Source organism: Phyllobates terribilis, unplaced genomic scaffold, assembly GCF_046119375.1.
Source record: "Phyllobates terribilis strain yellow unplaced genomic scaffold, ASM4611937v1 Scaffold_3__8_contigs__length_932513732, whole genome shotgun sequence".
Classification (NCBI taxonomy): domain Eukaryota; kingdom Metazoa; phylum Chordata; class Amphibia; order Anura; family Dendrobatidae; genus Phyllobates; species Phyllobates terribilis.
This window is the reverse complement of record NW_027362763.1, coordinates 362,158,591-362,230,679: the sequence shown is the minus strand read 5'-3', so window position 1 is coordinate 362,230,679 and position 72,089 is coordinate 362,158,591. Positions and strand designations below refer to the sequence as shown.

Genomic DNA, 72,089 nt, shown 5'->3' with positions numbered 1-72,089 from the left:
TCTCTGAGTAGTTTTCTTTTGCCCTTCCGTGTGTACATGTGTACCATCCGTGTGTCATCCGGGTACCACCTGTATGTCATCCGTGTGCCACCCATATGTCATCCATGTGACACGTACCGGAATAGAATACAGAATAGAAATGACAGATTTTTAGGTGTGCGGATGTATAGATAGATATCCTTGAGATATATAATTATTGCCTTGCATGTATAGCTTAATGTACATGTATTGACCTAATAAATAAATTTAAAAAATGAAGTGAGGTCCCCCCCAATTTTTGATAACCAACCAAGGTAAAGCAGACAGCTGTGAACTTATATTATCATGCTGTGAAGGTCCGTGGTTATTGGGCCCTTCCCTGCCTGATAATATCAGTCCGCAGCCGTCAGCTTTACCTTTGCTGGTTACCAAAAATGATGGGGAACCCACATCATTTTTTTAATTTATTTATTTATTAGGTCAATACTTGTACAGTAAGCTACACATACAAAACACTAATTATATATTGCACTGATATCTATCTATCTTTATATTTGTACATCTATAACACATACAAATCTTTCATTTTTATTGTGCATTCTATTCCGGTACGTGTCACATGGACGGCACACTTATGTAATCGGTGTGTGTGTGCGGTACGTATTGTCATTCGTGCATGTGGCCAAAAAATGGACATATCTACGTGTGGGTCACATGAATGTAGCACCCTGAGGATTCGGCTGCTACAGGGGTATTGCACCTCAACCCAGAGGTGTGATATTCCACTCCCGGGTAAGGAAGGAGTGTGGAACTGAGCTCAGATAGACTGCATGCACTACATACATCCCATTCCAGAGGAGCAGGCCGACGGTACTCCCACTTAGAAATGTGCAGGTACAACCGAGCCTGTTCCTGGCTGGAGTGGGAGGGGGGTGGTACATCCCATGTAGTGTAGGGGCAGATAGGGGGAGCAGTCTGGGTAGTGATAGGAGCTCATTGGGTGCTGGTCACCTGAGCTCACACATAGAGGGATATATAAGGAGGGCACCAACTTAGATCAGGGTCAGACGCTGAGAACAAGTCAGTTGGAGAGAGAGAAGGAAACAGCAGCCCTGGAGAGAGAGAGAGGAGAAAGAAAGAGAAAGACCCAGAGGGGGAAGACTGAAGGGACCCAAGAACCCAAATTAGAGCACCGGGTGAGGAGTCAGCAAGAGGGTACCGGAACCCAAGCTGGTGGGGGCAAAGACATTCCCCAGCCAGAGACCGGAGACCGTGGGCAGTGTCTGTCACGGTCACCCACTACATTCACCCCGAAGGCACACCACATGAAGGGTCAGGGAACCCAGGGCCAAGGGTGTCCCAAAAGAAGGCCCGAGGGAGCTGGACCTAGGTGAATCACTGGTGGGGACGGCTGAAGAAAGGACAGAGGGAGAGCTCAGGGCCACGCTCTGGACTTGTTTGGGGGTTGACCGGATCCAGGACCTGGTGGACGCAGCACGGCTCGGGTGGTCACTAGCAGCTGGAGTGACCAGTACAACATCAGCAGTAAGTAAACACCCTTAACTGCACAACCCGAGTCTGTCTTCATTGCCGGCTGCACTGCACCACCACAACCCCCATCCTCTGCGCCTGTCCCCTCTGAGGCTATACCCCTCCCGTTGGGGGTTATCCCACCAAGCTGCACATCCACCATCAGCCTCAGCGGACCCTGCTGCAGCGGCGGCCACAGTGACCGCATCACAACGGGTGGCGTAGTCGACATAAAAGAACTTTAATAACATCTGTAGGACTGCCACATAACACTTAGCTTGACGCCCTGGGCACGGGACCGGGTCACAGCCGCTCGGAGACTACAACCCCCCCCATCTGATCCGGTGCCGGGTATTCCCCTCAAAAAGGAATATGTCCCAGGGGGCGCGTCAACTTTGGCGTAGTCGGCAGGATTACGTGCCCGCAACACCCGGGTACTGCGTGCCTGAAGAAAAGTGCAAGTTTACCTCAGAAAGAAGTCTCCCGCCGGTTCCGGAGGGTCCACGCCATCGGACTCCATCACCAGTCGTTTCCTGCCGATTGTCCGCCATTTCCAGCTTGTTCCCGCCATCTGCCGAGTTTCCCGCCACTGGGAAGCGATTCCCGCCAAAACCGCAGATTTCCCGCCTTGGAAGAGCAGCGGACGCCATTATGGGCGTGCCAAAGGAGGGCAAGAGGCCACCTCCCATCGTGGGCCAGGACAGAAAATGGCGCCAAAAGTGGAAACCGCCCCCACCAACAGAGACTGTGATGCTGGAGGTGTCTGTCAGCGTGAAAGAACTCCCCCTGGAGCTGACAGTCACCGAGTTGCCCCGGGACCGCCCTCTAAGGGGGAGGAGACGAAAGAGAAGAGAAAAGATGGGTGTCGCTTGGAGCAGTCTGGAGCGAGCGCACCCGGAGGCAAGAGGTCTAACAAGGAGTAGCGGAGGAGCTCACCCGGAGATGGAAAGAAAGCAGAACAGCACCGGCCCGCTGGCCAGGAGTCTGCTAGAGACCGAGGAAGGAGGGCAGAGCAGCACCGGCCCGCTGGCCAGGAGCCTGCCGGAAGCAGAGCAGAGCAGCACCGACCCGATGGTCAGGAGCCTGCTGGAGTCCACAACCCCGCTAGGTCTAGCGGAGATCCTAGCGCAGCTCCCCCGAGACCGGGAGTGTGCACAAACAGCCCTGGAGGGCCTCGCACGGAGGATGGCCCGGGTACAGCGGGAGATACTGGCGGAGTGGAGCCGGGAGATGGCTCAGCACGCAGAGACCAGTCAGCGGAGCACGCTACCCTGGAAGAGGAAGCAGACCGCCTCTGAGGATGGCGCAGGAGGACCCAAGGCCGGAGACGGCGCCGAGGAGGGAGCCGAAAGCATGGAGGCAGGTAAAGGGGACGCCTATACCCCAAGCCGTGACACCGCTCACCTGCCCCAGCTCCCCGTCGCAGAGCCCGAAAGTCCCCCTGCTGTGCCCGAAAACGCCATGTCACCGACGCAGACTAGGCCCCAACCGGAAGCCACCGCCGCGACCCCTGTGACGTCACACGCCTCGACCCCGAGCGTGACCAAGCAGGAAGTACCACCAGCCTGGTCGCAGGGCCTAGAATTCCCGGGCGTCGCATCACCAACAGCGCCCCCTACCTCCGCGGAGCCTCCGGCCTGGCCGCAAGGCCAGGTAGCCCAGGGCGCCGCCGTATTAACGGTGCCCTTCACCTTCCAGGTGCCCCAGGCCTGGCCGCAAGGCCTGGGCAACCCGGGCGCCACCACCACCGCGCCCGCGCCCGTAAAACCAAGGGTGCCACACCTGGGGAAGGACTTGTTCAGCCAGCTCACATGGCCGGACGGGTCTGAAGTTACCACCAGCTATAAGCAAAGAGCAGGAGGAAGACGCCGTTGAGTGCGGCAGAGCAGGTGTTGTAAATAGTTACCCAATCAGGGTATAAAGGAACTGGAGCTGTTGTTGCTGCTAAAATAGTCCCCGTTGGGACCAGTGAACCGTTTTACCCGTTAACCCCTTCATCCTACAGGCTGAGGACTGTGAGCAGCCATTCCCTTTCCCCTCCTTACCTGGCCGAGGACTGAGAGCGGCCAACTTCCAACTTCCCCTGTATATAGTTGCGCGTCCTAAAGCGCCCCCTACCGGTTTTATAGAAAACCAGTTTTTCTAAGAGACTGTCGCACTTTTCCCGGACACACGTTGCACAGTGTCCGGAGGAGGAACCTGAAACAAGAAACGACTACGAGAATGTTTATATAAAAAAAAAGTTTTATATATATAATGTTTTATATGTTTTATATGAAAAATTTTGTATGTTTTGGTGTTTTTGTCTTTACAGCCCGAGGACGTGCTGTGATTTACCAGGGGGGAATGTAGCACCCTGAGGATTCGGCTGCTACAGGGGTATTGCACCTCAACCCAGAGGTGTGATATTCCACTCCCGGGTAAGGAAGGAGTGTGGAACTGAGCTCAGATAGACTGCATGCACTACATACATCCCATTCCAGAGGAGCAGGCCGACGGTACTCCCACTTAGAAATGTGCAGGTACAACCGAGCCTGTTCCTGGCTGGAGTGGGAGGGGGGTGGTACATCCCATGTAGTGTAGGGGCAGATAGGGGGAGCAGTCTGGGTAGTGATAGGAGCTCATTGGGTGCTGGTCACCTGAGCTCACACATAGAGGGATATATAAGGAGGGCACCAACTTAGATCAGGGTCAGACGCTGAGAACAAGTCAGTTGGAGAGAGAGAAGGAAACAGCAGCCCTGGAGAGAGAGAGAGGAGAAAGAAAGAGAAAGACCCAGAGGGGGAAGACTGAAGGGACCCAAGAACCCAAATTAGAGCACCGGGTGAGGAGTCAGCAAGAGGGTACCGGAACCCAAGCTGGTGGGGGCAAAGACATTCCCCAGCCAGAGACCGGAGACCGTGGGCAGTGTCTGTCACGGTCACCCACTACATTCACCCCGAAGGCACACCACATGAAGGGTCAGGGAACCCAGGGCCAAGGGTGTCCCAAAAGAAGGCCCGAGGGAGCTGGACCTAGGTGAATCACTGGTGGGGACGGCTGAAGAAAGGACAGAGGGAGAGCTCAGGGCCACGCTCTGGACTTGTTTGGGGGTTGACCGGATCCAGGACCTGGTGGACGCAGCACGGCTCGGGTGGTCACTAGCAGCTGGAGTGACCAGTACAACATCAGCAGTAAGTAAACACCCTTAACTGCACAACCCGAGTCTGTCTTCATTGCCGGCTGCACTGCACCACCACAACCCCCATCCTCTGCGCCTGTCCCCTCTGAGGCTATACCCCTCCCGTTGGGGGTTATCCCACCAAGCTGCACATCCACCATCAGCCTCAGCGGACCCTGCTGCAGCGGCGGCCACAGTGACCGCATCACAACGGGTGGCGTAGTCGACATAAAAGAACTTTAATAACATCTGTAGGACTGCCACATAACACTTAGCTTGACGCCCTGGGCACGGGACCGGGTCACAGCCGCTCGGAGACTACAACCCCCCCCATCTGATCCGGTGCCGGGTATTCCCCTCAAAAAGGAATATGTCCCAGGGGGCGCGTCATGGACACATGGTCCATGTGAAAACATGGATATGTGCTCAGCCCCATAGATTAGAATGGGTTTGCATGTCTTCAGTACGGGTGAAAAATGACTCCACATGTACTGAAAAGACAGACGTGTGAAGGGGGCTTTAGTGTGGACAGAGCTACACTTCAAGTGCTGTGCAGAACACCAGGTGAAATCAAACTGAAAATAAACAGAAATGTAATGTAAGCTTTTAAAGCACCACTCCAGCATTTTTTTTTTTATTTCAGTGCTGGAGTGGTGGCACTAATATACGTTTCCTGAGACTAGTATTATATCTACTAGCCACCGTCTTTAGCTGTTCCTGGCATCACTCCGCTCCAGCGGCACCATCTTGTGACTACAGCTTCTGACTGACCGGAAGTCAAAGGTAACAGTCACAAGCTCTCAGTGTAAAGGCCCCGTCACACTTAGCGACGCTACAGCGATCCCGACAACGATAACACCTGTCAGGGATCGTTGCTGCGTCGCTATGTGATTGCTGGTGAGTTGTCAAACAGGCAGGCTCACCAACGATCAGGGGAGCAGCGACATCGTGGAAAGAATCTTTCCACGATGTCCTGCTCCTGGTTACCAGCCTGCTGAAGCAGGAGCAGGCTGGTAACCATGATAAACATCGGTTTACTAGGGGCACACGTGCACCTAATAACCCGCTGTTTATCATGGTTACCACTCAGCTACGGTGAGTGGGAGGTTACCGCTCACGTAGCAGAGTGGTAACCATGATAAACAGCGGGTTACTAAGTGAGCGTGCGCCCCTAGTAACCCGCTGTTTATCATGGTTACCAGCCTGATCACTGGTCCCGCTGGTCACACACAGCGATGTGTGCTGACCAGCGGGAGGGCAAAGATCAAAAAATGGTCACAGCAGGGACCTGATCGCTGCAAAGTGTCACACATAGCGACATCGCTGGTGAGGTCGCTGTTGCGTCACCAAAACCGTGACTCAGCAGCGATCTCGCTATGAGAGACGGGGGCTTAAGGCCACGGCCCCACTATCAGTATTTGGTCAGTATTATTTCTCAGGAGTGGAGCCAAAACCAGGAGTGGATTATAAATGCAGAATTGGTGACTTTTTTCTATTATACCTTTCCTCTGATTGTTCCTCACCTGGTTTTGGCTCCCACTACTGAGAAAAAATACTGACCAAATACTGATAGTGGGGCCGTGGCCTAAGTCTATGAGATCCTAGTTTTAACCTCGTTCTGGCTCTCATAGACTTACTGTACATTAAGTAGCGACCTGTGGCTTCCCCAGCAAACACTGGAGCGATCCGGCAGGTCATAACGTGCAGAAGACGGACTGGAGCAGCGCCGAGAACAGCTGAAATAAAAAAAACCTCTGGAGTGGTACTTTAAACATGGGAGGCAAAATGCAAAATGAATCTCAGCATGGACCTATAATGGAGACAATGTGCGCCCCAAATATCGTCATTTACAAGCACCCTTTGCCATAGTAAAAAAAAAAAAACATAAATCAAAAAGACAATTTATAGATAAAAAATGTAATTCATAATGGCATTATTTCTATTTATCAGGTGTTATAATGTCCATGATTACTGCACACCAACGACATTGCTTATTACCTAATCATCACAAAATGGAATTAGATTGAGAATTTCATTTTTATATATAGCCTATTTGGCTGTTCACACATCCATGTATTTTTGGGAACCAAGTAGTCCGCAGTACACCAGGTAGACATGTCCGATATTGATCCGAATCATGGATCAAATTTGCCAATACAAGTCTAGGGGTCAGTGAAAAAACTGAGCAGCACTAGGATGCCATCCATGTCCTGTCTATTTTTCACTGACAGTTTAATAGTAGAAGTTGGGGAAACCTCCATCATTTTTTGTTGTTGTTTTTTTTGCATAAGGCCACACTCACTGGTTTTGGCTTACAAATACTGATGTAAAACACTGACCAAATGCTGAACATGTGAACGTGGCCTAAGAAAAAAACTGGTGAAACTCTGAACAAACATTGATGAAAATCTGTCTGTTTTTTTGTGTATGAGAAAAATCACCATTCCCCGAATGAGACGAAGTAGCGGCTGCCATTAGGAAGCAGTCACTGTGCTGTAATCTCTCCTCCATTAGCGTTCTGCACTTAGGTACTTATTTACTTACTCTACAGAAACATGGAGTTGATGAGGGGGTGCAGGTTGAACTGGGAGACCCAAGTAGTAGACTTGTAGAAAATCAACCGCACTCACACAAAGGATTTCAGTTAGATGATGGTTTATTTAAACACAAATATTCACCATAGTGCTGGGTAAGGGGACCGAAAAGCCACGGGTAGTGCTAGAAGCTTGATGTTTCTACTCGTCCCAGGTCTTTTTCAAATGAGGAAAGTGAGAATATAACAAAATTAACCCTTTTACGACCTTGGACATCTGAGTACGTCCAAGGTCGTATCCCTGCACTCCATGCATGCTCCGGCACTGAGCCTGCATTTTTTCGAGCACATGACAGCTGATATGTACAGCTGACATGTGCCCCTAAGAGCCGTGGGTGGAATCGCGATCCACCCACGGCTGTTAACATGTTAAACGCCGCTGTCAAACTCTGACAGCGTCAATTAACATGCATGCGCCAGAAGCGCGTCCCCAATCCCGCCCATCAGCGTCTGTTTCATATGAATGCGGGTCGCCGATGAGTTGGCATGACAACCTGGGGTTTGCAGGAGACAGGGCCTGCTCCAGGTTTTCGTCGGCCCCTGGCGAAAGAGTCTCAGTGGGCCCCTTTACTACATACCACCATTCATGATGCACAGGAATGGTGGAGAAATATAGGTATACAACACAGGGCCCAGCCTGTGCCCTCATCCTTCACATATGAAGACATGCACACACACAGTAGGCAGACATGCACACACACATAGTACGCAGACTTGCACACACACACACACACAGTACGCAGACATGCACACACACACAGTACACAGACATGCACACACACACACATAGTACGCAGACATGCAAACACACACATAGTACGCAGACATGCACACACACATAGTACGCAGACATGCACACACAGTACGCAGACATGCACGCACAGTACGCAGACATGCACGCACACACAGTACACAGACATGCACACACACACACAGTAGACAGACATGCATGCACACACAGTACGTAGACATGCACGCACACAGTATGCAGACATGCACGCACACACAGTACGCAGACATGCACGCTCACACAGTACGCAGACATGCACGCTCACACAGTACGCAGACATGCACGCACACACAGTACGCAGACATGCACGCGCACACAGTACGCAGACATGCACGCGCACACAGTACGCAGACATGCACGCGCACACAGTACGCAGACATGCACACACAGTACAAAGACATGCACACACACACAGTATGCATACATGCACGCACACTCACAGTACACAGACATGCACACACTCACACACACACAGTAGGCAGACATGCACACACACACACACAGTAGGCAGACATACACACACACACAGTAGGCAGACATGTACGCACACACTTACAGTACGCAAAAATGCACACAGTACACAGACATGCACGCACACACGGTACACAGACATGTGCACACACACAGTATGCAGGCATGCACACACATACAAATTAAAAACACATAAAAAGGACATAAATATATATACACACTGACATACACAGACATTCACATCATACATGCACACACACATTAGAAATATTTTTAATATGGGGATTGGGGAAGCTGGCAACATGCCTCGCTCACCTGCCCCCGGCCTGTCTTCAGTCCAGCTCCTCTGCCATGTGGCTATGCAAGGCCACCGGCGTCTCACAGACATGGCCCTGGTCCATCAGAGGGGCCCACTCGCTGTCGAGGCCTGGGCCGCTCCCCCTCATCTGTGCAGGGATGCTGAAGTATCACAGACACGGCCCTGGACCTTCAGAGGTGCCCACTCGCTGTCGGGGCCCTGGCCACTTCCCCCGCATCTGTGCAGGACCGCCGACGCTGCTTGATTGCCGGCACTTTATCAGACATGGCCAAGCGCAGTGCGCTTTGTCTGCTAGTAATGACGTGGCAGGTGCAGCACACAAGCAAAATTAAAGGTGTGGTGTCGCCCCTGCCGTATCATTACTACCAGATACAGCTGCACAGCGCACTGCGATGTCTGGTGAAGTGCCGGCAATCAAGCAGCGCCGGCGGTCCTGCACAGATGCCGGGGAAGCGGCCCGGGCCCCGACAGCGAGTGGGCCCCCTGATGGTCCAGGGTCCCGGCACTTGCCTGGGTGCGCTGGGTGCTGACGCTGGCCCTGGCAGCAGACCCCTGCAGTTGTCATTGCCGGGATGCATAGCAATTGAGAATTTTTTCTGAAGCCCTGCAATGTGTAGCACCGGCGATCGGATGATCGCAGCTTCTAGTTTATCATGGAAACTATTGAAACATGTTAAAAGTAAAAAAAAAATGTTTTTAAAAACATTAAAAAAAAAATGTAAAAGTTCAAATCACCCCCCTTTCGCCCCATTCAAAATAAAACAAAAAAAAATCAAATATACACATATTTGGTTTAGCCGCATTCAGAATTGCCCGATCTATCAATATATAAAAATAATTAATCTGATCAGTAAACGGCGTAACAAGAAAAAAAATCAAAACTCCAGAATTACGTTTTTTTGGTCACCGCAACATTGCAATAAAATGCAATAACGGGCTATCAAAACATCGTATCTACACCTCAATGGTATCAATAAAAAAGGTCCCAGATCCGAAAAATGGAGACGCTATGGATCGCGGAAAATGGCGACTTATTTTTTTTTTGCAAACTTTGGATTTTTTTTCACCACTTAAATAAAAATGAACCTATACATGTTTAGTATCTGGGAACTTGTAATGACCTGAAGAGTCACAATGGCAGGTCAGTTTTAGCATTTAGTGAACATGGTAAATTAAAAACAACTGTGGAATTGCACTTTTTTGCAATTTCACCGCACTTTGAATTTTTTTCCCGTTTTCCAGTACATTATATGCTAAAACCAATGGTGTCGTTCAAAAGTACAACTTGTCCCGTGAAAAATAAGCCCTCACATGGCCAAACTGACAGAAAAAGAAAAAAGTTATGGCTCTGGGAAGAAGAGGAGCAAAAAACGAAAACGCAAAAACGGAAAAGCCCAAGGTGGTAAAAGGGGTTGTACCACAAACAAAAGTACATTTTAATCAAAAGATCTTGGAATAAGGCCACAGCCCCACTCTCAGTATTCGGTCAGTATTTTTTCTCAGGAGTGGGAGCCAAAACCAGGTGAGGAACAATCAGAGAAAAGGTATAATAGAAACAAGTCACCAATTCTGCATTTATCACCCACTCCTGGTTTTGGCTCCCACTCCTGAGAAAAAATACTGACCGAATACTGATAGTGGGGCCGTGGCCTAAGGGTATGTGCATACTGTCAGGAGCCGCCTGAATACGGTATAGCCGCGCAGCTTCCGCTCATTCTGCAAATGGGCGGAGCCTCTTTTTTCACATGCGGACTTTCCTCATTGATGTTATCCTATGGGGAAAGTCCACATGTGGACCCGCAAGAGAAATTGACATGATGCGGGTCTGAAAGAGGCTCTTCATGTCAGTTTCCGCGGGTGCCCAGACGCATAGTGGACCTGTGATTTCTAGAAATCTCATCCATTATGCTGTAACTTCTGGACGCTGCGGGTTTGATGCTGCATAAACATTTGACTTCAAACCCGCAGCGGCTCCTGACAGTGGACATGTACCCTCAAAATAAGTTCCGCAATTGGATGTGATTAAATATAATGTTCCTGTGCGGAGATAATCTTATAAATGTGCCCCTGCTGTGTACTGTGTAATGGCTGTGTCTGACCATACAGGGACATGGTCTGAACATATCATCTCCTGGGCAGGGGAAGAAGCAAAAGATCATATAGATATTACAGCACGGGATCACAGCTAATTCTTTCTGTGAGGTAAAACATTTCACTGCCTGCTTTTATGCAATGTTTTACATCACAGAAAGAATCAGCTGTGATCCCATGCTGTAATGTCGGTATATTCTTTTGCTTCCTCCCCTGCCCAGGAGATGTGGTATACCTGACCATGTTTTAGGATAGTGGACTGCTTAAGGTATAAGGAGCAGTATAGTAATACTATTTTTTTTTTCCCCCATACAAAACTTCCTTCCAAATCAGGACCCTCGTATCTTCTGTTCACACACCCGATAACTTAGTAGACCTCTGTGTCTGTACTTGTTCACATACTGGTTGGTGACTGGTTTATGCAGCATTATGTGATTACCCTATTCATTACACTGATGCTTGACCGTACAATACAAGCACTTTCTACCATTTACCTTTGGTGTCTCCCCCATTTCCTCATAGATTGTAAGCTCGTGAGCAGGGTCCTCACTCCTCCTGGTATCTGTTGATTTATGAGATTATTGTTATTCTGTAATGTCTTTATTTGTACAATTCCCCTATAAAATGTAAAGAGCTGCGGAATATGTTGGCGCTATAGAAATAAAAATGATTATTCTTATTAGAGGGAAGGATGGGATAGTAGTACTGATAGGGGTAGTAGTAGGCGGGATGCAGTGGTATGGGTTATAGCCCCAGTAGGGTCGATGGAGTGGGCGGTATAGAGCCGGGGGAGGAGGATAGCAGCGCTGCACACGCTTCTGTTTGATTGTAGAAGTTGGAGAAACCTCCATCATTTTTTTTATTGTTGTTTTTTGCATAAGAGAAAAACTGGTGAAATTCTGAACAAACATTGATGAAAATCTGCCCGTTTCTTGCATATGAGAAAGATCGCTCTTCCGTGAATGAGGCGTAAGTGGTGGCCGCCATTAGGAAGCGTCACTGTGCTGTACTCCCTGCGTACTCCCTAGCGCTCTGCACCCAGGCACTTCCCATAGCCATACACCTGCAGCGTGCACGCCACATCACACATGGACATATATAATCGCATATGGATGAGAAGGTTTTTCTTCTCATTCCTGCAGTTTCTTTCCTTTCGGGAATGTGAACCAGCTCCAATGGCAAGAAACTCGGATAACTAAAGTAGCCCATGGATTACATCATGATACAAAGAGCTAAGAATGGAGGTAAAAGGAAATCTGCTCCAGAGGTTGTAGCCCTGTGAGCGATGATAGATCGCCTTTAATGATCCCACACTTTTCATTATCCCTTTTCCTATTTCCTGCTCTCACATTCTTTTATTTCTTCCCTTTACCTTTCCTGAAGTGACACTCGTGGCCACACGAGGTCGCTGTCTGCAATTGGTACTCTGCACTGATTGACATTTGCCAATATATTACCATGGCAACAGAAAGAGCGACCAATAAAAATAAGGGGCGGGGCGTTAGCGCATCACGCCCCGCCCAATTCAATTCATCTTTTTTTTTTTACTAAAGCACGCCCACCGTGCGCTGTCCCCCACGTGTGCCGCGTGGAGCTGGGTGAAGCCTGCGCTGGTAGCAGACTAGCAATAGGAGGGGTGACTGCTGACAGGGCATGTGGGCGGAGCCAGCGCCGTGACTGACGCGCCCCCTCCCCCAGACTGAGCTGTGGCTGCAGTGCGGGATTCGCCAGTGTGAGGTCGGGAGTTACCCGAGTACACCCGCGGGGGGCCCACGAGACTGTAAACACCCGCGGGGGGCCAGAGTGGCACGAGTGTACCCCAGGGAAGCTGTAGTTTTCAGCGTACGCCCGCGGAGAGGAGGAACAAAGAGATCGGCGCACACCCGCGGCTACGAGCGGGCGGGGACTGAGGATCTAGCTGCACACGCCTGGATCTGCACACCGGAGGAGCGCACACCGGAGGAGCGCAGGGCTGGTGCACAAGGCTCGCGGTCCCCAGTGACTGGACTGTGTGAGCGGGTCAGCAGACATGCCGCTGCCGCTCTGCTCCGTGCTGCTGCTGCTGGCGGGCGTCACAGGACTGGAAGGTGAGATGCGGGGATCGTGCGTGGCCGTGATCGCGCTCCACTACGTGCTCTGCCTCCTAATCCGGGACACAGCACCCTGCATGGTGGTCCTGCTACGTGGTGGTCCCTGAGTGACCTCTCCTGGGCCACCTGTGGCTCTCTGGTGACCAGGGCTCAGGAGTGGAGGGTGCTGATGAGTGTGGACTACAAATCCCAGCATGGCCAGTGACTCGTGCCTGGGATCTGGCTTCCACAGGTTGTCACTCCCGAGCCTGATCTGTGGGTGACTGATGTCCAGGAGTTCCTCACCTCTCTCCTGCTCCAGGATGGGAGATGTCTGCAGCTGCTGCTCTCTCCATGTCCGCAGCCAATGTCTTTGTTCATGTGGAACCAGATCTTGATTTCCATAAGTGGAGCCTTCACCCCTGATGTGGGCCAGCAGTGGCTGGAGGAGCCATCATGGCGCTCTCAGACTGCGCTCTACCTGCCAACTGGCCCCCTGAAGGGCTGGGGTCGGCACATCCCAGGGGATGGAGAACTTTATTTGGCTTTACGATCACCCAGGGGTCTCCCATTAGGGTGTGACAGGCCGGGCAGATCTGTAGTATAGTGCTACTTCTCCAGTTGGGGTCATCCCTGGCCTGGAACGTGTTGATGGCCTCCGGCTGACATGATTGATCGGTGTTTTCTTTGAAGGACTCCTCCATTGCTGGTTAAAGTTTGATTTCTTGGGTCATTCTGTCTTTTGTGTTGCCTGTTTGGCAGAAGCCCCTTGCTCTTCAATCCTTTAGGATACCTGATAAGAACAGGGTGTGGTTGAAGTTAAGAAAACAGTTAGTGACCATTTCCACTTCAGACACCTCTAGTGATAAAAGACAATAAGCCGGCCATTTGGAGGACTGGTTTGCATAAGTTGATTATTTTGGTTGTAAATGAGGAAATAATGGGGTGTCGTTTCCTCCTTATTAACTCTTTTGTATGGGTTACTGCACAATGGGCCCCTTGTGTGTATGGGTTGCTCTCTCATTCTTGCTGGTCTTTCTACTAATTAGTCTCCCACCGTCCCTGGGATTGGACCACAGTCCTTTCCCCCAGGTGAAGAGACCAGCATTGTGACCTCACATTCCTGTCTTAGGCTGGTTAGGAGACGTTGTCCTGTCATTCTCGTCACTCCTTGTGAAGCGATGAATAGATGAGAAAATGTTCTGCTGGGACATGACAAAGCAAGTCAGCGATGAAATGACGACTGCTCGTTGGATTTCACTAAGTAAACCTGCACGCATTGTACAAATATTGTCACGCTTTGATACAGGATTTATTTTTAGTTTTGTGGACTTTCAGGTTTATACCCACATTCGCCATATCTGCGCCCTCACTGGTGTGTAACGTATAGGAAGAGTCTGTTTCCTCAAGACTCGCGGCCAAATATCACAATGTTTAATATAATGCGCACTGGCGTAAACCCTGGCGTCTGCCTGTACCACGTACAGGGAAGGCGGCAGTTGTTATTTTACCTGGTTTAGCAGGAACTAGTGGTGAATCAGGTCGGCCCACCAATATGGCCGCCGTGTTATGGCAACAGGTAGTGAACAATACAATTCCTTAATGTTCTATAAATGCAGAAGTAAAACAAAGGAAGAACAGATTCATTTGTGTCCGCATAATTTCAGAAATCCACCCCGCGGTGTAACCGTGTAGATTAATCTTCTTATGTACCGCACCTTGTGTCCGCTGCTGGCTCCATGTGACGAATCATTCATGCGGATTTGATAACCTGAACACTGATTGCCACAGTTATTGGTTATTTGTAAATTTATTTATTTTTTATGCAAGTGAAACGCGTTAATTTCACCTGTTAAAAAAACACAGCCTCTAACTGCATCTCGAGATTTCAGTAGTACATGTCCCGTCCCCCCCTCGGGAGGCGAGCGCGGGGTGAGTGTCGTCGTCCCCCTCGGGAGGCGAGCGCGGGGTGAGTGTCGTCGTCCCCCACAGGAGGCGAGCGCGGGGTGAGTGTCGTCGTCCCCCACAGGAGGCGAGCGCGGGGTGAGTGTGTGTGTGTGTGTGTGTGTGTACCCCCCCCACCCCCGGGAGGCGAGCGCGGGGTGGGTGCCCCCCGTAGGTGCCCCCCCCCCGGGGTAAAGGGTACAAAAACAACAGATCATAACTATCTCATTATTACGATAAGTGTTTGTTTATTCACCTGCAATTCCATTGACTTAAAGCGCAGATGTATAGGAAACTTATCTCCATTTGTCTTAGACAGAGAAAACAAAGTAATGGCATTGCTGACTTTCACACGACAGACACCAAAAGGTTACGTTCCCACGATGAGTTTTTGATGTTGCAGATTTTTTGCACCTATTTAAATTGGGTTACTTGTGTTTCTAAGATGCACTTTTATCGTGTTTGACGCTGAGTTTTTTTCTTTTTGGTGTCATGCTTTAAAGCTGCTTTGTTTTTTATACTACTTTTTTTTTTTTTTTTTTTTTTCTGTGGATTTTCCGCATCTAATGTAAGTCTATGGGGAAAATCCGCACACAAAACTCGAGTACCCGCAAGAGAAATTGACATGCTGCGGACATGAAACACGCACCGCTGGTCAATTTACACAGCGATAAAAAGAAGCGCAGTGGGCGTGATCTCTACAAATCCCATCCACTTCGCTAGAACTGTAAGACATTGTGGTTTTTTAACTCAGAAAACACAAATTGTCAACGCACCAAAAGCTCATCGTGGGAGTGTAGCCTAAAGGATCCACAAGGTTTCTATCATGGTGGCCGTGAATACTTAGCTTATTTGTGCGACAGGTTTCCCAGAATCTGTGACCGGAGGCTTCAAATCAGATAAATGCCATTTTAGGACACGGTCTCTTGCTTTTGTCCAGATACATGTAACATAAGTGTAAAGGCGGCTGTATTTAAACGCATGTGTTCTGGCCACAATTCACGGGCTCCACACGGCTATTGTGAAGTTAGGCCACCATCGCGTAGAAGTTCGGCTCTCTAGAACATGACTCACTTGTTCTGGGTCTTGCCTCCATAATGCAAACACTAAAAAGTGACCAAGTTATGGCTGTGTGAACGAGACTGTATGACAACAGAAGTTCCCTGTACAATCCAAGAGAAAAAGCTTCCACATGAAACTGTATGGAGGCTCCATAGAAGTGTAAGGCACCTTGTATGGAGCTGTAATGTGACCATTTCAATAAAAAATCATTAGCTGTTATGACAAGGAGATGTAAGGGTATGTGCACATAACGTTTCTGCCTGAAGCCCGCCTGAGAAAGTGTTAAAAAAACAAAATGCTAAAAGAGTGAACATATGCACAGTAATGTCAATGCCTCGTTGTGAATATGTTCCATTGTAAAACTTCCTTTAATCACTTCAGAAGTGACCGGTCCATTTTTCTTGTTGGAGGTCACTACTATGTTTATATATGGAGTTGAAGAGAATAAAACTTTTCAAGAGGCATGCTGGAAGACATCAGAGAAGACACTTCAAGGAAAACACAACTGGCGTTTTCTTAAAGCATCTTCTGCTTCAAAGACTATGAAGATACGCTGGCTTCTAAAAGATGTCATATGCACATACCCTTAGTGGCAACATAAGAGGTTTCTGATTTGCGTCGTCTTGTTGTTATGGGGGCCCATGGGTGAAACAAGCACCTCACGTACTTAGTGTCCATCAATGTGTTTCTGCCCTAAGCAAATTAGAAAAATGCCCAAAAAGTGATGTACATGGCATGGGCCAAATATATTGTTTCTGACACTTTAACCCTCCCTCTTTCAATTGAAGGCCACGATCACACGGTCAGTATTTTACAGCAGTATTTGTAAGCTAAAACCAGGAGTGGGTGATAAATACAGAAGTGGTGACTGTTTCTATTATACTTTTCCTTTTGGCTTACACATACTGATATAAAATACTGACCAAATTGTGAACGTGGCCTAAAAAAAAAATCCACAAACAGGTGAATTGTGAAGTTCCACCTTGTCTTAGTGTTGACTTGGGCTAGGGATACACAGATTTTGCACTCTTAATAACGTTGTATGGTCAATATCCCATTGCTAATGACAATTGGTACATTCACACACCAATATTTGTGGTCCGAGTACAGTCCATAAAAGAAACGGACATCACACAGACAGCACGCTGACCAATGTCATGAGTTGGGCTGTTCAGATGAATTGTTCCATATGGACCGAATATCCGCGTGAAAAAAATTGCAGGTTACACAAGTTTCTCCTGTATGAGAATCGCATTTTTTAAAATTATTTTTAACATACAATTTTTTATTTGGTCTTGTAAATTTTTATTAACATAGGAAAATTAATTTGCTACAAATGAAAAAAATGGACACATGAATGACATAAATGTGAAAAATCTTTTTTTTTTTTTGTAAATTTGCTTGCCTGTCAAATCCAAGCCTGTGATCGTAATGCAACCTTGTTTGCTGTCATCAATTAGTTTACCAGCGCGACATTCCTATCTTAGTGTCAAGAAGCCAAAGTCACAGTATAGTCCTAGACTAACATGCCTAGCATGGTGCAATAGGTTACATGTGACAATTCAATAAATTTGTTGAAATTTCCATCATTTTACCAATACCCAAGAGGTGGTGAAAGGAAATGCGTCTAATATGTCTAGCAAATTTCACCAAAATTGTCACAACTTTGAAAAAATTTGTTGCAGTTTTTGCATCTCCACTGTTACTATTCACACTGATTTTCTTTCAGAAATTTAGAGAAAAACTCTCAGACTTTCCAATCAAAACTTGTGGTTCTTGAACTATGGATTTTAGTGTCAGCTCCAAAAACTCCTGAAAAAATCGTGTGAACATACCCTTAATGGAAAAGCTATTTACTCACCTCTGATTATGCAGTTTCACTGTCATAGGCAAATGCTATTATATGTTCAGAAAGAGTTTAGTCTGCACTAAAACCTTTTTTTAATTTTTTATTCATTTTTCTTGTTTTGAAAAAAATTGCATATTACCTCTTTGAGATGGAATCCTCTTAGAATATTCTCCAAAATGTAACATATCAGATCAAAAGGATGCAAAATAAATCTTGAAAACCTATTAAAAAATGCTTAAAAAAAATAAAAATTAATTGAAAAAACTCTCCTTAAAGATATGTGCACAAGTCTCTCTTTTTTTAGGCCACATTCACACGTTCAGTATTTGTAAGTGTTCCACTCCCGATTTTCAATCAGAGGAAAAGTATAATAGAAACACGTCACCACTTCTGTATTTATCACCCACTCCTGGTTTTGGCTTAGAAATACTGATGTAAAATACTGAACGTGTGAACGTGGCCTTAGTCGGGTTCACTCAAGTATCTGCTTGAAAAAGCACTTAAAAATGGTAAAAAGAATGAACATACGAACTGCAATGTCAAAACGACTTGCTGTGCAATATGTTTTGTCTTTTTGAGCTTTTTTTAACCACTTCCCAGCGGAAAGTTACCTGGCCATTCTTCTGACGGCTTTCATTTATAAGCCACTCACTATTTTATATATACAGTTTAAAAAATATATATATATCAGCAGCAAAATTCCTGACTCTTTAAGACCGAGCACCAGCATTTTCCTATTCTTTGGCAAAATTCCAGCGGGTACACCGGCATCTGTGTAACTGTGTGCACCTACCCAGATAGCGTTTCCTGGAGTGGCTTTTGATTTAAAAACTTTGTTTCTAAACACTTTAAAAAAAAAAAACAAAAAAAAAAAAACCTCCATCTGAACATAACCTTAAGGTGCCTTGTGTGAACCCCAATAAAAACCTGGCCTTGATTCTAAGGAGCTTTTAGCCTGAGCTTGTATTATAGAAATTGACCCACAAGGGTGAGAAGTGCTAATCTGACAATTCAATGTGCCCACATCTTCTGGCTCCTGATGTAGATGAAGCTCCCCAGGGTTTATGTCTGCACTTCTGGCTCTGATTGTGGACAAGTGAGAAGGGTAGAAACACAGGTGGGTCGTAGGTTTTTACACCCGTGGATTCCTGTGTGCTCACATCTCCACGGACAGTTTTACTGAAGTGTGAGACTTTTGGTTCCTTCTCCCACAGATGGTGGGGATGCGGAGCGCCGCTCTTGTTGGGACGTTGCCTTGTTCTGGTAATGTTTCTGCACTACATGTGCCTTGGGATGTTTTCACATTCCTGCGGTGTTGGTTTGCAGTTTCTGTTGGAGGAGGGTATAAGGGCTTTGCCCATTCTTTGATGATTGGGGAGATGCTGCGCTTTTTTCCCCTGTGTTTTATGTGAAGTATTTGGTCCTTTATTGCAATGTTCTCGGTTTAGCCGTTTTTAATAAAGTAATTTCATTGCTATGTACGTTCCTGAGGTTTTCGGGTTGTTTGATGTATGGGTATTGTTTTATTGCATGAGCTGACATACATATTCATGTATTCAGACCTCCTCTGCTTCCTCGCTGTTAACCATTTGTTTAGCAGAATGTTTTCCAATATTTTCCTCTGCTGAAAAGCATCCACATTATATTCTGGTATATCAGTACGTTTTTTTGTTTTTTTTCACACTGATCCGAAGTGATCTCCCATCCATATCGAAGACATTTATGAAAGCTTCTGGTATTCATCATCTGACATATATAGCCCTCAATCTGAGATAACATTTTGGAATCAGCCGGTCAGAAATGTGTGGTGATGTCTTTGACTTAAAAAAATGTGGATTCCTGATTCCACCCGTGTGGATTTTTCATGCGTCTTCATTAACCCTTCCATTTCCTGTGTACACAGGATCAATGTCAATGATTCCTCTTGAAACCAGAAACCCATTGTGCGTGTCTAGACTTACAGATGGTCCTGTGTGTTTGCTTTCGGGGCAGCTTGTACAGGCTGACTTTCCTATGTTTTTACTGCATGGGGACCATGAAGTTCTGTGTGCTGATCACACCCTCTCTCTCTCTTCTGGTTTGGGCAGTTTGAGGTTTACCTCATTGGAATTTGTGAATAATCTGTTTTCTCAAATATAGAGTTAAACCACTTTAGTCCTAGGAGGAATGCTGGGTCAAATAAGTGTTTTGTTTACTTACTGGTATGTTTTTCTTGCTCTTTTGCTTTTTTATGTGACTTGTTTTTCCTTTAATGTGACATGATTGTTCACCACTACTCTTCGAACTTAGTCATGTGTATGTGCGTAGTTCCATAACTATATGTACACACAATGGTTCTGTGGCCCTGGGTTCCTTCTGCATTTGTTTTTACTTATCCTGCTATTTCCTTGCATATTTGTACGGAGTGAGTGTAATTTACGTATAAAATACTGCAGCGCTGGGCTAGGTGTTACATGTTATCAATTAGAGCTTGCACATTTATGTTCACTGTGGTTGCCCATTGTCTACAAGCTATATCTCTCCCTAGCGGAGCATGCGAGTGTATTTATTATAAGTAATTGTTTGTGCCCTAGTCGCTTTGTGCTTTAAAAGGGAAAAAAAACATGTGTGAAGTTTGAGAACATGGCATGTTAGACGGATCTACAATATGACGTCTGAGTTGTGAGGGCCTACACTCTAACGCCGTGTTCCTTACAGATATTTTGCGAGTAACAAATTGTGGCACGCTCTGTTGAATGCCATATTATGGCAGAATTCTTCACGTGGAAAGCGTATGGCACACTACGTGCCTTTGGGCCCTTTTGAGCATGAGCCATAGTGTGATTGCCTTTTTTTTTTTTTTTTTTTTATTCAATAGTTACCTTACATTATATCAGAATCCTAGCTGTCTTTGGAAATATCTCATTATTGGGCTTAGCATATGATGCCAAATTTGTTATTTTATTACAGGCTTTCTATTTAGTCTTGAACATAAAGCTACATTATCTGTGTGGGATGGCTATGTTGTTTGACTTAAGCTATGTTCACACGTTGCGCTTTTCATGTGTTTGTTTTTTGCTGCTTTTTTTATGCAAATTTAAGTTGCGTTTTACAGTACCAGCAAAAGCTATGAGATTTCAGAAATCTCATGCACACAGCTTTTTTTTTTTGTTGTTGTTTTTTTTATTTGCCGAATGAATTTAAAAACTGCAGCATGTCATTTCTTTTAGCATTTTTGCAGCTTTTTTCACCCATAGAAAGCAACAAGTAAGTGCCAAAACGCTGGCATCAGATTTTGGTGCAGAAAACTCAGGAAGTTGCTTTGGGGTGGGGCTAAAGTTTATCAGCATGCACAAGAGACAAAATGTATCTGCAAAAAACGCAGCAAGACCTGCTTTATATAAGCGGCTTATTTACTGCCAAGAGAGCAGGTTTTGCCTGCAGAAAAAAAATGCAACGTGTGAACATAGCCTTACACTGCATTTGTTAAGACACTCATGGATTTGGCTGAAAAAAAAAATTGCATCAATGATTTTGTGGCAAGTTTTTTTTTTTTTTTTTTAAGACCTTATTCATACTTCTTTTTTATTTATTTTTTTTATTTTATATTATGCATTCAGAAAAAAATGGATGGTTTCTTGCTACTTTTCCTTTTAAATGCTATCATGTTTTTTGACCCACCCATTCATTTGAATGGAAAGGTTTGATCAAGGGCTCCTTCACACGTCAATGATATTTCTTGTACCTGTAAACAGTCCAAGATTCATCAATGTTATCAGTGGTTGATCAGTGTTAGTTTTTACTAGTCAGTTTTGTTTGTTTTTTTTTAAAAAAAAAAAAAAAAAAAAAATTCTCCCAGCTTCTCCGATCAATTTATCAGTCTGTGCTGTGAAAAATGGACAGAACATGGAGTGATGTCCCATTTTCTCACCGACCCATAGCCTTCCTCTGGCAATTTTGATCTGGTACACTGATCAATACCTACAAATCTGTGCTTTGGTGCAGACCACTTGGTCCAAGGAAAAAAGTGGACATACAAACTACCCCATAGAATATCATAGGTACCAAGTGCTGTCTGTGAAAGACACAGGATAGCACTTGCATAAACAAAACTGACATGTGAAGATCTTTTTATGTTATTCTTTGTTCTGTTATTTGTTAAGCTATGACTTTTAGACTTTATTACACATAATAGATATTCACTCATGCATTTTTTTAAGTATATGGTTTATTTAAAAAAAAACCTAGAGAGAGGCTGACTTCTTTTCAAGCAACATGAAAAACAGTATTGAAAAAAAAAAATCCACAATCTGTTTTCTTAGGGTGTTTAATATTTTCCTACTGATTTACAGCTAGTATCTGACTACAACATTTTTGAAACAAAAAAGCCAAAAAAAATTCACACCTGAATATATATATTTGTTCACATGCCCTTCTGATGGTGTTGTTACAGTAAATCTGGCATACTAGTGAACTTCCAACTAGACCCATCTGCCACTGGCAGCATTTCTGAGTGTATAATTTGTCATCATGGTATCATATTATCACGAGATGAGCGGACACAATGCTAACCCACAAGCGAACAATGCAAGTGACCAGTGTGCAGGATGATACAGTGAAAGGACTAAAGGCTTCTAGAATGGGATTAGAGAGAACTGACAATGCCAAGCAAATCCTCTGCGCTCTGAATAGTACACAAGTAAAAGACTTCTCTGGCACATTTATTGGAATCTTCCCTACGTAGGTCCATATGTACGTACGTCTTCCTTGTATTTGGACGTGCTCCATGTAAACAAACAAGGGAGCGCCTGTAGTGTCTGGAGGATCGCATTGCTTCATGGAGTATATTGTGAAGTGTCAGCACTTAGTCTTCTCGCTGCTATAAACCTTATTTGTTATTCCCAGAGAGACCCTTTGGTCTAAATATGATCGCCACTTTATTTAATATGTCTCAATCGTTTCCTTTTGCTACATCTTTATAATGCTTTTTGATTTGAGTGCTGTAAAAAAAAAAAAATCAGAAACCTCTGCACTGCGTGTCGTACATTGGCCCTTCCGGTAAATATTTATGACAGCGGTGTATTGGTGTTCTCCTTGCCTCCTCATTTCATACAGTCGCATGAAGACATGTGACAATTGCATGTAGATGCAGTGACTTTTTTTTCTATCTTTTCTTCAGTTTTGCCAGTCATAGCTTAGTAGATGACATCGATCTTCTGTCTGTCATTCTATGTCCTGGCCCTTTGCCCAGAATAATGTATCAACAATATGATACAACAAGTATCAAAGTTCACCTTGGCACAATTCCCGGATAGTTACCATGGAAACTCGGCGGAGGATTTATAATGACCGATGTAATAGAACTGCAAAAAATTTTGGGGGAAAAAATTGCTATGGGCTGAATACATATGTGAAGTTGTACCGTTTTAACTCTTTCCAGTCTGTAACATAAGACTAAACTAATACTGCTTGGAAACGTGTTTTAATTTGCTATTTTTTTGAAGGCCATCGTTTTTGAGTTGTGTGTTTTTTGTTTTTTTTCATTGATTGATTAGTTTATTAAGATTTCGGCTAGTGGTCACAGCTCTGCTATTTTTACATCATTGGATTGCACTTAAAAAAAATCACTGAGACAATAAAAATGTGTTGGTCAAGGCCGAAACATTAATCTGTCCCCAAGTCTTAATATTAAATATCATTAGACTTCACCCCCTGGAGCCATTTTAGCATGGCAAAGGGCAGCCAAAAAGTCATACATTTTCTAATTTAGGCCTGGAAAAGCTTGTACATGTGCACTTACACCTCCCCCTCAACAGGGGCCCTTTTCTAAGCTGAGCTGTCCTGCAGGGAGGGGGGTATCCCCTGGGACTGTCTGATGGAGGGGGTTGTGTTAGGATTAGCTTTCCCTGTTTTACACAGCAATCTGCACCAAATCCAGGCCTTTCTTTTTATTCTTTTTTTTTTTTTTTTTCCTTTTTAATGAGAAAAATGTGTCCGACTTGAAACGTTGCCAGGGTTAGAAATTACACTGAAACCTTATGTTGTAAAAAGAAATATTTCTCAGGACAGAGCGTTGTGCGTACGTATGGATGTTGTATATAGCTCTATCTATACGGTGCCCACCATGTGGTTCATGTCTTCCAGATATCCATCAAGAAGTTTTTTTTTTGTTTTGTTTTTTTGTGACATACCTGTATTTAGAGCAGCTGTATACCGGGAATATATGACAAGCAGTTCTGGAAATTTAGGAGTCATTATTTCAAATTGCTTAAAGATTAGCAAGTAACCTCCTGACAATAGTAAAAGAGCCAGAAAGACCTTAGCTTTTAAAGAAGACGATTTGAAGAGACTTTACTCTTTTTTTTTAGATGTTTTTTTTTTTTATGAAGATTTTGTTTGCATGAGTCGCTTTTATGGTTTCTTGCTTAAATTCTTACTCCGTGGTCTTAAGGAGCTCTGAAGTCTGTAGGTAATGTCCTTGTGACACCTGGTAAGACTTGCGAGCAACTTGGCTTGTATCAAACTTGTAAAAGTTGGGAAGTATGTAAAATCCTAGTTCACTAAACCCACCGGATAAACCTAGTAGCTAAAGAACATGCGGCAGAACACAAATCTATCTCGGCGTATACATCCAACGAGTGTAGAAAAAACAGCAGAACAGTCTTGTCACGCACCAAAGGCATCGACAAACATTCGAATAATACCGGATCTTGGCCACCACCTTGAAAATGTTGTTGGCACGCCCAGTTTGAAGCCTTCATAAGAGTGAAAGTGTGTATTGTGACAGCAGGGGCATAAAGGCAGAGGCTCACTTCCATCTGCATTGTAAAATCTTAGTGCTAAGGGAAGTGCACGGCCTCTGAACCGATGCAAGTCATAAAAATCACTTCCCACCACATTGCACCTAGGAAAACTAGGTTTAATGCCTGGGAAAGAGTGAGGGAAGCTGTAGAATTAGCATCAAGATCTACCACAATACCAGAAATAAGATATGAGAATGTTCTACGCTCCCCTTCCCCCATCACCTCCTGTTCCCTACCAAACCCTTTGTAAATCCTCTCATTGTAGTTTGGCAACACATGTGTAATGTAATGCTAATAAAGAATCCTTGTACAGAACTGTCCTAATACATTGGTGCTCTCCGCTCCTTGCCTAAAGAGACTAGTTGCGGCTCTCCCATGCTCCTGTGGCGCACAACTTTATTAGACAGCAGAAACCCAACATCTAAAAGTTTCTATCAGATTGAGCTCAGTGTTATTACTGTATTACATTCCTCCAGTTTTTAATGATCTGGGTGTTGCCTTAATAACCACTTTCATATGGGCGAGCTGTTATCTACTGTAACATGTGTTGATCATCACTTCTTTTGTTGGTGACCCCAATGTTACCGATGCGTTACAGATACACAAAATTGGCTGCCCATATAGAAACGTTTTGTATGTAGTAGGGAATATAATACGAGATTCTTAAGGAAAGTATAAAACTGTATTGATGTGTAAATGGAGGAGACACTTATTGAAAGTGAAGGGGTAAGTTTCTAGCAGACGTGAGTAGTATGAATAATTCAGTATTGAGGTGGCTCTGTAACATCCTATGTTCTGCTGTGCCTCCTCTTCCAAGTGAAGCTGGAAATGTAGAGATATAACTGCTTCTATGTTTTATGACTGACTTCACAGCAGGGTATTGAGATATATATATATATATATATATATCAAAAGTTTGGACACACCTTCTCATATATAGATTTTCCTGTATTTTCATGACTATGAGAATTGTACATTCACACTGAAGGCATCAAAACTATGAATTAACACATGTGGAATTATATACTTAACAAAAAAGTGTGAAACAAGTGAAAATATGTCTTATATTCTAGGTTCTTCAAAGTAGCCACCTTTTGCTTTGATGACTGCTTTGCACACTCTTGGCATTCTCTTGATGAGCTTCAAGAGGTAGTCACCAGAAATGGTTTTCACTTCGCAGGTGTGCCCTGTCAGGTTTAATAAGTGGGATTTCCTGCCTTATAAATGGGGTTGGGACCATCAGTTGTGTTGTGCGGAAGTCAGGTGGATACACAGCTGATAGTCCTACTGAATAGACTGTTAGCTGCTTTTTTTCTTGCCATAATACAAATTCTAAGTAAAGGAAAAACGAGTGGCCATCATTACTTTAAGAAATGAAGGTCAGTCAGTCCGAAAAATTGGGCAAACTTTGAAAGTGTCCCCAAGTGCAGTTGCAAAAACCATCAAGCACTACAGGGAAACTGGCTCACATGAGGACCGCCCCAGGAAAGGAAGACCAAGAGTCACCTCTGCTTCTGAGGATAAGTTTATCCAAGTCACCAGCCTCAGAAATCGCAGGTTAACAGCAGCTCATATTAGAGACCAGGTCAATGCCACACAGAGTTCTATCAGCAGACACATCTCTTCAACAACTGTTAAGAGGAGACTTTGTGCAGCAGGCCTTCATGGTAAACTAGCTGCTAGGAAACCACTGCTATGGACAGGCAACAAGTAGAAGAGACTTGTTTGGGCTAAAGAACACAAGGAATGGACATTAGACCAGTGGACATCTGTGCTTTGGTCTGATGAGCCCAAATTTGAGATCTTTGGTTCCAACCACCGTGTCTTTGTGCGACGCAGAAAAGGTGAACGGATGGACTCTACATGCCTGGTTCCCACCGTGAAGCATGGAAGAGGAGGTGTGGGGGTGCTTTGCTGGTGACACTGTTGGGGATTTATTCAAAATTGAAGGCATACTGAACCAGCATGGCTACCACAGCATCTTGCAGCGGCATGCTATTCCATCCGGTTTGCGTTTAGTTGGACCATCATTTATTTTTCAACAGGACAACAGGCTGTGTAAGGGCTATTTGACCAAAAAGGAGAGTGATGGGGTGCTACGCCAGATGACCTGGCCTCCACAGTCACCAGACCTGAACCCAATCGAGATGGTTTGGGGTGAGCTGGACCGCAGAGTGAAGGCAAAAGGGCCAACAAGTGCTAAGCATCTCTGGGAACTCCTTCAAGATTGTTGGAAGACCATTTCCGGTGACTACCTCTTGAAGCTCATCAAGAGAATGCCAAGAGTGTGCAAAGCAGTCATCAAAGCAAAAGGTGGCTTCTTTGAAGAACCTAAAATATAAGACTTATTTTCAGTTGTTTCACACTTTTTTGTTACGTATATTATTCCACATGTGTTAATTCATAGTTCTGATGCCTTCAGTGTGAATGTACAATTTTCATAGTCATGAAAATACAGAAATTTCTTTAAATGAGAAGGTGTGTCCAAACTTTTGGTCTGTACTGTATGTGTGTGTGTATGATAGTTTGGCTGTGTTAAGATGATCATCTTTTTGGTCCTTGTATACTAATTGGCTCGTTCAGACAAGCATTTTCTACATAGACTGAGTCTTAATATGAAAAAAAACAAAAACAGATCTTGCCTTAATCTCTTCCATTTTGTAAATGGAATTCTGTGCTTAAAAATAATACATGGCATATCATTTAACAGATATACAGATACAAAGAATGGACATGTAATCCATTTCTTCAGACTTGTCTGAACCTAGCCATATTCTAATAGTCTACGGTAGAATCCAAGATTTATCATTTCCTTTCTTCTTTTTTTGGGAGACAAGTAGAAATCTCTTTAATTAGTCCAAAAATGTAAAAAAAAAAATTAAGATTTGAGTCCTTAGTGGTTGATACCTGAAAATATGGTTACAAATAGCAAGCTTTCGAGACAACTAGGATCTCTTCATCAGGCATTGTTTAACACAAAATCTGAAGAGCCACATGTTTATGCACAACAGGACACAGAAATAATGCAATAGATGAGACAAATGACATGAAGCAGAACTATCAGTATGGGACGGGGAGAAAACAGTTGTGGCCATAAATATTGGAACAGTTCATAGATAACGAGTGTGAAAGTTTTTATTATCATCTGAGGGTCTGGTCCAGGGTTGTGATACCCCCAGAGGTCTGAGGAGCACATTCCTAAATTGATATACAAAGGCACAAATCCATGCAACACATTCATTCCTGCACTGAGTGTGTCAAAGGATGTCATTAAGTTCAGAGAAAAAGAGGACTTGAACACTTATAGCTCCACCTATTGGAAGCCGCAATCCTTCAAATCACAATTGACCCTTTAACGAGTCGTGCAATATGACTTAGGATAATAGCCAAAAATCAGAATCTCAATTTGCAAACACTGTTTTGGGCTGTTGGCCCTCGTCAATGCAAAGTATGAGAACTGATTTGGCTAAGGCCAAGGCCCCGCTCTCAGTATTTCGTCAGTATTTTTTTCTCAGTAGTGGAAGCCAAAACCAGGTGAGGAACAATCAGAGAAAAGGTATAATAGAAACAAGTCACCAATTCTGCATTTATCACCCACTCCTGGTTTTGGCTCCCACTCCTGAGAAAAAATACTGACCAAATACTGATAATGGGGCCATGGCCTAAGTGAGAGGCTCTGGACTGAAGTCTAAGGAATAACGTTTCTCCTTGTGGAGAGTGACATACCGGCTCTGGCATGCCAAAGTAAGGAGGCAAGGACAACATCTGCAAGGAGTTTGCATGCTCTCCCCTTGTTTTGCATGGGTTTCCTCCGGGTTCTCAGGTTTCCTCCCACACTCCATAGACATACTGATAGGGAATCTAGATAGTGAGCCCCATTGGGAACAACGATGGTAATGTATGCAAAGCGCTGCGGAATAAGTTGGCGCTATATAAAAATAAAGATTATTTTTTGCCGTGTGACGCTCCTCTGGGAAATTTTGTGACTTGTAGGATTGCTGCTTCCAATAGGTGGCGCTATAGAGTTCAAGTCCTCTTTTTCCTCTGAAGAGGCATATTAAATTTCCCAAAGGAGCATTGCACGGCGAATAGCCCTCCTTACCTTGGCATGCTAGAGCCGGTATGTCACGCTCCTCAAGAATCTAGGGGTAATATTTCTCCTTGCAGAGAGTGACGTGTTAAGCACGCCAGGTGAGGAGACTTTTAAAGCCGCAGTGCTCCTCTGGGAAACATGCAAATTGTCTCATCAGAGAGGAAGAGGACTAGAACTCTGGTACCACCTACAGGAAGTAGCAATCCTAAAAGTCAATAGTGACCTTTTAAGGAGCCTTATCACATGACTTAGGATAAAAGCCAATACCAGAAACTCAATTTACAGACAGCACGTCACTCTCTGCAAGGAAAAATATTACCCCTAGATACCGGTCTGACACCTCTCATCCAGCCAAACCAGAACTCACACTTTGCACTGACTAGGGGCAGTACCCAGAAACAGTGTCTGCAAATTGAGTTTCTGGTTCTGGCTTTTATCCTAAGTCATGTGATAAGGCTCATTAAAGGGTCAATATTGACTTTTATGATTGCTACTTCCTATAGGTGGCACTAGAGTTCTAGTCCTCTTCCTCTCTGAAGAGCCCATCTCCACTTGGAGAAACATTACCCCTTAGACTTTTAATACCAGTAATTTTATGACCATGATGAGGGATACAAAAATGTGTGGCCACAGGTAGATCTATTCTTCTTTTATTGTCTGGCTAACATGGTACAAAGATATATATTTTTCCAAAAATGTATACTTTTTTAAAATTACCTAGACTTTTTGTCTACTGTCTGCTTCCACAGTGGTCATCTGCATTAAACAACCCTAGCCATGTACTGTATGCTGTAGAGCCTGCCTCAATTAGCGACGCTGAAAGTGATATGAGGACTTAGTCTATCTATACTGGCGTTAACAGCTGCTCTTTTGGAAGGGGGGGATACTTGTGTGATCCCATCCCTCACAATATGTCCATTGCCGGCAGATCTGTATTGGTAATAGTTCTAGATGTAAACCTTTTCCACCTATCTATGCTGTCCTTTCATCAAACCGGTGGCTGATTACGCTTGACTAAATAGTGAAATCTACTTGCTTGAATGATACCTTTGGTATATTTTCAATAATTTTTTAAGATTTTTCCCAGATAAACCCAATGTGCTAAACTCTTGCTTTGTCCAAAAAATAGGTTAATTCTCCCTTTTAATATTTCAGCTGTATGTTTATACAGATAATAAGAAATTGGCCATCCTTTGTCAGGAAGTAGTCTTATAACTATTGTGATAAATTGCCAAGCTTGTGCTAAGTAAAATTAGTCATTTTAGGATGAATAATGGAAATTTTTCTTTTGCCAGGTTCCATATGTCAGGGCTATAAAATAAGCTATTTTTCAATATGCTACTGAAGAAAATAAAAATGGCGAAGGAGTTTGATGGACAGATACCCCATCTTGCTGCCCACGTATTTTCTTGAAGCTGTATGTAAAGCATGCATTTCGGGCTGGCCTGTACTTTTGAAAGGGAGTGTAACTAGTCAGCCTTGACAATTAGCTTGATCCACTCTTGATCCTGCTAAAAGATTGTCGGCTTTCTTGACACACTAATGCATGGATGATCTGCTGGAAAAATCCTTGATCAGTCAAATGTGCAGTTTTCTGCTTACTTCACCAGCGAAGGATGCAAATGTTGTGCCTTGTTTTCTAGGTCCCTCCGCAGATAAATATACTGTCATTTGCATAAGTTTATAGTGATAAATGTTCCAATTATATTTAAATACAAACAATTGGATTCTTGACAACCCTGCAATTTTCCGTATGTATGTATTACATACAGATGTCTGGCTCGACTGTTCTGCACAGCATGCAGTAAATTACTGGGAAGTCCATATTTCACGATGCATCTAACAGCCAAGGCTGAGAAAAAGGGTCATTGACTTGCCAGAGTTTCTAGTAGAGAGGCAGGTAAATATTTTTAGATGCTGTGGCGATCCACTTATGCCTCCAGGCCTGGAGTACCATCTCATCGGAAAGCGCTTGAAATTATCTCATTTGGCGTCTCCTGCTGTACTTAGGAGTCTCCATATTTTACAGCTGATGTCATTGCTGCCAGTGGGTAGGAGATACAGATGCATACAATGAATGTCCATGTAGAGGCATTACACTTCAGTGCGATCGAGCAAAACTGATTCAGGCGTTGCCAATAGGAAATGTTTCCGAATATACATCACAAATGAACAAAAAAAAATCACCTATTTCCTGCAATTGCGCAATTTAAACGAGTCCATGATTCGTAGGTTGTAAGCTTGCGAGCAGGGCCCTCACTCCTTTTGGTATTGGGGTTGTGTGTTTTTAGGCTGTGTGCCCACGATTTGTTTTTTAAGTGTTTCCGCAGCTGTAGGAATGCTTAAATACTTGGTAGAAGGCCTGCCATGTTCCCCAATGATAATCCGCATGTGCTGTGCACATGCTGCGGAAATTTCCGCTGCGGATTATCAATGCGGAAAAAAAAACGCAGCACTACCAATTATTTTGTGGAAGCGCTGCGTTTTCGCCGCCATTGACTTGCATTGGAACGCATGGAATCCGCATCACTGCATCTGTACATGCTCATTACATGCATTTCAATGTGCGGATGGAACCCAGGTCTGGAGGACAGGAGACTCTCCTCCGGACCCGGGTACCATAGAACTTGTAAAAAAAAAAAAAGAATAAAATGAAAAATATTATATTTACCTTCTGATGGCCCCCGCTGCGCTCGTCCTCCCATGCTGGCAGATCGCGGTGGACTGAAGGACCTGCGCTGATGTCATAGTCATGTGACGGGTCACGCGATGCTGACGTCGGCAGGTCCGTCAGTGTACCGTGAGCTGCCCACAAGCCAGGACGGAGTGACTAAAGACACCGGTGGCCATCAGAAGGTAAGTATAGATTTATTTTTTATTTTTTATCATTCTTTAAGGTCACACTATATAAATCCATGCCGTTTGCATGGATTTATATAGTGTGACTAAGTTGTCAAGCACTTTCCAAGTGATGCTAAAATCGCTTGACACCCGCATGTCACTGGCAGGAAAAACACATGTACAATCCACATGCGTTTTTTCTGCCACGGAGATGCAGAAACACTCAGGAAAAATCCGGAGCATTTCGGCATCGTGGGCACATAGCCTAATGTCTTTTTCTATACAAGTCCCCTCTAAAATGTAAAGTGCTGCGGAATATGTTGGCGCTATTGAAATAAAAATTACTATTATCATGTCGGCTGTTTAGCCAAATTACTGGACATAATGACCATGTAAAATCTTTATTAAAGTGTTTTTGTTTTGTTTGTTTTTTATTTTTGCAATGCAACGGATTGTGGCTAAAAAGCTCCAGAAGTCAAATTTACTCTCCTCCTGAAAGTTGTCACCTAACCAAAGGATAAGTGATAACTTAGATTTCTGGGCTTCCCACAGATCCCAAGAACATTGGAATGGAGCAATGGCAGCACATGGAGTTGTTCCACGAACAACTATGCTATGTTTAAGAGCACACTACGTGCTCGAAATGCGTAAGAATCTCTTCCCTGTTCCATGTGCTGGATTTTTTCAATATTTTTTTTCCTTGAAAATAAGCGATTTTATTCATCTACTGGGTTTCTCCTCTTTTTCTCACTTCCAACGATGCCGCATCATACCCGTGCACTTGTTCCCTAGATAAGCTAGCTATACAACTGCTTTGTTCCACGAACAAGGTACACTTTAATGAATAGATCTCGGCATAAAAATAACCTCCATGATTGGATGTGGAACTTATTTCTGTGAGGTAAAAAACATTTCCCTACCTCACAGAATTGGCTGCAGTTTCATGTTATCCTGCCTATATACTTTTTTTTGCGTCCTCCCCTGCCCAGGAGATGTGGTATGATCAGACCATGTTCCTGCATGGTGAGACACAGACATTACACAGTACACAGCAGGGGCACATTTATAAGATTTTTTTTTTTTTTTTTTTTAACACCACCAACAGTGGAACTTATTATTTATTATTAATAATAATAATAATCAAAGAACTATTGATTTAAAATGTACAGGGTGGGCCATTTATATGGATACACCTAAATTAAATGGGAATGGTTGGTGATAACTTCCTGTTTGTGGCACATTAGTATATGGGAGGGGAAAAACTTTTCCAGATGGGTGGTGACCATGGCGGCCATTTTGAAGTCAGCTATTTGGATCCAACTTTATTTTTTTCAATGGGAAGAGGGTCATGTGACACATCAATCTTATTGAGAATTTCATAAGAAAAACAATGGTGTGCTTGGTTTTAACGTAACTTTATTCTTTCATGAGTTTTTTACAAGTTTATGACCACTTATAAAATGTGTTCAAAGTGCTGCCCATTGTGTTGGATTGTCAATGCAACCCTCTTCTCCCTCTCTTGACACACTGATAGCAACACCGCAGAAGAAATGCCAGCACAGGCGTCCAGTATCCGTTGTTTCAGATGCTGCACATCTCGTATCTCGAAGAATGGGCCCACTATCTCTGTACCCCATATACCACACCATACCATCATCAATGGAAACCTCAATGCCACTGGATATCTGAAATTGCTACATGATGATGTGTTGCCCTCTTTATGCACTGAAGATGGCACGTTCCCTGAGTTTTTCCAACAAGATGGTGCACCCCCACATTATGGGTGTCAGGTCCGAGCATTCCTACATGAACAGTTTCCGGGAAAGTGGATTGGTCGTCATGGGCCAGTTGAATGGCCACCAAGTTCTCCTGATCTGACCCCCTTAGACTTTTGCTTTCAGATGACCCCAAAGATAATTGTCTCTACTGTGAAGATACGAGATGTGCAGCATCTGAAACAGATACTGGAAGCCTGTGCTAGCATTTCTTCTGTGGTGTTGCTATCAGTGTGTCAAGAGTGGGAGAAGAGGGTTGCATTGACAATCCAACACAATGGGCAGCACTTTGAACACATTTTATAAGTGGTCATAAACTTGTAAAAAACTCATGAAAGAATAAAGTTACGTTAAAACCAAGCACACCATTGTTTTTCTTATGAAATTCTCAATAAGATTGATGTGTCACATGACCCTCTTCCCATTGAAAAAAATAAAGTTGGATCCAAAATGGCCGACTTCAAAATGGCCATCATGGTCACCACCCATCTAGAAAAGTTTTCCCCCTCCCATATACTAATGTGCCACAAACGGGAAGTTGATATCACCAACCATTCCCATTTAATTTAGGTGTATCCATATAAATGGCCCACCCTGTACTTTATTAATGGGTCAGCGCCTTTAATTCTCTATGGGACTGCCGGAGATGGCAGAGTGCTGCCTTCTATCCCGTAGAGAATGAATGGAGCAGTTGGGACTCCACTGATCTGCATGTTATCTATCCTTTTGGTTAGATGACAACTTTAATCATGGGAACAACCTCTAATTCTTGTTACAGACCAGGGATGCCAACTATCTGTAAATTTATGGATAATCTTGGACTTCTGGGAGTACCTGTCATGTATGTCATAGACATTAAGGGCACTAATCTATTCAAAAGTGATGCCCAGGTGCCCCATGGTAACCTTTCCTTCTGGTTTGCTCAATGGAATTTGCTGCTAAAACATAACATGACTGTACGGTGCCAGTTTTCTCCAACTTATATTTTGCAATACTTTGTTTTTAGGGAAAAAAAATGGAAAATGAATGACAAAGGGCATCTGTGCCAATTGCTGTGCTGTGATTTCAAATGTGCAAATATTATTTTTATGATAATTTTCCCTTTAAAGTTGGTTTCCTTTTTGGATGGGGTTAAAGGTTAACTTTCCTTGCTTCATTTTCATAAACGAGCAAGTCGCCGGGGAGGAAAAGCAACTTTCCGTTTTCATCAGACATATCGGGGTTATTGGACGGGTCATTCTGCATTTAATCAGAACTGGATGAATAACCCTTTCAATGATAGATATTTCAAGCCTTGTTTTAAAGATTGCTTTAGGTTTTGACGAGCCAAAGCTAATAGAAATGTTAATTAAAGTCAAGGGGCGCAATGTTCATATCAGCTTTGTAGCAAAGTGACGGTGACATTGGAGCTGTGTAGACTTGGCAGCTGTTGAAACTTTCTCTGAAATGACTCGCTGGGGACTGGAATGGTGATATGACATACCATTGATGTGCTGGTTTTGTGAGGAGGACACAATTATTGCATTGTTATCATCCGTGTGTGTGTGAGACTCTGTTCATCTGTGTTGGTCCGGTTCCATACAATTTTTCAAGACCAATTAACGTCTTATAGTAGATTCCATTGTTTTCAAAGAATCCATATCCTCACTATGTACTGTGACAATGGATGTTTCTAAAACAAAATTACTGCAACATGTGAATTCACTTCAAGATCTTAAAAAAAAAATGCTACAATATATATATATTTTTGTGATGAACCTGTAGCCGCCATCTTGGTAATGATAAATCATATCCAGGGATGGCCACACTTCAGCAGCCCCCACCCTTGGGACCTTCTGTTAAAACGTCAACTAGATAGTTTCCCCCCATCCAGGCTCCTGTAAGATAAGAAGCCTACTTAACACTTGAATGCTAGGAGCTTCAAAGACTTCGAGAGGAAACACAGCCAGCAGGGGGGGGTGCTTCGTCTATCTGTACCTGACCATTTGTCCCATAGGACTAGTTTCTTTGTCTGTCACAAGCATGGAGGCATAAGATATAGAAACATGAATAGTACACGCATGTTGCGTGGGATGGGCCAATAAAAAAATATCACGGCGTCCCGGAGCCATTGCGCACACAAGCCTCCGCGGTAGACGTTTGTACGTGCTCTGGAAGCCAAGATATAGCGCGGAGCCATTCCTGAGGACCGTATGGTATCATAATTGATATCAAAAGGTCGGTTACGGCGGCCCGAATCCCTGGGAACCCCTGGGGGTATCATGAGACCATCCCAGAAGAAGTTATTGGGTTCCATAGAATTTGGGCTTCTGATCGAAGTTAGACCTGAGGGTGGAGACTGAGCCAGCTGACCTCACCAGCAGTGGGCGGGACGGGGCAGGTAAGATAGCAGGACAGACAAGAGACAAGTCAGTCTTGACCCAAGAGTGGTGTGCTGAACATCTGAGCACCAGCTGAGGCCACCAAGGGGAGGAGCAGTTTGACCATGCGGTGGTAGGCCTCAGCCTGTAACAAAGAACCGTGCCTGCGACCGCAGAATCCTCTCCCTGCGTCACAAGAAAATCAAGAAACCGGTAACTGATATGCTGTGGTGATTCTGTGTGTTGTATTCCATTGTTGTATAGTTTAGCCTGACCTTATACCTGTGTATATTTAGTTGTATATCGTGTATCTAGTGTATTATTATAATCAATTACCTCAAGTAATTGTGGGCCTGCCTTTTATTCTGCATAACGAACGCACGTCCGTGTGAGCTCGGCTCAAGCCAAAAACGCTACCCAGGGTTGGTTCCTGACCCGATATAGGCCCATTCACGGACTGGGCGTATATCTAAAATAGGGACTGGTGGCAGCATACCAACTGGGGATTGGGGAAGGCTGGTAGTGACGGTCGGAGGTTCAGATATATATATTCCTGGCGCGGCCAAGGAAGATATATATACCGCCCTCACTACAGAGGGCCCCGATACCCAGTAGGTTACAGGACAGTCTCCCTGGCGACCGCTTATCCTAGGTGCAGTTCCTTGACTGACCTGAGGCTAAGAGGGCGCTAGCGAGTTGTGCTGTGTAGTGACGTTACGGTTTAGTGACGTTGAAGGGATAACACACTACCGTGTTCCCTGCGCTGGTTGCAGCTTCCTGGCACTACTTTCTCTAGGTGCAGTACCTTGACTGACCTGAGAGGTAAGGGGGCGCCAGAGAGCTGCACCCACCGGCCGGCTTTCATCACATTGGTGGCAGAGCGGTGGGATTGCAGAATAATAGTGTTGTGGGACCCCTACTCCTAGGCACTAAAGACTGCCAGTGGTAACTTCCACTGCTGGAGTCTTAAGGTCAGCCCAACGTTAGACGGTCAGGCTAAAAGTATAACAAGGTGTGTGCAAACTCAGGGTTGCAGCGGTGTCGGTTACCAAGATGGCAGACGGCACCAGGAGCAAGACCCTGCAGGAGGCTAATGCTACGGTCCGTGTGGCAGGAGGGGAGGACATTGTTACTCATGGCGAGGAGGAGTCCAGCCCGGGCACCTCAGGGAGCCAGTCCCCAGTATACGGTCCCGCAGTGGGCTGCCCACCACCTACCCAGCCCAGCCTGTCCAGATCACAAGCCCTTTTACAAGCGGCTATGGCAAGTCTCCAGTCTCATGGCGATGCCGTCTACAAAACCCTCCTGGCAGCATCAGAGAAGGCAGCGGAGGAGGAGCGCGAAGCTGCGGAGCGCCGGGAGGCTGCGGAGCGTGAAGCTGCAGAGCGCCGGGAGGCTGCGGAGCGTGCAGAGCGAGCTGCGGAGCGCCAGCACCAACTGGACCTGGCCCAGCGGGGGCTTCCGCTAGAGCAACCAACCCATCAGGAGACCAAGTCGTCCAAAGTCCGAGCTGAGGACTTCCCTCTACTGGAGAAGGATGGGGACCTGGACTCCTTTCTGGTGGCATTTGAACGGACCTGTCTCCAGCAGTACCACTTCTCCATTCGCCACAGAAGAGGCCGTGACCACGGTAACGCTGACGGGTTATCCCGGCAAGGGGAGGGTGCAGAAGGACGCACGGGGGAACACAGGAATGTGCTACCCCCTCGCGCCCTCGTATAGGGGGAGGTGTGATGAACCTGTAGCCACCATCTTGGTAATGATAAATCATATCCAGGGATGGCCACACTTCAGCAGCCCCCACCCTTGGGACCTTCTGTTAAAACGTCAACTAGATAGTTTCCCCCCATCCAGGCTCCTGTAAGATAAGAAGCCTACTTAACACTTGAATGCTAGGAGCTTCAAAGACTTCGAGAGGAAACACAGCCAGCAGGGGGGGGTGCTTCGTCTATCTGTACCTGACCATTTGTCCCATAGGACTAGTTTCTTTGTCTGTCACAAGCATGGAGGCATAAGATATAGAAACATGAATAGTACACGCATGTTGCGTGGGATGGGCCAATAAAAAAATATCACGGCGTCCCGGAGCCATTGCGCACACAAGCCTCCGCGGTAGACGTTTGTACGTGCTCTGGAAGCCAAGATATAGCGCGGAGCCATTCCTGAGGACCGTATGGTATCATAATTGATATCAAAAGGTCGGTTACGGCGGCCCGAATCCCTGGGAACCCCTGGGGGTATCATGAGACCATCCCAGAAGAAGTTATTGGGTTCCATAGAATTTGGGCTTCTGATCGAAGTTAGACCTGAGGGTGGAGACTGAGCCAGCTGACCTCACCAGCAGTGGGCGGGACGGGGCAGGTAAGATAGCAGGACAGACAAGAGACAAGTCAGTCTTGACCCAAGAGTGGTGTGCTGAACATCTGAGCACCAGCTGAGGCCACCAAGGGGAGGAGCAGTTTGACCATGCGGTGGTAGGCCTCAGCCTGTAACAAAGAACCGTGCCTGCGACCGCAGAATCCTCTCCCTGCGTCACAAGAAAATCAAGAAACCGGTAACTGATATGCTGTGGTGATTCTGTGTGTTGTATTCCATTGTTGTATAGTTTAGCCTGACCTTATACCTGTGTATATTTAGTTGTATATCGTGTATCTAGTGTATTATTATAATCAATTACCTCAAGTAATTGTGGGCCTGCCTTTTATTCTGCATAACGAACGCACGTCCGTGTGAGCTCGGCTCAAGCCAAAAACGCTACCCAGGGTTGGTTCCTGACCCGATATAGGCCCATTCACGGACTGGGCGTATATCTAAAATAGGGACTGGTGGCAGCATACCAACTGGGGATTGGGGAAGGCTGGTAGTGACGGTCGGAGGTTCAGATATATATATTCCTGGCGCGGCCAAGGAAGATATATATACCGCCCTCACTACAGAGGGCCCCGATACCCAGTAGGTTACAGGACAGTCTCCCTGGCGACCGCTTATCCTAGGTGCAGTTCCTTGACTGACCTGAGGCTAAGAGGGCGCTAGCGAGTTGTGCTGTGTAGTGACGTTACGGTTTAGTGACGTTGAAGGGATAACACACTACCGTGTTCCCTGCGCTGGTTGCAGCTTCCTGGCACTACTTTCTCTAGGTGCAGTACCTTGACTGACCTGAGAGGTAAGGGGGCGCCAGAGAGCTGCACCCACCGGCCGGCTTTCATCACAATTTTCTATTCGCTGTAATCCTTTTTTATATAGGAAGTTTGTGCTATTTTGATTCTATTTTTTTTTCTTTGTTGGATATATTTTGTAACTGGAAGTAAAACTACATCTGTGCTGATTGGATCAAATTAGGGCTCCCCAGCAATTCTTTGGACACAGTTCATTATATGCAACATTACATCTGCATTTGTTCCGCTGACTTGTATATAAAGATCGGAAAATCGGCGCTCGGCAGCTGGTCCAATTTGTGGCACCCAGATGCTTTTTATGTATTTTTTTTTTTTTATTCTTTTAAGAACTGTAGAAATTATTTGCTTTTACATAGAATTTATTGTAGCTGTCCTGATGTAAACTTCTAGATGATAACATGGGCTTATGTATGCTTCTGTAAACTCTTCTCACATTGGAAAGCAAAGCTGTTCTGTTGCTGCGTCTCTAATGTTTATGTATCCAACAACCATGCGAATATTCTGCCGAAAAACCTTTCTAGAATACTATATATCGGTTTTCAAGAACACATCCTGACTTAACCTGTAGAAAAAGCCACAAGTTTTCTGGCATTCTACCTTATTTTCTTGCTACTTTAAAGGGGTTTCTAAAACTTGGCTAAGAATAGGGATTGTTCTAAAATAACCATTACTTGCCTATTAGATCTCCAGCCACTGCAGTGATGAGGTCCCAACTATCATTATTCACATGACCACTGTTATTGATCACTGGCCTCAGCAGTCACATGGTGTACGTACTAGTGTCTACTGAAGTCAGGGATTGCCTGCAGCGGTCAAGTGAATACCGTATGGCACATGATCCCCATCTGGGACCAATGGGATGACGGTGTTGGAGAGAGAGAGGGAATTGATCACTAGTTAATGGTTCCTTATATTGTAATATTTGCGTCGTCTTGTGTTTCTAAAAAATCTAGGATTATCCCTTTTTACACTTATTTTTTTATTTACAGTTTTTGCACCATTTTGTAAAATAGTGCAGGATATATTAAAGTAATAAGGATTTTCATACATATTTTACAAAAGAGCAGGGTGAAAGCTACTACAGAATCCGGTACAAATCGCTGTCAAGGTAAAGGTGTTTGGCAGTGGCTTATTTCTTACTCCAGCTTGGATATAGGAGGGGGCGAGTTACGAGTGTTTGTGGAGAGGTGGCTGTTGTCTCGACAAGCATTTGGCAGACAGCTGTCTTGTGTATGGCCAGCAATTATGCGACCTGAATTGTTGAGACATTCGTGATTCACGTTGCCCTGTTTTTTGTTTTTTTTCTGTATATATATCAACTCCTTTTTGTAGAACTGTACAAGAATTTAACAATCACTCATTGGGCATTATGGAGAAGTGCTGGATCGTTCGTCTGTAGTCCAATAGGGCATAAATATGGCACTGATGTTTACAACCTGCATGCGCCAGCTTAAGTCTGCAACACCACAAAGTCTGCTTTTAGGTAACAGAAATGCTTGCAGAAATGGAAATTTTGCCAGAGCATTTGTTTTAACTTGAGTGTCGATTTCACTTGATTACCATGCCTTTAAAATGCATGGAAACCAGCTGAAAACCACACAAGTGTAAATGAGCCATTAATCCAGCAGTAGAAATGTGGCTCTTTATGCAGCATTTGTTACTTTGATGCAGCCTTTACCAACCTTGTGTTAACAGAAAACCTGAATATTACATTCCAGCGCCACAAACGTGATTCCGTCTTATAAGATAACACCAGCGTTCGATGGTTTTCCCTGTTTCATTTCCTTTTTCTTTGACTGAGCTGTATGTGGCAGAGGAGTATAATTCAAGGGTTAAGCACGCTGTGTTATTGCTTATAGCTTCTTCACTAGACCCGTAATTCCAGCGCTAGCGCTCTGGCACTTCATATTACAGGCAACTTTCCAGAGAAAATATTACGAAACTCCAAGATCCATGCTGTCTATATGGAATGACTGAACGTCTAGTTTGTGTATTTATTTTGTTCCTTTGTTGAAGCGATGTATTTATGTGCAAAATGTAGGTAAATGTAATATAAAAGTTATTGTACAATAAATATACACTCATCGCACTGTCCCCTTTCCAGCTATGAGTCACCCACATAAAGTAGCCATAATTTTTTCCCTCGCCTAGTGTAATTTTATAGGAATGGGTGGTTATAAACACAGAACCAGTCTGAAGACAGCTTTTCAATAACAGTTGGAGGGAAAAGTGGCGTAAAATATGCTTTTAATATTTGCCTCCTAATGTCAACATTGCAATGTCTTTAGGCCAGACCAACAGTGGTTGATGAAAATGACATTTACCTCTGTGTACGGATCTTCCGATCACTGTAGATGGGGGGGCCCAGGATCCAAGCAGTGTGTGCATGACACACAGACCATTGATGTCAAGAGGATCTGTACAATCTACCTTCCCAAGTAATCCAGGAGCGAGGGCACCAGCTGTCCTTTTAGTAACTTTATTGTGATTTTTCTGGACAAATAAAGATATAAAAGGAGGATGTCTGGTGCCCTGGATCCTTGAATTCTCCGTATTGCTACAACCTTGTGGGGGGTTGCACCAAGTGTGCACGGACAACAGAGTGGCGCACAAGACTCGTCTATTGCAAGTCTAATTTCCTGAATTGTGGTGCTTCAGGGAAATTAGACTCTTTCTTCATCATTTGCAAGTTTTTTTGCTTTTTTAAAGGCCCTTTTTCTTTTTGCAGTGTGGAATTGGTTAGCTTTTTGGGTGCCAAATTCATCAAAATGGAGCATACAATTCAGGAATTTGGCGCAAAGTCAAAAATGAGCTTTCTTCCTAACTTGAAATTGCACCAAAATGTACTCAAAAATACTCTAGAGGATGGGATAACTGTAAAAGTTGCGCCAAACTTTGCATATTTTTTTAAACCTCTAGAATTGCTACATTCTGCCCACAAAGTGGAAATCGCTAAAAAAACAGGCAATCACATACAAAAGACTTTAAAAAAGGCTCAACTAGAATCATGAGTGTGGTGCAAGTTAAAAAACAGCACACAACTAGCCAAAAACAGGTGCAGAGGCAATGATGAATTGGGGCCATATTGCCAGATTCCTGCCATCTAACCCCCAGCAATCAGCTGGTCACTGGTGGAGTCTTGCAATGGAAAGGACTGTATATATTGGATAACCCTTTTGATACATGTGGCCTTACTTCTCAAACAGTTTGCTGCAAAACAATTAACAATAATTGCTGCAAAACAGCTTTGCTTAGATTCTGCAGTTTTCCCGTGGCATCACAGTAGCAACTAACTCTGCCTTGAAATGAAACTATTGGTATGTTACCTCCAGTGGGCTCATAAGGCCACGTTCACACGATTATATAAGTCTGATTTTCATTCCAAAAAAACGCACAACGTTTCATCTTTATTGCCATTCAGTCTTATCTATCAGTAGGGAATAAAAGACCAAAACCAGTTTTCTATGTTGGTAATGTCAATGTATTTGTAAAAATCTGATGCTATATGGTTGATCCATAATGGAGTTTTATTTATTTTTTTTTTTTTCTGAAATAAGACAAACTAGTGCATACTGCAATGTGATCAGAGCAGCCCAATTGAATAACATTGGTCCAAGTGCTTTCTGTGTGAGGTTAGTTTTTTACAAGGACCTCAAATACTGTCGTGTGAATCTAGCTTATAAAGTTTGTGTCTTTTGGCTATGGCCCTGTTCACATCATGGCTTGTGATGTTGGCTTAGTATGTCAACCGTATGCATGGGGCTCTGTTAGCCTAGCTGAGGCTGAACAGTATCCTGGTTAAAAAAAACTTATTCCATGTGGGATATTCTCATAAACATGAAAGCGTATGGATGATGGATGCCGCACTATGGCCTCTTTCAGAGGCTCCCGTTTAATGTATGTCAGGACCTATTCTTGTGACGTGATGTGAACAGGGTTTAAGACAGTAATTTGCAATCTAAAAAAAAAACCTGTACAGTATATCACCAGAGACTTTTCCCATGATTATAGACATTTCCTGTCTGACTAAGCTAGTTCTGCTTTGACATATGACATTGGGAAAAATGGAAGAAATCGCAGAGCGCAAGTACATTTTAATTATTTCTTGTAGGGGTAGACACTTTATTCAATAATGTACAGCACTCAAGTTTCTGCGGGGAAATAAAGCGATTTTTATTTTTTTCTTCTTTTTACTCATAATGCCGGAGTGTAAACCAATGGTATAAATATGGGCTACACAGGAATTGATCCCTTTGTCAAGATGCTGTCCAGATAGTGTGCTTGACAAAGGGCTCCACTGCTCACTACCCGTATTTGTGCGCACAGACGCACTATGAATTAAAGAATCACATTTTGCATCAGAAACTTTAATGCTGTCTCTTATTGGATAGTGTATATTCAATAAAACTAATGACTGTATAGGGACGCCACCAAACCATACCGACTGATTGTGCTGTTGTCATTGCTGATACAAGAAATGTATGTTCAATGTGACATTCAGACAGGGCAGTGGAGTCGGTAAAACAAACCTCCGACTCCAACTGCGACTCCACAATTTCCATGACTCCGACTACAACATGGCTCATGTTTAAGTGATAAATTTACTGTAGCATAGATTCATCTCAGCTAAAAGTCTAGACCCTTAGATCAGGAATAGGACAGACATTTATAGGACATTTCATAACTTTCCCAAATTCTTATGAAAAAAATATTCACCACAAACTGTATTGAACTGCTGTACCCTGTACTGTATTATATATTTTAGGAGTTGAAGTCAGTCCATTTAAGGGTATGTGCCCACGATCAGTGTTCCCTGCGGACTGGACGCAGCGCAAGTGCGCTGCGTGCAATCCGCAGCTGCCAGATGTTACAGCATAGTGGATGGGATTTATACAAATCCTATGCCCACTATGCATCTGCGGCACACCCACGGAAACAGACATGCAGCGTGTCTATTTCCTCCTGCGGGTCCACATGCGGGCTTTCCCCATAGACCTAACTTCTATGGGGAAAGCCCGCCTCTGGGGAAAAAAAAAGGCCACCGCTCATTTGCATAATGAGCGTAAGCCCGAGGCGGCTTCTCCGCAGCCTTAGGGTTGTAGTCAGCTCCGGATCATCTGCACATACCCTTCTACAGACTCCAACACCAACTCGACTCCACGACTCCAACTCCATAGCCCTGCATTCAGAATCAGTAAAAAAATGTTATGTTCTGCAAGCGCATGCACAATTCTATTTTATTTTTTCATATAGATGAACTTCTATAAAAATGACTGCTTTGTGATGGTATGAAATATCCTTTTATCCTAAGGGTGCTTTCATATTGCGTCTAGGGTCATGTTCGTTGGTCCCGTCGGGGCATACGTCTGAACTCCCAGCAAAATAGGATCCGGACGTACGCGCCAACAGTGTCATAGACTAATGGTGCCGGCAAAGCGGACGTGCGCTCTTCCGTGCATCATTTTCGGGAGTGTACGACTGGAGGCGGATGCCCAGACGCAGTCTACTACGTTTAAGTGTCCGCCTCCAGTAAGCGTGCACTCCTGAAATTGATGCGCGTCCTCTTTGCCGGCACCATTACAGTCTGACCCCGTTGGCGCGTACGTCCGGATGCCGTTTTGCTGGGGGTTCAGATGCAAGTCCTGACGGGGCTGGAACACCATGTGAAAGTACCCTAACATGTATCATTTGCTTCTTAGCACTTTTAGTGCTTTTGACATTGAATCTCAAAGTGCACACGACTGCTTATACGTGCTGTTCGATTCACAGGCAGCATTTGTCAGATGCTGGCAGTATGATCTCAGCCAGGTATGTTTGACACTGAAATGCTGCGTGTATAGCCAGAGACCTGTCACTCCAGGGTAGCGGATGGGGAGAAAGGGCGAGCAACCACTGGTCTGACTAGTCAACATCGTGGCTTGGTCCCCAGCGGTTTTTAATGTATGTCTCTCTCTGAAACATCGTATCGTTTCATAGTCAAACATACCTGACTGAGATACAGCCAGTGCCTGAAACACCATGTATCAGATGTCTGGTTCATTTTAATATTAACTGTTCCATTGATTCAGTGACAACAGTAAAGCTCTAGGTGCATCGGCTCCCAGGCTTCTGGTCATTGTCCTGGCCTGATCTTACCATGTCTACATACTGGATGCTTGTAGCTTTCTAGCAACATATTGAAAGTGTCCATTGTTTTTATTAATATGAAATTATTATGGTATGACTGATGTCAATCTCTTATGAGATGTTCTTTTGTTTGTGTAGAAACTCTCTTGGACACTCGATGGACTACATCGGAGCTAGCATGGGTTACATATCCTGAATCTGGAGTAAGTAACATCGTCCCTTTTTTTTTTTTTCTTCCGCTTTACCAGTTATGCTTTCCACCTTTCTTTTAACTTTTCAATATCCTCCTTGGTTTTTCCTAGTGAATATAAAGAGGAACTGCATAAACACATTATATATACCTTTTTATTTATTTTTTCATGATTTTTTTTTCTTTCTACTTTTTTGTAGTGGGAGGAAGTAAGTGGCTACGACGATGCATCAAATCCAATTCGGACTTACCAAGTGTGTAATGTGCAGATGTTAAATCAAAATAACTGGCTACGGACACAGTTCATTCCTCGACAGGACGTACAGCGTGTCTACGTTGAGCTGAAATTCACTGTGCGAGATTGTAACAGCCTTCCAAATATTCCAGGATCCTGCAAAGAGACTTTTAATCTATTTTATTTCGAGTCTGACACCGACTCTGCCTCTGAGAATAGTCCCTCATGGATGGAAACTCCATACATTAAGGTGGACACCATTGCGCCTGATGAGAGCTTCTCGCGACGTGACTCTGGCCGTGTTAACACTAAAGTACGGAGCTTTGGACCTCTGTCCCGTTCTGGTTTTTACTTGGCTTTTCAAGACTTGGGTGCCTGTGTGTCTTTGATCTCAGTGCGTGTTTTCTTTAAGAAGTGTCAGCAAACCATTGCAGGATTTGCTACTTTTCCAGAGACTTTGACTGGTGCTGAAACCACCTCTTTGGTTATTGCCCCTGGTGCCTGTGTGCCAAACGCCTTGGAAGTTTCTGTCCCACTCAAGCTTTATTGCAATGGAGATGGCGAGTGGATGGTACCGGTGGGGTCCTGTACATGTTCAGCAGGATATGAAGCAGCTGCAAAGGAAACACAGTGCCTAGGTAACCTAGCATGAATGTTACCTCTATTGTGATACTTTCCCCTACTTTGCAAAATAATTCGAAAGATATAGAAAATGTATTTTATTGCTTCTCATAAATATGTTTTCTAGGCTCTAACATCTAATTTTATTTACCAGCTTGCAACCGTTCCACATACAAGTCAAAGCAGGGAGAAGGGCCCTGTATTCTGTGTCCTGCTAATAGCCGGGCCACTTCTGCCGCAGCCACCATTTGTACTTGCCAGGTGGGCTACTACAGAGCTGATGGCGAGGCTCCAGAAAAACCATGCACATGTAAGTGATGAAGAAACTGTTTGAAATTAAAACTTGATATGGGCACTAGGCCTCTGTCAATGAATATGTTATGTTTGATGGATGGAACCCGACAGATCCCATTGTAAGTCAATGGCATCCGACAGGCTTCTGTACTAAACCAGTGACACAACACCGCTGTGGATAGAGCTTACATTGATAAAATCTTGGCATTATTTTTCTTCTATATTTTTTTTAATTATCCGTACCCTTCAATTGGATTCAATGACTTTTATCAAAAATGGCTTCCTTTAAGCAGACTTTTTAGTCAGGCTGATTTATTGACATGTTGCATAAAATGTGTGATCATGTTCTGTTTGATAAATCTGTCACTATAAGTTACTGCCTTTAACTTGATCAGTAACTAAAATTAGGGCACTTTTTTCGTGTGACCTTTTTTTGGGGGGGGGGCACCACATTTCATAATTATGTTTTACTCCTGGCATGCAGTAAACCACACCAAAAACTCTTCCAGTTTTAGAGACTAATGTACAAAGTTGCACAGAATTGATTTTTAAAAGTATTGTTCAATGGACTATGGATTTTTACTAAAATTAGTCATTTACCCCTGAAAAGTGTGGCTATGTCCATAGATTGCATTCATAATGGGCATATTTGGAGCCAAAAATCCCCCTTTTTTTTTTTTCTTTTTTTTTTTTTATCTTGTCTTCTGTATAAAAAAAAGCAACAATGGCATTCTAAAACCAAAAAGCACCATTGTTTCACTTTACAAATACATGGGGCGGATTTATAAAACGTGTAACCCTTAGATTCATTTTTCCGAGGTCTTTGGAACAAGAAAGAAACACCCTATGTAGTGGCTAGGGGGAAGTACCACACTTTCTTACCAGTTTGGAATAAACTTTCCATTGGCGTTTTTTTTTTTTTTCCTTATTTCCTTTTTTGTCCCCATCAATTGATCCATCTGGAAAGAAGCATTCAGTAGTTATAAAGAAAGTATGGCTTGTAGTTATGTAAGAATCCTAAATGAAGAAGAGTGCGATCAGAGTTGTATTGGGCTGGGTTTCTCACCTGTGCTTTCTTCTTTCTTTCAGCTGTGCCTTCAGCACCTCAACATGTGATCTCCAATGTCAATGAGACGTCTGTGGTCCTAGAGTGGGGAGAACCTGCCAATTTAGGTGGCCGGGAGGATACATCTTATAATGTGATCTGTAAAAAGTGCTCAGAACGCGTGTGCTCTCGTTGTGATGATAACGTTCAGTTTTGGCCCCGCCAACTTGGAGTTATCGAGCGGCATGTCTCAGTCAGTCATCTCCAGGCTCACACGAAATACAGTTTTGAAATCCAGGCAGTTAATGGAGTGTCAAACAGGAACCCCCACCCTCCTAATTATTATTCTGTGAATATAACAACCAACCAAGCTGGTAAGTGTGCATTTGATGGATTACAAGTGTTGTGAAGTGAAACAGAGAACACTTAATAAATAGCTGGGTGATTAGAACTAGTAATGAAATGATAGGGTGTGCACAAGGATTATATGGGAAAAGTAAGGAAAGGGATGGAATAACTGAAACTGACTGTGCACTTTCCTTCCAGCCCCATCTGCGGTTCCTATTGTACAATCTCATGGCAGTGCTCCAAATTCTCTCATGTTGTCCTGGGCTCCCCCCGAGAGTCCCAACGGCATCATTTTGGATTATGAGATAAGATATTATGCCAAGGTGTGTATCCTGAACAACTACACCTTTTTTAGTTCTATTTTATCTACAAACTATGGCCAACTCCGTACACTACCAGTAATCGTAGATGTGTGTTCTTGTTATTCACAGAAGCTTGTCTTTAATTTTATGCTCTATTTTTACTTTTATATTATCGTCAGAGTCACAGCGGTGCAGGAAACACAGTGACCAGTCAGCGCACAAGTGTGCATGTGGAGGGATTGTTTCCAGACAGTATATATGTGGTACAAGTCCGTGCTCGTACAGTAGCTGGATATGGTGCATACAGTGATCCACGAGAGTTCCAGACAGTAGCTGAAGATGGTGCGTAAATCCTTATTCTTAAACCTTTCATTCTCTTAAGCACAAATGAATCATTCTTAACCCCATTAACAAATCTTCTTGAGCCACAGTCACCCCCACACCTTTTCTTGAGTTGTTTTCTTATGTCACACCGCTAACACTGTTAGTTACAATTATATTCACGTTTTTTTCCCCCACTAACATCTACTATTACAGCCTCACTTGTCAACGTCTTCTCCATCTTGAAGTTTTATATTCTAGCTGGCAGACTTGATGTTGACTATGCAGGTACGCCTGCAAAGTAATCCACCAGACGTAAATCACCGGGGGCATGTACATGTCAGCATGTTATGCTTATGGCAACATTTAGGATGCTGCCAGTTGTAACAAGCCCAGGGAAAGTTAGACAGGTTACTATGCAGGCTCCTTAGTATTGTGCCTATCAACAAGTCGAGAAAAGACAACTAAATAACACGTCTCCCGCATAGACTTTATATTTCAGGAAATGAATAGTCTTTTATTACTTATTTTACCATCTGGCCATTAACTAAATCTATCCATGTCAAGTCTCATTGATTATAGCAGAGAACATTGACATGATTTTACACAGCTATCTGCCATGGTCCAGATGAGATGTCTTTTGCCCCAGATCTGCTGCCTTTACTCATTCTCAACAAACAGGTCCTCGCCTCCCTTCACTGATTCCCTAATCCTTTGCTATTACTTTACCCTCCCTTTTAATAGTCTTTACTCTGAGTGCTTTCTTAGTCCACAGAATCTGCACTGTCCATGTGATTCGTCACTTCCTTGATGTTCCTTTACCCACTGATCCCTCACTTCCCCCCTCCTTTTTTCCTTCCATGTTTCCCCCACAGGGGATCGGAGCAGTCTGCAGGAGCAGGTCCCGATGGTTGTTGGTTCTGTGACAGCGGGGCTCATTTTTATAATTGCAGTGGTCGTTATTGTAATAGTTTGTTTCAGGTGAGTTGTGTACTGGGGTAGAAAGTTGGTTGGAGGAAAAACAAAAAAAATTGATTTTTTTTATAATAGTGTTTGAAGTTTTAGGCTGCATTCATATGTCAGATTTTCCTGTGCGTTCTATCTGTTGGTATCTGTTCTATCCAAGAAAGAAACACATTATAATCCATGGACATTTCCATTGCACCAGTGGCCAAAAAAACAAAAACCCCAAAACCGCGACATGGTTAAGATTGGTCCAGTATGAGGACCAAACTTGCCAATTCTAATAAAGGAGTCAACGTTTGTCGGTTGTTTGAATTTGGCCTTAAGTAAACTGGTGTCATGGATTACAATATTTTTCGGATTATAAGAAGCAGTTTGTTTTTTTTTTCTCCAAATTTGGGAGGAAAATGGAGGTGTGTCTTATAATCCAAGTGAGCTTACCAGGAGTGTCAGTGGAGTGGGGTCACAAAAGGCAGGGTCGCTGCTTCAGGAGGACAGCGGTGGCCGTAGTGTGGCGATGCTGCAGTGCCTGGGCGCTCATTAGATGTCGGCACCAGTGAGCGGAGCCAAATCACCGACGCCTAATGAGCGCCCAGGCACTGCAGCATCGCTCTACTCCTGCCACTGGCCTGAAGCAGTGACCCCACTACACATCTGCTGCCCCCGAGGTAAGCTACCGTTAAAACGGATTATAAGACGCACCACCATTTAATTTAAAAAAAAAAATGTTTTCTTCTTTTCCACCCCAAATTTTGGGGTGCATCTTATAATTTGCAAAATACAGTAAGTCTTGTTCACATGTTCATGTTTCTGGTCTGGATTCCTTTCATTCTTAAAGGAGTTGTCCACTTTCAGAAGAATGTACCCCGAACTCTCTGTAAAATATCTAAAAACAAGCCTAGAAGATACCCGCCCCTTCTTGGATGCAGCGCTGGCACTCTGACGTTGCTCCAGTCTCCATGTTTGGCTGCAGCAATGGCATTATGTTGACAAGCGCACATCACTGCTGTAGCCAATCTCTGAGCTCAGCTACTCATGCCGTCTACCTCGACCCAGCCTTTGATTGAGCTCAATGATTAGCTACACCATGATGAGTGGTTTTGACGTGACGTCTCTGCTGCAGCCAAAACAACACCAGAGCGACGGCGGGAGCCAGCACTGGACCCGTGCAGGATGAGTACCTGTTGTTTGTTTTAGGCATTTTACAATGTTTGGGATCCACTTTCCTGAAAGGATAGGATCACTCAGATGATTAGATGCATACAGGCAAAAATAAGCTCTTCTCAGCTAGCCAATGGGTGCATGATTTTGAAGTAAAATTGGCCACAGCAGTCAAGTGCAGTGTTGGCAGCCAGCCATTGATTTAGTCTCACCCGAAGATCTAATTGATCTGGTTTTTGAAAGTATAAAAAAAATACAGATGGAACTGCATGGATTACATATAGGAGCATGTAAACACGCTTTTAGGGCATAATGTTTGTCATTAGGGTAAATTAGTGGAAATAATTCTAACTTTTTTTTTTTTGTTTAGCAGAAAACAGAGGAATGACCCCGAATCTGAGTACACAGAGAAACTGCAGCAATATAGTGAGTATGGTTTAGAGTTGGCATGGATTACTGATGGTCTGCCATAGTTCTTCAGTAATGATCTTCTACTGTGAATTGCCCACGGCCATTCAGTTTTAATTTTCTTAGCTTGGATGTCTCGTTGTTTAAGATGAATTTTCTCTGGTGCCCTCTTATTAACCTGTGATTTTATATCATCTCCCTCCTGTTTGTGCCATTTATGAGCCTGGCTTTTTCTGACTGGTTACAACATCTGATGACCTTTCTTTTGGTAGTTACAGCTGACTTGCTTGTTCTGGGTGGCTGCACATTCTGCCTCTTCTCACTGTGCACTGCTTAGCAATTTGTAATTAATGTCCTGTGGTGTTCAGCACTAATTGGCGGTTGTTAACACTATTTCTTGTTAGCCGTGTTTCTCCATGCTTGTTGAAAATTTGAATCTGTTCTTTTATTTGTGCGGATGGTAAATTTATCAATGTCACTATATGAGGTTTTTCTTTGTACTGCTATAGTGCTTTCTATACAACATATACTTAAAATTGGCAAAAAACTGCATTTTATCACTGTTTTCTCCAATAACCCCCCACGACAGCATCAAAGAAGGAGTGTGTCACCCCACCCTAATAGGGACAGGAAACACAAAGAGGTCAAATAGCCCCTGCCTCATCCTCCCTCCAGTGTTTTTCCTGTCCCTATTGGGATGAAGAGGTCATCCAGGGTGCTCTCTGCCGGCGGCAGAGACCCAGCATACCTTTTAAGCTGGGCAGCTGGGACCGAGCAGTGTTCTCCTCCTCCCCTTATGCTGCTCCCGTCTCCTCTGGGACTTGGGACCCCCATCCCCACCGAGTCCGCGCCTGCGGGTAAGGTCCGGTGGGTGTCGGGCTGGAGGCCTCCTCGAGGTCTCCAGCCCAGCTCCTGCCCCCTCTCAGGCGGTCTCCGGCATTCTCCATAGCGGGAGAGACACGCGCCAGATCCCGGAAGTGGCGCGGACCGCTGGATAAACGTCACTTCCGGTCTGCATTCCACCCTGGAACGCAGTTACCTAAAAACGACCGTAAAGTGACGGGGGACGCCGAAACAGGGTCCCTTAGGCTACTTCCGGTCCGTTTAGGACAATCTGGCCTCTGAAAGGGATAATAAAAAAAAAAAAAAACCCGCAGGTGTTCCTGCTTCACCAATTGGACCAAGGGGGAGGAGCCTTCCCACCCCCCCTCCCCAGGTAATGAGGGAAAGCGCTGTGTTGAGTCGCCTATATAAGAGCCCTGGACAGAAGACATCTAAGGTAGGACCTAATCCGTTTTGTATATTTATACACTGGGTGGTCAGTAATCTATCTTCTCCATGTCTGCGGAGCCCAGCGTGATTCCAGCCCCAGTAAGTCTGGCACTGGGGGTCCTTTCCTAGGTGTAGGTTAGAATTGATACATTAATTACCCTTCTCCCTCTTTTTTAGGGGGACAAGGATCCTGCCCCAGGAAATAAGTCTAGCCGGAAGTGTGCTATATGCGCAAAAAAAAAAAACCTATCTTCTTCAAACAAGAAATATTTATGCAAGAAATGTACGGAGAAGATTATTAGGGAAGAGCAGCCATCCCTCATAGATGAAATCAAAGGTATAGTCCATCAGGAAGTTCAATCTTCATTGGTCTCCTTTTCCCGATCGACTTCTGACTGTCCTCCAAAGGCGAAGAAGAGGAAGATTTCCCTGGAAGAAAGAAGAGACTCGGACTCCCAGGACGAAATATCCCTTCCAGAAGACCTCATAGAGGAAGGTGAACTCAGCCCAGCAGAGGCAGGTCCGGAAAATAAGAAATATTATTTCTCAACGGAATTTATGGAAGACCTCATAGCTGTAAGAAGAACGATGGAGGTGGAAGAAGAGAAGCCCACTAGATCAATCCAGGAAGATGTTCGGTGGTCTCCGTTCAAAGAAAAAGATGGTGTTCCCGATACATAAAAACATCCAGGACTTAATCCTGGACGAATGGGAAAATCCTGAAAGACGACTGAATACACCAGCAGAATTGAAAGACAGATTTCCGGTAGATGAAGAAACCTCAAAATGTTGGACCGAGATACCTAAGGTCGATATTCAAGTAGCAAGAGTCGCTAAAAAAACAATATTACCATTCGAGGATTTGTCGCAACTGAAGGATCCTCTGGATCGCAAGATGGACAGCCTTCTCAGGAAATCCTGGGAGACATCAGCAGCCCTTCTGAACACTAATGTAGTCTCCACGTGTGTTGCACAATCCATGTCGAGATGGCTCATCCAACTTGAAGCATCTGGCTATAGGCACATCCAGATACAAGCTTCCCTACCCTTGCTGCAGAAGGCCACTGACTTTCTGGCAGATGCTTAAGCGGAATCTGTGAGAGTAACCGCCAGAGCAGCAGTCCTATCGAACTCCACAAGGCGGGCACTATGGCTGAAATCGTGGAACGGTGATGTGGCCTCCAAAATAAAACTCTGTTCCATTCCCTTCAGGAAGGAATATATGTTTGGCCAGGCCCTTGACGACCTCCTGGAGAAGGCGGCTGATAAAAATAAGTCCTTGCCAGAACCCAGACACTACAAGAAGACCCCCTTTTGCCCCCTGCGGGAGCAGAATCCCCAGTACAAGGGGAAGGGAAGTCTGGTCGGTGGAGCTACCCCAAAGGAGGGAAAGATAGGAATATTTTTTTCCCAAAAGGACAGCGACAACAGAAGCGGTGACACCAGAGCAGTGGGGGGACGAATCCATGAAATACCTTCCCCAATGGCAAAAGATATGCTCAAGTCAATGGGTCTTGAAATTAATTCAAGAAGGGGTGAAGATCGCATTCTCCTCATATCCTCCAAGAAAAGTAAGGATAACTGTTCTAACCTCCCCGAGATTAAAAAACGCACTGATGTCCGGCCTAAGAGACCTACTATCCTTGGGGGCTATTTCACCAGTCCCAAAAACAGAAAGACACACAGGCCACTATTCACGCCTGTTTATGATAAGAAAACCAAACGGCAGTTACAGAATAATAATAAATCTGAAACCCTTAAACCAATACATCATCTACCGAAGATTCAAAATGGAGTCCATCAGATCAGCTGTTCCCTTGATAGGATAAGGATATGTGATGGCAACCATCGACTTACAGGACGCATACTATCACGTCCCTATACATCCAACATACCAGAAATTTCGAAGGTTTGCGGTGGTTCAAGAGGATCAAACGTTACATTTTCAATTCAACGTATTGCCGTTCGGGATATCCTCAGCACCAAGAATATTTACCAAAATTATGTCAGAGGTAGTGGCTTTTATCAGAAAGGAGAAAATGAATCATTCCCTACCTCGACGACTTCTTACTAGTGGGTCCCTCGGTGGCATCACTCCGGGAAGATCTGCAAAGAACAATCCAGATCCTGACCACTCTAGGGTGGGTGATAAATCATCAAAAGTCAGACCTGGTCCCTGCCATAGAAAAAACTTTCCTGGGTGTTCTTCTAGACTCTGCCAGACAAACCTCTTTCCTACCAAAGGACAGACAGATACTTTTGAGATCCAAAATATCGAATCTGAAGACCCTGAACAGGCTGTCCCTAAGATTTGCCATGTCAGCCCTTGGCTCCATGACAGCCTGCATTCAATCCGTAGCCTGGGCTCAGGCTCACACCAGGGTATTACAAACCCATATTCTAGCACAGTGGGATGGATCCCCAGACTCCCTAAACAGGAAGATCATGATCCCTCATTGTGTGAAGACATCCCTGTCATGGTGGCTCAGCCCAAGAAACCTAAGAACAGGGGTTCCATGGTCTCAGTTCCCTCTGATAACAGTCACGGTAGACGCCAGCTAGACGGGATGGGGAGCCATCGTTGCTCAAACCCCCTTCCAAGGGGTCTGGACAGAAGAGACCAGCAGAAGATCCTCCAACTTCCGCGAGTTAAAGGCAGTGGAGGAGGCACTCAAAATATCGGCTTCAATCATTACGGGCAAACACGTAAAAGTCTATTGAGACAACATGACTACCGTAGCTCACCTGTCCCATCAAGGGAGTACAAGGTACGAGAATCTAAAAAGTATCTCAGCAAGAATATTCTTCTGGGCAGAAGGACATCTTCGTTCCTTATCAGGTCTGCACATAAAAGGCTCAGACAACATCCAGGCCGATTTTCTGAGCAGAAGGAAAATCCATCCGGGGGAATGGGAGCTGGACTCAGACCTTTTCCACATTCTGACCAGACAATGGGGTTCTCCGGAGGTGGACCTCTTTGCAAGACGCCAGAACACCAAGGCAGAAAAATACTTTTCCCTAGATCCAGACGACGTATGCCTGGGGATAGATGCATTGGCTCACCCGTGGCGTTTCCATCTAGCTTACTCTTTTCCCCCAATTCCATTGCTACCCAGGACCTTACAGAAAGTAAGGACCGAGGAGGTGAAGATCATCTTGATAGCCCCACTTTGGCCCAAAAGGAGCTGGTTCTCTGCACTAAATAGTCTAAGCATAGAAGGACCCCTCATTCTGCCAGCAGTCAAAAACCTTCTCCATCAGGGTCCAATACTCCATCCAGATCCAGAGAACCTCCATCTAGCAGCCTGGCTTCTGAGTTCACAATCCTGAAAGCCAAGGGACTCTCAGACCTAGTAATTCATACCCTACAAAGATGTAGGAAACAAATCACAAACTCCATATACAGCCAGAAATGGAAGACCTTCCTAACATGGTAAAAACCGAATATACCAGATCTTCGGCATCCTGACATGACCCAGATCTTGGATTTTCTACAAGAGTGGCTGGAGAAGGGCCTTTAGACCCAGCACCCTCAAGGTACAGATCGCGGCGCTGAGTACCTATTTTGACCACAGCCTAGCCGAACATCGTCCTTAAAGGTCTGACACTACCGCCGTTTGAACCTTTGGCCTCAATAGAGCTGGATAAATTAGCCTGGAAAACAACTTTTTTAGTAGCGATTACCACTGCCAGGAGAGTGGGAGGAATCCAGGCCTGCTCTGTGAATGACCCATATTTGAGAATCATGGATGATAGGATTATTCTACAATTGGACCCATCTTTCTTGCCAAAGGTGGTCTCAGACTTTCATAGATCACAGGAGAGAATTCTGATTTCTGTCAGGACCTAAAAAATAAAAGGGAAGAAGAATTCCATACTTTGGACGTGAGGCAGGTTGTTCTTCACTACCTCCAAAAGACAGAGGCCTGGAGGAAAGATCAGAACCTCTTTATTCAGCCATCTGGTCAGAACAGAGGAAAGAAAGTCTCAAAGGTTACCATCGCTACTTGGATCAAGAAAGCAATTGTGGAATCATATCAGATCCAAAATCTCTCACCACCAGAAAAACTGAAAGCACACTCTACTAGAGCCATGTCTGTCTCTTGGGCAGAAAAGGCTAGCGCTTCCCTCGAGCAGATATGTAGAGCAGCTACATGGTCCTCGGTCCATACCTTCACCAAGCATTACAAACTTAATTTAATGTCCATTAAAGACTTGGCCTTTGGGCGGAAAGTGCTTCAGGCCATTTTCCCTCCCTAGACATGAGTCTTTGATACTCCTCCTTTGGTGCTCTCGTGGGGGGTTATTGGAGAAAATTAGAATTAGACTTACCGGTAATTTGGTTTCTAATAACCCTCCACGACAGCACTGGTAATTTCCTCCCAGGCTTGGTTAGCCAAAAAATCCTCTAATTTGAACAAGAATAAATATAATTTGAAGTATCCATACTTGTGTGGTCCTTTATAAAACACTGGAGGGAGGGGCTATTTGACCTCATTGTGTTTCCTGTCCCTATTAGGGTGGGGTGACATCCTCCTTCTTTGGTGCTGTCGTGGAGGGTTATTCGAAACCGAATTACCGGTAAGTCTGATTCTATTTTCTTTGCCCCTTGTGGATTTGATCTACTTACGGGCACCATTTTTGTGAAAACTGCTATTACAAGAAAATATATAACGGCCATTATATTACATGCACATTACCAAATTTAGGTGTTCGAGCAATAGTCAGATTTACTAGTATATGGCCATATTATGTGTTAGAAGGAAATCCCTTTTTTTCTCTGTAAAAAGTGTCTCCTGTCATATGGCCACCAACTGGATGCATACTTGTCAGTTTTGACTTTCTTAATGACCACAATTTGCCATTTGTTGCGGCTGCGTCGTATGCCATTGTATTTACATTTGTCATGCAGCTGAGGACAATTTGTTATCGTCTGTCGACAATGTCAGTGAAATTTAGAAAACTTCTCCTAGTGTACTTAAGTAGACGTAAAGACTGATGTATGGCACTTAAGTAGGAGAATAAACTGATGCATTGTAGCTTTTTTTATTGGGCTATTTATATGTTAAGGTTTGTGGTCCATTATATAGTGTTTACATTCTGTGTGTGCCAATCTCAAGTGATAGCCCACCCCTCATTACAATAATTAGAAGTTGTGAATGGCTTGTGGCTCCCACAGTTGCTGAATTGGTAATTTGGTATTCACAAAATGGCATAATTTCTTCTGATCTATTGTCAGTACCTACTACCCCTCCCCTTGAATGGTTATATCCCTCCCTTTCCTCTAAGTGTCTCATCTCTTGTATAAGGTCTTTTCTTCTTAGGGGTTGTAAATTTAGCTTTCATCCCGCCTGTTATTTATAGGTTACCAGTGATGTTGCTTGTTTTCTTATCCTTCTTTGTGCTCAACATGAAGCCCCAATTAACTATGCCTGCAACTTTAGTGATGGTGAATTTGACTTTTGTAATTTCTACATAACTTAAGGGGGTTTTCCCACAAAGAAAGTTAATTTTATTCAACACTTTAATCAATAGATCTTTGAATAATAAGTTCCACAATAGGATGTGTTTAAAAATAAAATGTTTCTGTGCCGAGATAATCTTATACATGTGCCCCTGCTGTGTGCTGTGTAATGGCTGTGTCTGACCGTGCAGGAACATGGTCTGATCATACCACAGCTCCTGGGCAGGGGAGGAAGCAAAAGAGAGTATACAGACATTACAGCATGGGATCACAACTGATTCTTTGAAGTAAAAAAGGCTTTGCCTCACAAAAAGCATCAGCTGTGATCCTGTGCTGTAATGTCTGTATACTCTTCATTTTTTTTTTTTTTTTCTTCCCCTCCCCAGGAGATGTAGCATGATCAAACCATGTTCCTGTAGGGTGAGACACAGCCTCACACACATTACCTGGCAGGGGCACATTTATCTCCGCACATGAACATATATATTTTTTTTTTACACATCAAATAGTGGAACTTATTTTTATTCCAAGATCTATTAATTAAAATGTACTTTGTTCACGGGACAACCCCTTTAACATAATAGGAATTATTAAATATCTATCTTTTTAGCGAGGGTATTAAAGTTGCTGTACCAATAGATATTACATGACCGGTGCCTAATGCAACCTACTGACACCATACTATGGCAAGTTAAATGGTTGTCTATTTCCCTAACTATAGACTGAGCCCTGTTTGGGAACGGTTGAGTGACAGCTGCAGAGTCCACAAGATTGCATACAATCTAATGTATTCCATTGCATGGCAGCAGTTCCAAGTCAGTTTGGGATGCCACACAAAGGGCCAGATTCATTGATGTGTTTAAGCCAGAGTTCTGGTGTAAAATACCCTGAAATGTTGGAAATATTTAGCACCTTTTTTGTCCTGGGCAGCTTCCCCCAAACTTGACAGAACGTGGCGAAGCTCCAGCTCCTCTCTGGCAAATTCATCAAAATTTATGCCACCTTAGTGATGTCAATTATGCCAGAAATGTACTCCAGTCCTTGACTAGAGTAACTTTTCTGGTAGAGGCGCATGGCAGTTGTAAAATGCGCCTAATCCTCTTAACAAATTGGGTGCATCTTACTCGAGCGGTTCCATCTTTAAGACTGCGTAGAGAATGCCAATCTTAATTAATCAAGCTCATAGTCTCTTTATAGCCCTATACTTAGTCCTTGTTTGTTAATGTAGGTGGGAAAACCATGTTAAACTTGTATGACATGCTTTTATTTTCTTCTTGGGCCTGGCTCTTTATATCAGTTTATTGCATGGGTGTAGTCACAATATTGATTACCCTATTTCAGTATTATGTAACACAGATTATAGTCTATACTTATCTGGCTCATTCTTCATATCTTACACAATGTCTTTAGAATAACTCAATAGACTTTCTTGAGTTTGTCTTTTTGTATGAGTGACTTTGTAGATCTCATTGCCAAACATCTCGGTTGATCGAGGTACTTGATACTTCTTGTTCTCACAGTGGTTCCTGGCATGAAGCTTTATATTGATCCATCCACTTATGAGGATCCTAATGAAGCCGTGCGAGACTTTGCTAAAGAAATTGACATTTCGTGTGTGAAGATTGAAGAAGTGATTGGCGCAGGTTTGTCTTATAAACACATTCAATTTATCTGTTAAGTCAGATGGTTCCCATTTTTCACTCAATGAACCAATTGGGGATTTCGAAGTGTATAGTGCAGATATTAGGTTATCATGAATATATTAAGTGGAATGTGATCTGTACAGCAAAGAAAAGAATGGGTAGATTGATCTCTTGTCTTCTGCACTAGGCGAGTTTGGAGAGGTTTGCCGTGGAAGACTGAAACAGGCAGGACGCAGAGAACAGCTGGTGGCAATCAAGACCCTAAAAGCAGGTTATACGGAGCAACAAAGACGTGACTTTTTGGGTGAAGCAGGTATTATGGGACAATTTGATCATCCAAATATCATACGTTTGGAAGGCGTTGTGACCAGAAGTCGGCCGGTCATGATTCTTACAGAGTTTATGGAGAATGGGGCACTTGACTCTTTCCTGAGGGTAAGTTTTGGTAATTCATAAGGATCAGATGTTTACTAGTTAGACTTGATGGTGCACTCTAATAATTGGGTTCTTCCTAGTCAAAATTGGTTCTATTTTATCAGTGTGATTAAAAACGCCAAGTTTTTGTTTTTTTATGTCCTGCGTTTGTCATAGCATGTCTGAATTCAATTTGGTAAACTTTGGGCAGGTTTTAATCTGCCCATTTAGTCTGCGAGTTCAGTGACATCTCCTGGAATCATTTAAGCAAACAATGATCTAACTTCCAGTCTGCTGCCTTAAATGCCAATCTGACGTACATATTTCTTTTGTTTGTACGTTCGTTCTTAAAGTAAAAGTAAACAAGGAAATATATTAAGTAATAATCACACAGCATTAATGTCCCTACCACAGAAATACCAACACCTACATAGTGAGGTTCATTATCCAGTGAAGACATGTGTAAGCAAGCGCTTATTAGATGGTTGGCAGTATGGCCTCCTACTTTCATCTGCACTTTTGATATGCTTTCATGTGTGCAGCAGGATGGATACCTGTCCTGTTGGATGCATTAAATAACATAAACGTGTACACTCTGCAGGATGCCATGCAAAGCATGCAGAAAAATACTAAGTCCAACATAATATATGTGAAGTTCGCCCAGAGTTATGTGCTGATTTTTAGATCATACACTATTCACAAACAAGCTGGGAAACGACACTTGATTTAAGAGACCACATAATCCCTGGATCTAAGCTCCTAATTCCTCCAAACAATGAATTGTTACTCATCTATGCATCACTTATTTGACTCTTGACTACATGTCATGCCTTCACTGTTCTCTATCTTTCATACATTTTCTATGTAGATTGCATTTTTTAGGACACTTGTCTGGAAGAAATAGCTTTTAAGCTGACCATACTAATCACATAGTTGTCGGCTGAACAATGCTTCGGCTGATCATCTCGGACATCTCGGCCAACTTTCCCATACACTTGGGAGCTTGTTTGGCCGAGCGCTCCTGTGTTTTCTATGTGAAAGCCGTCCACTAACATGTTGACCGGTGGCTTCTCTCCGGGAGCAATCTGAAATCAGACATGCCCGATCGACGACTCCCTTGGCCATCAGTCCACCGGTGCCCCCGTACACGTTAGACCTTTGGCCGAACGTGTTATCGCTCTGTTTGGCTGACATTAGTCGGTTTATGGCACCTTTCGTGCTAGAAACCTTTTCTTTATCTTTGTACGGGTGTATCTTTTTACTATTTTATGTTAGAAATAAAAGTTGCCGCAGCAGCTGGTAATTCCCATTTGAAGTCCTTGCCTTTATTTGCAATGAGCCTGAAAGGAAACTATTGTTTAAAAGAAAAAAAAAATACTTCCTTTCATTCAAATCTTTATCTTAGGCTGATAAGTTTCTGAATAGTTACATTTATGAACAGTATCTGTGGAGCATTTACTTTACTATTAGCCATGTTTAATGTGCAGTTTTTATATTGGGTGTTATTCAACTTTTTTTTTTTTTTTTTTTTTTTTTTAATTCTCATCAGATGAATGATGGACAATTCACGGTAATTCAGCTAGTGGGAATACTACGTGGTATCGCATCAGGCATGAAATATTTATCAGAAATGAATTATGTTCATCGTGATCTTGCTGCTCGTAACATCTTGGTGAACAGCAACCTTGTCTGTAAGGTCTCTGACTTTGGTCTCTCAAGATTCCTGGAGAATAGCCGATCTGACCCAACTTACACCAGTTCTTTGGTAAGTGATTTCCAACAATTACATGCTGCAGTCCTCATAGGTTTTTAGAAATCGGATTGCCACCGGCAGACATTGAAGACGAGCCTAATCAATATGCCGTCACTAATACTTGTGGGCAAACTCCTTTCATAAATGTTCATTCTTAAGTTAAAAACTGCATTTGTGTGTGTGTTTTAGTGATTGAGAAATGCAGTGTATCATGCAATTTCCATCCTAATATTTCTTACAGCTTATGTGTACAGTTTTGCCATGACCGAATACAGATGCATTTTTATGAATCTTCTTAATGGAGACCCCATAGAAGTCCTTTTGTGCAATATGATTACGCTTCTCTTAACTGCATAATGTGAGACCTTTAAATCCGCAGCCTTTTACTAAATCCTTAGTTTGTATGTCTTACAGTAGTAGTGATTAAACAAATTCCACTACTATAAGTTTCGCAGATTCCACAATTGGTGCATGGAAAGAACTGCACTTGAAATCTTGGTTAACGGAAGCCCTAGAATTGCTGCTAGCTTTTGTACAGAACTTGACATACTGACAAGGTTCTCTTTTGTGGTCATCCAAGTCAGTGAAAATTATATAACTGGGTTTATGTTTGGTTTATCTACTTAGGGAGGAAAAATACCTATTCGGTGGACTGCTCCAGAAGCAATCTCTTATCGAAAGTTCACATCTGCAAGTGATGTGTGGAGTTATGGCATTGTCATGTGGGAAGTCATGTCATATGGAGAGCGACCATACTGGGACATGTCAAATCAAGATGTAAGTATAGTGGAGCAGAAGTGGAAGAAAATTGAAGATTTGGATTTGTTGATGAATTAACAAAGACTTTCCTGTTTTTATAGGTAATAAATGCTGTGGAACAGGATTATCGTCTACCACCTCCAATGGATTGTCCATCTGCTCTACATCAGCTCATGCTTGACTGCTGGCTCCGTGATCGTAATTTGAGGCCTAAATTTTCACAGATAGTCAGTTCTTTGGACAAGTTAATACGCAATGCAGCCAGTCTGAAAGTGACGAGTCCAGCACAAGCAAGGTTAATGTCCATGTTGTATTGATGGTGAAGCTGTGATATACAGTTTGGTTATTTCTCTTTTTTTCTTTAAACTTTGTCTTCTAGATTCTTTTTTATTTTGTTTTCTTGTATTTCTCATTCTTGCATTATTCTCTTTACATTAGTGTGTCCCAGCAGCTACTAGACCGTACAGTTCCAGATTATACAACATTTCCCACTGTGGGTGATTGGTTGGAGGCAATCAAGATGGGCCAGTATCAGGAGAACTTTGTGAGTGCTGGATTCACCTCTTTCCATTTGGTGGCTCAGATGACAGCCGAGTAAGTAATTAAACTGGGATTATGGGGATTTTAGAAATAGAATTAAATATGCTGTCCGATCACAAGACATTGATGACCGATCCATGGAATATGGATCAATATCCGCTTGGTGGGGTTCAAAGCTTAGTACCCTTACCAATCGGCTCATATTTGCTCTTGTGCCCTCCAGATGCAAATACTAGGTATGTCTGATCAAAGTGCAGCCCCATTCAATTTGTAGCGGCCACTGCTGGATACTCTTTAATAGAAGCTGTGGTACAGTACCCAATAGTGGCCCCTACACATCTGACTGGTTCTGGAGCAAATAACAGCTGATTGAGTATACCACCAAACAATCTGATATTGATGACCTTTCCAAAAGATAGGTCATCAGTATATTGTGGACGGACAACCCCTATAATGGGTTTGGGCTCAGAAAATAAAATGGTTATTAATTTGTGAAATTCTCCTAATTTTTTGAATTTCTGTTTTCAGGGATTTGCTCCGTATCGGGGTGACATTAGCTGGTCATCAAAAGAAGCTTCTCAACAGTGTCCAAGACATGAGGCTGCAGATGAGCCAAACTCTTCCCGTCCAGGTGTGAGATGAATACACTAAGACAAAGCTCTTCATATTGAAGAAATTATATGGACTTGATAGGGCTCTACGGAAGCTCAAGGGTGCACAAGAGAGATCATGGATAGTGGTGGGGTTTTGAGTGGAATCAGTTCCTTTTGCACAAAACTCTCAGCCCTCTTCTTACAGATAATTTACACTTCATTGTGATCTGCTGCTGTATGTCGGACAGATTGTGTTGTAGTTAATGCTTACAACATGAATACATTTGTGTGAACGGTTATGTATGAATGTGAAGTGTGAATGAGAATAGATGTAGTACGTGGTATATGTATGATTGTTAGCAGTCTAATGGTAAGCAGAGGGTCATCTAAGAGTACAAGAAAGGCAATATATTTTAGTGTCTTCCACTTGCATCAAAACCTCTTGGACCGTGATAAAGGTGCAGGGTTGCAGAGCTAGCTATTTGTTTTATTCTGTATGTATCTATGACAGATAATCCCCAAGTCTCCCACTCTTTAGTTTGCCGCATGAAAAAGTATACAGTTGTGCACATCTACATAAGTGAGGGTGTACGGAAACGTTTGTGTGGGCTCCTGTTTTGATGGATAACCTGTCCAATCAGTTATTACTCTTTTTTTTAATTACCTGATACACTCCCTGGTACCATTTTTTTCTGGAAAGAAACGCCTGCCTATGCCTCGTATAGGAAGTAGTACCGTACAGCTCACTCACTTCTATTTTATGCCATGTTATCCTGCTTATTAACACCCCTTCTTTCTCTGGCATTTCCCATTGCCTTCACAGCCCCATGCCTTCCCATAGCCCTCAGTTTTTCTTGTTATTTTTCAGCCACTGCTTACTGTTCTGTAACCTAGGGTATTCATTTCTTTGTTTCTACCCCTTCCTGCAACCATATTATGCTCTTTATTTTGTGAGTATACTCACATTTTCAGTGATATGGGGATATGTTCAGAATGGAAAATGTCATCATTACTACATTTTATAATTTTTTTTAAGAAACTTTTTTTCAATTAAATTATTTAAGAAAAATACATTGTGTTTCATTTCCACAAACTGTGAGAAACGGGCTACATCAGAAGACGGATGTCTTTGGTAAGTATTTGTATTGTCAAGCGGTTTCCTATGGATAACTTGCCCTTATCTCTGTTTGCCAAGGTTAAAAACTGAGATGATGAACATAAGTTATTCTGCACAACGTGTTCTGTTGATAAGGTGAAACGATGACATCTCAACTACATTGTGTGACCACTGCAGCCAAACACTAGGCTCGGTGGTGATGCTAATGTAGATGAGACAAGAGCCCTGAACCTAGTTATTGGCTGCAGAGGTGACGTGCTATAGTCTTAATGTTATTGCTTCATTCTGTCAAAGAAGAAGGGGAGGAATCAATGGGGCATATCTGAATGATTTAGGATGGTTTCACAGGTCCATGAAACACAGATATTTCACACATCGGAAAGCAGACACCTTCACCCTCCTGAACTTGCTATCAACTGTGATAAAGCGGTTCAGGTCCCTCCCCATTATACAGAGGGGAGAAGGTGTGGGCAGCAGAGAGAAAAATATCCTGCAGAGCTCTGTAACAATTTGTACATCAGATAAAAAAAGCTGATTTAGATACAGACAGCTGAGCTCTGCTGAATAATGTCCTCCATTTTGCTGCAGATTGTCTCTGTGAGCTAAAAAGTGAATGATAAGCAGGCATTCCCCTCTGTTCTGTACTGTCTACGGGAGTAATCACTGCAGATCGTCTCCTCCCACCAGCAAACAGTGGATTGCAAATTACAGATAGAGCATGCAAAGTGGAAAACTGGTGAGAATGCAGGATATACGTCTCATAATGGCCAGAAATTGTTATTCATGTACACACACAGGAAACCTTATACTGAAAGCAGTGTTACTCTTTACCCTCATTTTGTGATTTTTAACCCACTTTAAAAGGGTATTCTTAAGTTTGGAAGTTATATTCTATCCTTAATGAGATGGTCAAGCGCTGTTCTTGGATGGATGGAGTGGCAGTGCTCATGAACAACCACTGCTCCGTTAGAGCCCATGTTCCCAGGGCCAGTAGGAGTGCCAGCCATCAAACCCACAGCGGTCGAGACTATATCGCCTATCTTTGAAACTTGAGAATAACCCTTTAATATTCTAACACATTTAGGCTAAAATTTCTGTTTGAACCATTTTATCTGTCTCTAAGAAGAGGAGATAAAAGATAAGGAAGAGAGAATGAGTGCAGGATAGATGTTGTGCAGTTATGAGCTAATAAACACTGGAAGTCCCTGGATATACAGAGTTTACCTCCAGCCTATATTACTGAGAAAGACGCTTCCACTAGAGAAGGAGATCTGAAACTTGGATAAAGCTGCAAACTGCATATCATGGGGGCTGAAAATGAATGAAGGAATGATGACTGCAGACTTAAAATTAGTGCAGTTTTATTATTTTTCTGTGAAGCATAACCTTTAACTATACTTCTTCTAAAGGTGGCATACACATTTGATATAGATCTGCTATTTGATCGTTATACAGGGCAGCCATGCACATTTTAGTCTGTGGCGCTCGTTACGGTAGTTCAAACTGACCATTAATATTTAGTGTCGTTGGGAAAATTATTGTAGATTAATTTCAAGAATCTGAAACTTTGGGGCACCAAGGTAAAGTTATTCTGCAGTAGAAATAATTGAGATGAAGATGCAGCTACAGCAAATAACACAATGGCAATGTATGTGGAATTTGACTGAATCAGTATCTATAACCTGGGTGAAGGTGGCGAACACTTTGTGCTGAACCAACTTTATTACAACTTATCTGATTACTTGGAAAGAGTGACATCATTAAAACACTTCATTTCTAATATTCTTAAGACAACTATTCCAAGTAAATTTGATAGGCTGTGTTGTCATGAATATTGGATTTGCTTAGAAAATGTCTCCCTTCATAGTGTCCGAGACAGGTGCTTTGTAACGTAGACACATTCTCTGCTATCACTTTCTACTTATAACTAGAAGCCTTCAGCAGCTCTGACAGATTTCACTGCTCACTGTGTGAGGTCAGAAAAGGTTGAGTTTAATGCATACAGTACATTCACTCAAATCTGGATGAAATTCAATGAACAAGACAAGTGGATTCTGGATTTTGCTCACTGGAAACATGCATCCTTTATAAAAACGCTGTTATATTCAATTATTCTTGTCAAGAGAAGGTTTGAAACTTGCATGGTTGACATGTTTGTCTAAAAAAGGTGAATGTTTCTTGGTTCCGCAGCCAAAAAGGTAAAGCAGTCTGGTGACTGTAGGACTAAAGCTGGGAGACTGGCCAAAATGCTAAGATGTTAAATGGAGAGTAGGCAAGCGGGACGATAAACAGAATGGTAGGGTCTTGCACACGATCTATGAAAAATATATACGGTATGAGCCTCTCCCAACCCCATCCTGCCTTCTGCTTTACTGAACGTAGTTCACTTTGATTTAGTAACTAAGCAAAATTACTTTTGCATAGAAAATGCACTGTTGAAATTGCATTGCTTTGAACTACTAATGTCTGCGTATGTTTTGGACGTATACATAAATATCTGGTATCACAGCTCACCTGCAAAAGTGAATGTCTGAGCTCTAATGTCTTACATAACCTGTTGACAGGTGTGACACTGTCTTTGAGGGAAAGCAGCCATGTATTTCTAATACCATGCGGCCCCTTATTCATTCAATAATTTAATAAGTGTGTCTTCTCTATTTGTAGATTTCTTTTTTTTTTATTTTTCCCTTCACTAAGCCATGGAAATAATTTTAGCTTTACAAAGAGGCTCATTGGAGTGTGTACGCATTTGGGTTCCAGTGTTCCTGTCTTGCTGAGAATCTTTTGTTGACTGGGACACATGGTTTACCAAGGTTATGGGGAAGTGACATTGGGACTTAGTACAGACATCCTAATCAGTGTCCCAGTGTCATTTTTTTTCCCCTATGTTTTCATCGTTTTCTTTTTAAACTGTAGTCTCATGGAATCACTGAGCCAAATCCTCTTTCTGAAGTATCTATTGATTCCTGTCCTTTGATATATTTCCCCAAGAAAGCTGTTAGGACAGATTCCGTATTGTGTGACGGAAAAATAGTTTGCTTGACTTCAGCCCTGCAGGACACCTGTGTTGTCCCTTTATTTGGGACATTCATAATGCTCTGTGATGTAGAACACTTTCCTTCTTAATTTATTGGCGTGGCATTTTATAAAACTGCGTCTTCAGCAAAAATGAGTCTTCACAAGTAATGTGTTTTCATTAGTTTATCTAGTTCGCCTGTCTGCCGTTAAGACCTCATTTTACATTTCTGAGACTATAGAACTGCTCATCCTGGCACCATTACATTTTGACAACATTCAGTTAGCTTTGTTAAGATTTTCTTGTCTTGAAATGTAGCATTTTCTTTCATTTGGTAAATCCAAATAATTTTAAGTAGCACTGTAACATTGATGAAGATAAGGATATGATACTTTTGGGCTCAAATATCTGTAGTTGGTCATAATTTCTGCCTTTTAAAGTTGCTGGCCCATTTACATAACTTTTTTCCATATTTCCCATTAGGATATTTTTATATTTCCCATTAGATGTTAGGGCTCATGCAGACGTCCGTAAAATTGGTCTGAGCATGATCTGTCCGCCGCGGGTCTCCTGACATAAATGAGGCTTTCAGGCTTTGGTTGGGAGACCCGTGGACAGTTCATGCATTGCTGTCTGTACCGAGTTTCACAAACTTTAGAAGGGAATATCACATTAAACATGGAGAACGGCTAAAAAGAGCCGTTCCTGTTCTAGAGCACTCTGTAAGAGTTCACACAGCAATATTTTCTCGTACATATTATGGAGCAGGTCTTGGCCTGAACACTGGTCTTGTTATACATGATGTTCCTTTAGGGCCAGTAATTGTGGCAGTTCTGTGATTATGGAAAATATGGTTGTATGGAGACCCATGTGATATATTTCCACACTCCCTTCATAATCGGGTCACCCGCAGAGACAACAAATGACGTTTTGACTCCCAGATTACAAAGCTTTAATCATTGGGAGACACTTTCTTTTCAGTAGGCTTTGCCCTGATGGTGTTGGTTACTCACGTAGATATCATGGAAGTTAATACTTGAAAATTGCCGGAATTATAACCTTTGACTAGTACATGGATCAACGAAGGCGCTATGTGTGTCCCTTCAGATTTCTTCTAATTGGGATTTGCACAAGTATAACCTTAAAAATTGGGTTGTATAAGAAAAAAAATGTTTTAGAAGACTGCAAACATGTAGTTTGAGCCAAATTTTGTTCGTGTTTGCCGTATGTTTTCTAAAACACTGCTGTGTAAATATAATTAATGGAATAAAAGCCCAGAATGGGTAAATAGTGTGCTGATATTGAGCTAGTCAGCATTCGCATGTGTTTTTGGCCACTTTTTGCGCTGCATTGTACACAAACATTTGTGATCATTTTCTGTTTGCCGTATATCTCAAGTCGTTATGCACACGGCGCTTATTGTCAAGATGACACATTTATAGTTACCCGCTTTATGTATTTGCACAAATATTGCATATTGTTTGCTTGTATTTTCTGGCTTCATTGTTAGTGTAAAGACGGTGTACAGTCGGCTGCTGCTCTGAATCTCCTGACATCCTTCTTGTGCCAGCTGGTTTCAGCATTGGGTCGTTCCCCACACTTTTCTATGTGGAACAAATACTGTTTGTTTGTTTTTTTTGTTTTCTTCAGACAAAATAAGAGAATTCAAATTCCACACTCCTAATTATCTATTCATTAGATGAAAAAAAGACGGAATCTACTGAAAAGAGCGACCCGAATTGTGTCATCCACCACCTGGCACTGCTGAACTTGCTTTTGCATTGTAGAAGCTCGTTTCCAGCTGAGCCTTCAACTTTCTATGTAGTATTTGTGCAATTACACAAAGGGGAGCAAGGGGACAAATATGAGCAACCTCTTTACCAATATAACAAAATGTATTTGCTTTTAATGTTAAACACTCAGTGTGGGCTGCTGTAGCTATATGGTTAGGCAGCATTCAATAAAAATATACTACGTTATAATTAGCAAATACTAATACAAATCTGTTGATTAAGAAACTGATCAGGGAGTGTCCTTTTAGAAACAAAATTGCTAAATAACTTAATTGTTTTTTTTTTATTGTGCCTCAGCACTTTTTACCAAATTCTGTGAGCAATTGTCACTCAGGATTGTTCAGCTGTTGGCTGGGTTGAATTTTAACTCTTCTGTGGTGCCACATAGTCTAGTCTCAAGTAAAGTTGACAAAATGTAAGTTTCTGACAATACGTTCAGCCAAGCAGAAGTGCCTATAGCTACGAGTGTTTATGTTCATATAGTTTGGAGTTAAAGAAGGCATTTTATATAAAGAAATAGAAAACATGAAAGGTGTATAGGGTGGCCCTAGCAGTTTGGGCTACAGCAAAGTCATGCCAAGGAATGGGGAGAATCTGTGATTCCTTTAATCCAAAATTAATAGAAACAGTACTTCAACAGTAATTTCAAGGGTCAATCACCACCCTTTTATATGTGCAAATGGGGTAAAAATGGTTTAGCTCCGTAAGGTGAGCGCTTGCATCACATGTTCTTCCAGGACTGGAGAAATCTATGCTGAGTCAGCACATACATTTACAATTGGGTCCAGAAATATTTGGACAGTGACACGTTTTGACATTTTATCTGTTTACCAAAACATATTCAAGATGGTTATATAAGCCATATGGGCTTAGAGTGCAGACTTTCTCTCCTTTAATTTGAGGATATTCACGTCCTAGTTGGAGTAAGGGTTTAGAGATTACAGCTTTTTTTTTATTTTTATTTTTTTTTTTTTACTTACTATGTATAGATGAAATGGTAACAAAACCAGAATATAGAGGAATCAACATAATTGCCAAAAGCAAAGTGTATCAGTACTATACAGCTTTGTTACATTTAGACAACACATGAAATAAATAAAGGTCCTTTTATCAAGACAAACAACCATAACAAGTGGAATTGCACATTGCAGTTTTTAGTTTCGTCAAAGTTTTTCACTTTTTGAATAGGCGGAGAAAAATCGTAGAGCAAAGAAGTTTTTAAAGAGGGAAGAGTGAAACAAAAAGACAGGGGGAGGGAAGAGTGAATGGAGATAAACAGAGGAGGCAGATCAGGTGACCATTCAAATGAAGGGGAGGACCGCATATCTATTCTTAAGTAAAAACTCTTCAGACTTTATTAGAAGTCCATTTCGTTAAAATCTGAACTGGTGAAGGCATAGTCACTCTGACGCATTACTGGCGCACAATGCGCCCTTAGTAATAGAGTAAGGTGAGCGACATATTTTGTGTTTTTCTCTGGTGACCATTTAATTGAGACCCAAGGGGCCATCAAGTTTGAGAGTTAGAGAGTAATATGCTTCCGTATTCACTACCGTGCTGGAACTCCATCCAATAGTACCAAGTTTTGTAAAAGGCCTCATATCTGCTGTACAGAGAAGCAGTCAAGCCCTCCATATACATTAAATCATTGACCTTAAAAATCCAGAGGGACAATCAGGGTGGAGTGGCTTTCTTCCAAAGCAGAGCGATACAAGCTCTGGCAGCCATCACCAAAAATCTTAGGAGTGAACGTTTATAAGAGGAAACAGATGTCTCACAGAGCTGTAGGAGAAACAGCTCTAAACCCAATTCGGATGAAATGCCTGTAACCGACTTGATAATGCTCTCCACTTAGGTACAGAATGGTTGTAATACTGGGCAGGACCAAAAAACGTGAAGTTAATCACCCTCTTGTGATCCACATCTCCAACACTTGGAGTCAATGGAGGGAACCCTTTGCTTTAATTTAACCGGAACTCTATACCATCTTGACAAGTTTGTAATTCGATTACTGCAGGCGCAAACTTATAGAGGATTTATGTGCAAGGACAACACCCTATCTCTCTCTTCCATGGACAGGGTGATGCCCAAGTCTTCCTCCCATTGTGTTAAAAATATAGGGGGAGGGTTGACCAGCAGAGAGTGAACGTATGAAAGTGTATAGCGAATTACACCCTCACCCATGCACAAATATTCGAATGCGGATGAAAGAATAATGGTTAAAGGAGAGAGAGGTCAGCCCTGGCGTGCGCCATTTGCAATAGGAAATCTCTTGGATAGTACACCATTCACTCGAACACAGGCGGAAGGAGAGCTGTAGAGAAAGCCAATCCACTTTAACATTGAGCTCTGCAACCCAATTGATTTCAACACCTTTTTCATGAACACCCAGTTGACCCCGTCAAAGGCCTTTTCGGCACCTGTGGATAGGAGCATCAAAGGAGTGTCAATCACTTTGGCTCTACGGATAAGATTCAAGGCCTTTGGTGTTGTCTCGCCTCTCTGCCAGATGTAAAACCTGCCTGATCAGGGTGAATGATGTCTCCAAGAAAAGGTGCTAATCTGGTTGCCTGAATCTTGGTAAAGAGTTTTAAATCTACATTAAGTAAAGAAATTGGGCCATAACTAGCGCACTGGGTAGAATCTTTGCCTTCTTTATATATAACCTTAATGATAGCAGTTATCGCATCTTTAGGGAGCGAAGTGACCAGACAAACGGGTATAATGTTAATGGCAGAAAGGAAGGGAGAGTGCAGAAGACTTCCGATCATGTGCAGTGCACCTCTCAGTAGCCGGCATGCGTACACCCGGATTCAGAGGATCAGTG

The 72,089-nt window shown here is 43.3% G+C and overlaps 1 protein-coding gene across 2 annotated transcripts; it reads left to right on the top strand.

The window, feature by feature from the left end:
* Positions 1 to 12,575: 12,575 nt before the first annotated feature.
* EPHB3 (EPH receptor B3) lies at positions 12,576 to 64,405 on the top strand. Of its 2 annotated transcripts, none has more exons than XM_073675356.1 (16): positions 12,576 to 13,020; positions 45,149 to 45,213; positions 45,401 to 46,073; positions 46,211 to 46,366; positions 47,440 to 47,769; positions 47,942 to 48,066; positions 48,225 to 48,387; positions 49,242 to 49,347; positions 50,864 to 50,916; positions 59,155 to 59,277; positions 59,465 to 59,712; positions 61,241 to 61,456; positions 62,072 to 62,221; positions 62,305 to 62,498; positions 62,642 to 62,797; positions 63,272 to 64,405. In XM_073675356.1, the coding sequence occupies exons 1-16, from the start codon at positions 12,963 to 12,965 to the stop codon at positions 63,378 to 63,380; spliced, it is 2,925 nt and encodes a 974-aa protein (XP_073531457.1). In that variant the 5' UTR covers positions 12,576 to 12,962; the 3' UTR covers positions 63,381 to 64,405. The 2 variants fall into 2 exon arrangements, with proteins under 2 accessions (XP_073531457.1, XP_073531456.1); XM_073675355.1 differs by having other exon boundaries at positions 50,861 to 50,916.
* The last annotated feature ends 7,684 nt before the right edge of the window (positions 64,406 to 72,089 follow it).

Excerpts from the sequence above, each read along its gene's own strand:
- EPHB3 (XM_073675355.1), top strand. The coding sequence starts at position 12,963 with ATGCCGCTGCCGCTCTGCTCCGTGCTGCTGCTGCTGGCGGGCGTCACA. Across the intron at positions 62,222-62,304 it reads GGGACATGTCAAATCAAGAT|GTAATAAATGCTGTGGAACA; the intron begins GTAAGTATAGTG and ends CTGTTTTTATAG. Across the intron at positions 62,798-63,271 it reads GTGGCTCAGATGACAGCCGA|GGATTTGCTCCGTATCGGGG; the intron begins GTAAGTAATTAA and ends TTCTGTTTTCAG.